The 70,766-nt window shown below is 35.6% G+C and overlaps 9 protein-coding genes, 1 long non-coding RNA gene and 1 pseudogene across 11 annotated transcripts; 4 read left to right on the top strand and 7 right to left on the bottom strand.

Annotated features, from left to right (window-relative positions):
- On the top strand, positions 569 to 1,483 carry LOC109706451. The gene is made up of 2 exons (XR_002215202.1): positions 569 to 900; positions 983 to 1,483. It is a non-coding gene; the product is annotated as an uncharacterized LOC109706451 (long non-coding RNA).
- On the bottom strand, positions 3,241 to 6,399 carry LOC109706449. Of its 2 annotated transcripts, none has more exons than XM_020227261.1 (2): positions 6,100 to 6,399; positions 3,241 to 3,550 (listed from the first exon to the last, which is right to left on the bottom strand). In XM_020227261.1, exons 1-2 carry the CDS (start codon positions 6,292 to 6,294, stop codon positions 3,311 to 3,313), a joined length of 435 nt encoding a protein of 144 aa, XP_020082850.1. In that variant the 5' UTR covers positions 6,295 to 6,399; the 3' UTR covers positions 3,241 to 3,310. The 2 variants fall into 2 exon arrangements, with proteins under 2 accessions (XP_020082850.1, XP_020082852.1); XM_020227263.1 differs by having other exon boundaries at positions 6,115 to 6,399.
- LOC109706450 lies at positions 10,675 to 11,378 on the bottom strand. Its single transcript, XM_020227264.1, has one exon. The coding sequence runs from the start codon at positions 11,174 to 11,176 to the stop codon at positions 10,880 to 10,882; it is 297 nt and encodes a 98-aa protein (XP_020082853.1). The 5' UTR covers positions 11,177 to 11,378; the 3' UTR covers positions 10,675 to 10,879.
- Positions 15,568 to 18,753, bottom strand: LOC109706448 (protein disulfide-isomerase SCO2). Its single transcript, XM_020227260.1, has 3 exons — positions 18,240 to 18,753; positions 18,018 to 18,144; positions 15,568 to 15,990 (listed from the first exon to the last, which is right to left on the bottom strand). The coding sequence occupies exons 1-3, from the start codon at positions 18,639 to 18,641 to the stop codon at positions 15,911 to 15,913; spliced, it is 609 nt and encodes a 202-aa protein (XP_020082849.1). The 5' UTR covers positions 18,642 to 18,753; the 3' UTR covers positions 15,568 to 15,910.
- Positions 19,901 to 23,180, bottom strand: LOC109706447 (putative leucine-rich repeat receptor-like serine/threonine-protein kinase At2g14440). Its single transcript, XM_020227259.1, has 9 exons — positions 22,742 to 23,180; positions 21,979 to 22,522; positions 21,356 to 21,819; positions 21,011 to 21,146; positions 20,846 to 20,920; positions 20,668 to 20,736; positions 20,465 to 20,536; positions 20,235 to 20,306; positions 19,901 to 20,143 (listed from the first exon to the last, which is right to left on the bottom strand). Exons 1-9 carry the CDS (start codon positions 22,812 to 22,814, stop codon positions 20,116 to 20,118), a joined length of 1,533 nt encoding a protein of 510 aa, XP_020082848.1. The 5' UTR covers positions 22,815 to 23,180; the 3' UTR covers positions 19,901 to 20,115.
- LOC109727774 lies at positions 26,240 to 28,128 on the top strand (annotated as a pseudogene).
- Positions 29,397 to 32,622, top strand: LOC109704596 (galactoside 2-alpha-L-fucosyltransferase-like). The gene is made up of 2 exons (XM_020225357.1): positions 29,397 to 29,885; positions 30,949 to 32,622. The coding sequence occupies exons 1-2, from the start codon at positions 29,624 to 29,626 to the stop codon at positions 32,403 to 32,405; spliced, it is 1,719 nt and encodes a 572-aa protein (XP_020080946.1). The 5' UTR covers positions 29,397 to 29,623; the 3' UTR covers positions 32,406 to 32,622.
- LOC109704604 (mitochondrial uncoupling protein 3) lies at positions 33,099 to 35,311 on the bottom strand. The gene is made up of 2 exons (XM_020225368.1): positions 34,847 to 35,311; positions 33,099 to 33,877 (listed from the first exon to the last, which is right to left on the bottom strand). The coding sequence occupies exons 1-2, from the start codon at positions 35,273 to 35,275 to the stop codon at positions 33,332 to 33,334; spliced, it is 975 nt and encodes a 324-aa protein (XP_020080957.1). The 5' UTR covers positions 35,276 to 35,311; the 3' UTR covers positions 33,099 to 33,331.
- On the bottom strand, positions 37,023 to 38,040 carry LOC109704615 (ethylene-responsive transcription factor ERF109-like). The gene has a single exon (XM_020225379.1). It carries the CDS (start codon positions 37,946 to 37,948, stop codon positions 37,187 to 37,189), a length of 762 nt encoding a protein of 253 aa, XP_020080968.1. The 5' UTR covers positions 37,949 to 38,040; the 3' UTR covers positions 37,023 to 37,186.
- On the top strand, positions 52,295 to 56,627 carry LOC109725208 (abscisic acid 8'-hydroxylase 3). The gene is made up of 9 exons (XM_020254312.1): positions 52,295 to 52,603; positions 52,976 to 53,294; positions 53,505 to 53,657; positions 53,769 to 54,026; positions 54,341 to 54,430; positions 54,591 to 54,669; positions 54,883 to 54,989; positions 55,372 to 55,490; positions 56,176 to 56,627. The coding sequence occupies exons 1-9, from the start codon at positions 52,404 to 52,406 to the stop codon at positions 56,294 to 56,296; spliced, it is 1,446 nt and encodes a 481-aa protein (XP_020109901.1). The 5' UTR covers positions 52,295 to 52,403; the 3' UTR covers positions 56,297 to 56,627.
- Positions 61,500 to 65,780, bottom strand: LOC109724899 (heat stress transcription factor B-1-like). Its single transcript, XM_020253880.1, has 2 exons — positions 65,083 to 65,780; positions 61,500 to 62,412 (listed from the first exon to the last, which is right to left on the bottom strand). Exons 1-2 carry the CDS (start codon positions 65,335 to 65,337, stop codon positions 61,738 to 61,740), a joined length of 930 nt encoding a protein of 309 aa, XP_020109469.1. The 5' UTR covers positions 65,338 to 65,780; the 3' UTR covers positions 61,500 to 61,737.

The raw sequence follows: 70,766 nt of genomic DNA, 5'->3' as shown, positions 1-70,766 counted from the left end.
TATCGTTGTATAAAAAAATACATAATTTAAATTTTAAGTGAAAAATTTTAAAAATATAGTGTATATGTATATATATATATATATAATTAATTTTATTAAGCAATTTATTCTACAAATTTACTTCCCTTCTATCTATTGATTTTTTAAAAATTATTTTGATAGATTTATCTCAAATCTTTCTCATATAAATCTTTATAAAATAAAGTGATGTATAAATTTATTTGGGCATATATCAATTTTAAGATTTAACTATTAAATTATTTTTATATAATTTTTATTTAATTAATAATTAGACTTATAAAACTATATAAAAATATTAAAAAAATAAAATTTATTGTTAAAATATTTTTAGATCCGCAGCATCGCGCGGGTATTTCACTAATAACTTAATAAGATGTTGTATTTTCAGCTATATATATATTTAATAATATTATATTTTTAATTATATTCAATCAAACGATGCCCCCAAAAAAAAAATAATAAAGAATTATAAAAAAAAACTCCAAAATAATATATAGTTTTAAAAATTTTAAAAAATGAACAGTCCAAAAAAAAAATAAATAAAAAATCCCCTCCCGCTCCCGCACCCGCATCCTCCGAAACCTTCCCTCACCCACGCCTCGTTCCTCTTTCTCTCTCCATGAAAGAAGCAACGTACAGAGAGATCGGTTGTGTCGTGCTTGGATTGGAGGATCCGATTCCGCAGCGGCGGGGCGGAGGTGAGCTCTCTCCGAGCGATCGGGGATGGTCGGATTCGCTTCCGCGCGATTTAGGGCTTCGATTTCGCGAATCGGAGTAGTTCGAGCGCTCGATCGGGAGATCGGGCGCTTCTGTATATGCTCCGATCGATAGAAGCGCTTCGGAGGGCTCGGTTTCCTCGTCATTGTGTGGATTCCTGTTGTGAGTACCTGAAAATCGGTTTATCTTTGAGAATTTGATCTGGAAATGGTCCAAACCGTAGTGTTTTTGTGGGATTTGATAGGAAAATTCACGAAGCTTGACGCTGTGGAGATGGTCTCCGCCGACGACCACCTCAAACGAGTCATCGATTCCGATATCGATTGTGCGGTGCAATCCGACATTCGCAATCAGGTAAACTCATCACGATCTTCTTACTCTATTAATTTGATCTTCTAGTGCTCTAGCTTTCTTTTTCTTGATCACAGTTAGGCAGTGGTCCCTTACCATCTTCAGAACAGATTAGGCAAATTAAGTTAAAAAAAAAAGAAAAGAAATTAGATTCCGCTCAGTCGGTATTGATAGTGTGCCTTTACTGATTTAATTAGATTGGATTTGGTTGGATCAGATCAGGTTTTGTAATTAGATCAGGTTTTGTAACTATGTTTTGTATATCTGTGAGTGGCTCATCCTATTTCAGTGTGCAGATAAGAAAACAGTTAACAGGTTTTAAATTTTGTCCTTTGGTAATGAAGTTGTTAAATGCTCCTCCATTAAATCCTATATTAGGTTCGGTTCAGCTCAATTAACTTGCAATTTGAGACTCTGGTTGAATATTTGTGTTTTACCTTCCGAGTCCGATATGTTTAGTATCTTTGGTTCACCCACTACTTTGTTCGCATTAGTAATGTGTGACCTCAATAAAATGTTGGTAGTTTGGACCCAACGAGTTATTATTGTTAACGGGTCAACTCGTTATATTTGGTATCAGAGCCGGTTCACCAACCGGAAGTGTGAGTGGGCTTCATATCGCCTAGTGATTTTGAGCTCTTGATTAGGCTAATAAGGACGTCAAGATCTAAATGGAAAAGTCTGTAACACCCTAATAATCCTATATCGAATGAAAACAAAATTGTAATTGGGTATATAAGATATCATAAACCTTAATAAACCCAATGAGTTATTATTGTTAGCGAGTTAAATTGTTACAAGTTATTTATTAGGATGTGCCTCTCTTCGTAAATACCATAACTTCCAACTTTCATCGTAACAGAGCTCTAATACCAAAAATTGTAGTTAGAAGAAATTTTCTAAAAAGAGATTAATGCTCACCAACAAACTTTACTACATCAATATAGTGGAAGAAGCAAATATTTTTAATTCAACTTCAGGAATTATAAGGTTACAAACATGACTTCAAATAGAAAAAGAAAGATTGAGGACCAAGACAACCCAACTTACTGCATGTTCTGCACTGTATTCACTACATGTGTTCTTAAAAAAATTATTACTATGAACTCCACAATTGAAACCCACTGCTTCTACTACTCCACTATTTACACAAAATAGTCTACTTCTATCTAAGTTAACCTATTACTAACACTACTTGCATGATCATAGGGCCACTACTATCATAAGCCAATTTGCAACATGTTCTAACACAATTTTTATGAGGTATTACTTTATAAAGAAAATAATTTTATTGGATACTATTATTTCTAAATAAAACATCTCTTACAGAGAAGACTTTCTCCTTTTTCACGTGTAAGGCCTAATGATGATATAAAAAATACAAAAATTGGTTCAATATCTCTATAAAAACTGTTTGTTTCTCCACTTCAGGATAAGTATTTATTGGTCGTCCTCTAAGTTTAGAATCTCCACAAAGGGCACTATATGAGCAGTAGATGTGTTAGCAAACTTACGTGATATCTTTAATTGTGTGCATAAACCAATAGAAAACTTTCAATCATGCATGCTTATACACCAACAACTCTTAATTATGCATGTTTATTATATTCTTTGTTTAAGAGGTTGTTTCACTACTCAAAATACTCTATGCTACCATTTAAAAAAATAAAAATTGCAAAAAAAAAAAGCTTAAAAGTACACGTCTGTTGGAAAAGTCTTTTATTTCCTTACATAACACACAAAAGGAGAAAAACCATAATACAAACTTCTACATACATAATTTAACTTTTTCTTTCAGTATATAAAGAAAAAGGAGAAAAACAAACAAACTTCTATGTACATACTTCTACATATATTAACTAGCCTTTTCTTTCAGTATACAAAAGAAAGGAGAAAAACCATTCAACAAACTAACTTTCTATATATACTTTTACAAATATATATATATATGAGCTAACTTTTTCTTTCTGTGTACAAAACAAAGGAGAAAGACCATACAACTAACATACTTATATAATACACACACACACCTATATATATGTATTATTCCTATATAGGAGCTTTTGTTTATTTATTCCTTATATATGTATATATAAGAAAATAGAAAATCCATACTACAAACTTACTTCGAAATTTTCTGTCCTACTTCAGAAAACAAGGTAGCTACTTGTAGCAACTCCTACTTGACTACTTTGACCTGATATCAATGCCCCAGTGCTTCCTAGCATGCTCCATCAGGGCCCGAATCTCCGACTCGGTGTCGATGTAGCCGCTTTTGTCCGTGTCGTTCTTCTTCATCACCCACCATGCCCTCAACCGTTTGCATCTGAGCCCAAGGGTTTTCAATGCTGCGTTCAGCTCCTCCTTGCTTATTCGGCCATCCTTGTTCTGGTCGATGTGCCGGAGCCATTCCCGGAACTGCTCCTCGGTCATTGACCGGCTTCCAATGTGGATCGCACGGCTGTTTAACATGGAATGGCACAGGTCAATAGTAGTTACTAAAAAGTTGATCGAACGAGTACTAGTCACAATCACTTTTTAATGCTCGAGTTTGTGGCAGGGAGCATATGGTAGTGGCAAGTTATTTATAGACGGTTTGGGGTGGCAAAAAAAGTGAGGCTTACTAGTACTAAGTGCTATTGGCCGGATGGAGGTGAGATTATTAGCTCGACCTAATCCACCATGTAGTTCTTGGACCACATATTAATTATCCTTCATTCAATTTTAACTTAACTTCTAATCTTACCATTTATTAAAAGAATGATACAATAGAGTATAGACTAGGAGAGCAGATCAACTGGATGGTCGACCACTCCTTTACTAGACCAAGTTTAATGATTGTTATATGAAGTTGGATACGGATGTTCAATAAAAAAATGGAACTTGTACTTAACGCTTGGGATAAGTAGATTTTATAATTTGGGGTACTACGTGGAACAAACCCTTTAAAACTATGTGATGGTATATTATGATTCTTATCCTAGTCAGTGTGATAAAAAAGTGATGATGGTTCCATCTGTTTGGTTTGATTGTAGTGTATGACGCAAAAGTGGTAGAAAAGGACGAGAGCGAAAGAATTTCATGTCTAGGTTTGTATCAGTTGGAAGATAGGATTGAGAATTTGCAAAAAAAGACCAGCTGAACTGGTTTGAAGTCGGATTGGTTGAAGCAAGAGCTGAACTTTAATTTGATACAGTGAAAAATTAACCGAACCAGATGAACATAGCTGAACAACTAGACGAACGATTGCATTGAAGAGTATTACTAGATACTCTGAATTTGGAACTCCTTTGGATGAGAAGGCCTACCATATTCCTAGAGTATTCTAACTTAGCATGTATAGTTGCTAAGTTAAATTAGCTTAACATTTTGATCCAACCTTTTTAAAATTTGAGCAGTGTTAGGTACTTCGAATTCTGAGTACTTGCAGATGAAGGGGCCCAAGAATTAGCTGATGTAATATTCATTGGAACTGACTCCATGAGAATATCTATGCATGAGTGTGATTGGTCCTTTTCTTTATATATTCTTGTTGAATTTTGTGTCCAAAATTTTATGCCATCCAAAAACTCCGAGATGAGAGTAAATGTTCAAGATTCGGTTCACATATCCATTCTAAGAAAAGGCAAAAGTACGCGAACTGAAATTATGCTGCTATCTTTGTTTTTTTTTTTTTTTTTTTTTTTGGAGAGAAAGGTAACCTGCTACCCGCTTCGTTATTTCATTTAGAAATAAACTTAGCTAGAAATGTGAATCAACTAGGATTCGAACTTGGGTCTCGGATATCAACCACCAAGCTCTTTTGCCACTTGCGCTAAGGACGGTCGGTATCTTTGTTAGATAACCATCGGTCAAATCCTACCAATCCAATTTGTTTCCCAGGCCACAAACAACTAAAACACTATTTAAATCTAACCGTAATATTAATTCCTTAAATTTCAAATGTGGGATTCTTCCTTTCAAGCAAAGTTTCAGATAATTCAATGTTGCTTTTATTTCCAGACAATAGTGGAGCCTAAAAATAGCAGGAAAAGTGGAAAGTATTATCCCCGTTCTTTTGATAGCCGAAAGTACTTTTATCTGTTAAAAAAGAGTAATACTTTGTGTACTTCTATTATTGACACCTATTTCTGACACCGGAAGACAAACAAATCAGAATGGGATAAGTAAGGATCGCAGAAAGAAAGACCTTAAGTAAAAGAATTCAGTTTTGGTAAGATGAAGTGCGCCGAAGGCTTAAGACTTCGACAAGGCCCTAAAAGGCAACTTAGATGCACTTGAAAGGCCCTAAAAGGCAACTTAGATGCACTTGAAATTTAAGTTTCATTTGAGAATATAGGCATAATTAGGGGATTGTGTAACGATCCAACCTGTTAGCAATAATAACTCGTTGGGCCTAAACCACAAGCCCACAATGCTTAAGCCCAGTTATTTTATCTAACCTAATCAAGTTTATATACCCCCACATCTAGCCATAACTATCCGATATGAGACTATTGGAGTGTCACAGACTCTCTCTGTTTAGGTTTTGACGTTCTCGTCAGCCCTAAACACACACAGCCCAAGATTATCAGGTGATGTGAAACTTGTCTCGTTAGCCTTTGTCATTTCGATTCTGATTTAGCCCGTCAATCACCAACTCTGGCTTAGTCTGTCATTCCGACCCTGCCTTAGCCAAGACTCATCTCACATTTCCGGCCGGTGAACTGGTTCTGATACCAAATGTAACGACCCGACCTGCTAGCAATAATAACTCGTTGAGCTCAAACCACCAGTCCAAAATGCTTAAATTCAGTTATTATATCTAGCCTGGTCAAGCTTATATACCCCTACATCTAGTCATAACTATCTGATGTGGAACCATTGGGGTGTCACAAATTGTTTCGAAAATAAAGTATAATTAACTCACAAAAATTACACTGTTTATAGCTACGCCATATTGGAGGTTAAGCTTATATAAGAGAGAAAAGCTACGGAAAGGAGGGATAACAAGCTATCATCCAATTCTACCGTTGCTTTTTCTACCCGCATTAGGAGTAAGCGTAATGTAGATGTAGGAGTAGCCGTAGAGTAATTCAAGTCATCATCCACAGTATCATCCATCGTCAGCCCATTGCGATCACCCCGATTGTCACAAAAACCACCTCGCTGCCCCACCGGCAGAAGCATTCTCAGGTTCATGCTTCTGCAGCGTGCAGCACCCATAGGCCATTTCACCGAGAACGGCTATACACAGCTCGATCTAAGTTTGATAAATGGCTGAGATTTGAGAGATCAAACGCTTGCATTCCGATCACTATGATGCTAGCATAACAGCAGCTGTCAGAAGACATTAAACATGATGCGGCAGTACTCATTGTAAAAACACACGGATTTCAATTGTGGATCTAAAGTTATGGAGGGTGAGCTCCAGTAGTTTAGGATTATTGGATAAGCTCCACAGCCTTTAGAGGTGAATATATTCCCAAGTAGTGGAACTTGTACTCCACACGTAATATTCTCTTCTGTCGTGCTACCACCTAGAGGGTGGCTCTTTATTCTTTAGTCTGCAAAGATCTTGCGACGAAAGTAGGCGGATAATTCCATGTGTAATATCCAATGCAGTATAATCTAGAAAGAAAAAAGTATGACATTGAAAGTAACTCGATAATGAGTGAGGATATTTGGATAACATTAACCCTTATCAACCCTTTACAAGGTAAATTGCACCGCTGGTCTCCTACTTTGCACGAGTTTTATTCTGGTTATTGAACTTTCAATTTTCGATAGTTAATGGTACCAAAACTCTTCAAAAAGTTTCAATTTGGTCCTTTTATATATTTACTACTGGAAGATAAATTACTATCTACATCCCATATATTTTGTACATTTATGTGCCATGCATCATCTATTGACTATTTATTGACTATGTTTCACACTGCATATTTCAATTCTACCACTCATTGGGTTTTAACTTTGTCTCTATATAAATATTATATTTTTTAAATTAAGGCATGAGATGATGAAGAATCAGCAAATTATAGTGTACAAACAAATAGATGAATCAGGTGCAAACAACAAATTTTAATTTAAACTAAGAGCTGAAAATAAAACATTGTTCAAAGAATAGGAACCAAATTAAAGTATTAGTAAAAGTTTAGGAACTCGAATATCAAAATCAAAAGTTTGAGGACCAAAATAAAACTTGACTCAAAGCTTAAAGTAATTAAAGATTAAAAAGAGAACATTGCTACCTGATTTCGGTGTTCAAGTTGATTCGACTGTTCGGTGTCCAAAAGGTTTAGAGGCTTGTAGTTGAATGATTCTCGGCATTGCTTTTTGCAACTACTTCTCTATTATTCTATAAACGGCCCCTGTGCGAGACCGCATTATTGAAGCTTCTTTTGATGACCGAGGGATCGTTGCGATTCTCAGTGACAGGGATAGAATTAATGAAACAAATGAGGGGAACACGAGTGAGATAAGATAAGCTCGAGCTCCATTCGTCCCATAATTGAGATTACTGCTTGCCTTGGAGATTTTCAAAGTGTTTGTGTATATGAATCTTCGTATATTTTTAAAGTTCAATAACAACACTAAAAATTACAACACCACAGTTCCTGAAAATATCTCCTTCGTATGAACAATTATTTCACGCCAATTATTATTTCTTATGAAATATGGTAGCCATTTGCTAACCAAGTATCTTACGGATAAAGGATATTGTTCTCCTTGGCTAGTTTAATATATATATATATATATATATATATATATATATATATATATATTTTGAAGGAATTGATAAACATATTTAACACTCCTGAAGTTAGAAAAAATAAAGTAATTAATGGTACTAGTCCTCTCAATAGTAATATTAAATCTCCAATTAGCATCTACTTTCATTTACTTAGTACGCATAAAATATCATTACCGTGTTAATGGACGATGATCCAACCGTAATGAGCTAAGTTTGGAGGTTTAAGTCTGATCAAAATTAGTGAGCGCTGACGCTAATGAGCCAATGTTCTTATTTTGTCAACAATAATTCCTACTTTATAAATATTGGTTTCAATGCCAATGAATAAAAAGTTGCAGAAGATAGAATACTATTAGAAGTATTCCTATTTTATGGTTTACTATCAACTTCTAAACCTTTAAATTCTTGTGCTTTAGTAAGTGGTAGGTGGAATAGAATTGATCCATGGACTAGAAAATTAATAGTAAATACTATTTTCTTACAATCAATAGTATACTAGTTCAAATACATATATATATATATATATATAGAGAGAGAGAGAGAGAGAGAGAGAGAGAAAGAGTCCGGCTATGGTGTTTGTAAAAGTACCAAGTATTTGGTACTTGTAAATTTTTTACCGTTAGATCTACACCTTTGATCATTTTCAACCATTAGATTATATTATTCAACCAACCACCCACTCAACCCTAAGGAGCCCACATCATTCTAACTACACATCCTTTAATCTAACGGCCAAAATTCTATAAGCACCAATAACTTAGTATTTTTAAAAGCATAGGAGCTTAATTTTATATATATATATATATATATAGTTGTGCTGGTATGCTTATGAAAGCACGGAGGCCTCCATGCTTCCAAGTCGTTTTCGATGTTCGGACTTTCGAATCGACGATCGGCTCCGTTAGACTTGATCTAGAGTATTTGAAGTACCTAGAAAATAAATTTTGCGATTTTTCGATATCATTTGCCTAGTAATCGAAGGGGCTCAAAATCAACAGCTGAAAATAAAAATCTTACAAAATATGATGATATGACATTAAAATTTTAGATCAAAGTTATTGATCTTGTTTTATATGGTATAAATAATTTTCTATCAAAATTTAATGTGATTTGGATATTTCTACACCGTTAAACTTGCAACCAGCTCACAAAAATTGTCAATTTTGTGAGCTTTTGATCGTAAGGTAAATGATGTCGAAAAATTATGAAATTTGATTTCTAGATGTTTCAAATGCTCTAGATAACGTTTAACGGTGTGGATTGTCGATTCGGAAGCTCGTTCATCGAAAACAACTTATGAGTACGAGGGCGATCGTACTCATAATAGTATAGTAGCCGGACTCTATATATATATATATATATAGAGTCCGGCTACTATCCTATTTATAGGATTGGGACCCTTGTCCTATCAAGTCGATTTGAATGATCGGAACTTCAAATTGATAATCGGCACCGTTGAAGTTGATCTACACAATTAAAAATGTTTAGAAATCAAATTTTGTATTATTTAAAAATCATTATCAAGTTCATCTTAAGAGTTGAAAAATGAACGGTCATAAATGAATAATCTTCTTAAAATAGAGGTTAGACTTTCTCAATTCATAATCAGAGTTATCAAACATTATCTAAATAGTATAAAGAATTTTTGTAATCAAAAATTCAAGCAATTTGGATGTTCTACACCGTTAAACAAGCAAACAAGGCTCATATAGACCGTCAACAATTGTCGATTTTACGACACTTTGATCACCATGTAAACCATTTATGCAAATTTATGAATTTATTTCTAGATATTTCAAATACTCTAATCAACTTCATGCGCTCTTCGCACATCGATTCGGAATCGTCGATCATCAAGAACAACTTGAAGTGACACAGTGCTTTATCCTATTAATAGGCATAGTAGCATTAGACTATATATATATATATAATATATATAATATATAATATATATTATAGATATATTAGTCCTGCTACTATATTTTTGAAAGTACCGGGACCTCCGTGCTTGTAAGTTGTTTTCGATGATAGGACATCCGATTTGACGATCGGCTCCGTTTGGTATAATCTACCATATTGGAACTATCTAGAGACCAAATTTTATAATTTTTTGACATCATTTACTAAGCGATCAAAATATCCCAAAAATGACTATTTTATCGGCCGATGCAGCATGTTTTTAAGTTCAAAAGTATAAAAGTATCCAAATTTCATGAAAATTTAATAAAAAATTTTACTTAACATCAATAGCAAGATCAATACTTCTGATTTGAAATTTGAGTCCTTTATTATTATTTTTTATGAGATTTTTATTTTCAGCCGTTCATTTTGAGGCTACTCGCTCACTAGGCAAAGAAGTCAAAAAATTATGAAATTTGGTTTCTAGATAGTTCCAATAACGTAGATCATGTCTAACGGAACCGATCACCGAATCGAACGTCCCATCATCGAAAATAACTTACAAGTACGGAGGTCCCGGTACTTTCGAAAGCATAGGAGCCTAGCGCTCTCTCTCTCTCTCTCTCTCTCTCTATATATATATATATATATATATATATATATATATATGTAAGTTTCAATTTTTATGTATTATAAGATATCTGAAATATATGGAAAGCTCAAAAATCATTGAATTCCAAAGCAAACGAGTATTACTGCAAGCTGTTCTTATGGATAGTTAATATATTGACATGCATGAGGCGAAGGGATTGGACTAGTTAATTCATGGATACAATACTTCAAAAGCGACACCTGCCTGTGTTTATCATCTTCTTTGTTTAAGAGGTTTGTTTCACCACTCAAAATGTTCTATGCTACCATTTAATTAAGAAAATAAAAAAGAGGTTGTCTTACAAGTACACATCTCCATTAGAAAAGTCCTTTTATATTACATGGATTGGAGGGCACACAAAAGAAGAAAAATCATCCTACAAACTAAACATTGTTTTTACTACTTAAAAAGGTGTAAAAACCATACTGCGAACTGATTTATACATATGGAGGAAAAGGACAAAAAAGCAAAGACAGAAAAACCAAAATACTGCAAACTAACTTCTACATCTTCCCTCCAACATCCGAAATCAAGACATCTACGTCCTGTAACTCCTTCGCTTTGCTGATCACGAAGCCCCAGTGCTTCATCGCATGCTCCATCAGGGCCCGAATCTCTGAGTCGGTGTCGATGTAGCCGCTACGGTCCTTGTCGACGTTCTTCATCGCCCGCCATGCCCTCCACCATTTGAAACCGAACCCAGCTTCTTTCAATCCCGCCGCCAACTCCTTCATGCTTATTCGGCTGTCCTTGTTCCGGTCGATGTGCCGGAGCCATTCCCGGAACTCCCCCTCGGTCATGATTTTGGCTGGTTAATGGCAAAGTGGATAACTATTAAGAGTTGATCCAAAGAGCACTGATCACGATCACTTAATGCTCGAGTTCGTGCTCGAAAGCACATGGCAGTGGGTATAAGCTATTTATAAAGGGGTTTAGGGTGGCCGGAAAGTGGGTCTCACCTAGGGATGCCAAGGGAGCCGATCCGGAGGCAGGACCCCTCTTCCACCTTTCGTACTGTTCTTGGAGTCGGGACGGATTCGAAACGGATTTATTTTAATCTTATTTTTGTCCCCACTTACCACTCTATTTGAGGGAATCACGGTGGAAACAGATTTTTGATAGATTAGAAAACTCCCGCTTTCTTTACTTGGTAAATTAGGGAGGATTCAGAGCAAGTTACATTTTTTTTAATTTTTTTTTATTCTCATTTATCGTTTCATTTGGGATCGATCGGGACGGAAGCTCCAGTAACTCGGATCTATTTGCATCCCTAGTCTCACTAGTGCTACAGCCTAGTTTGACAATATGATGACTAAAAATATTATTTATATACTGTATCAAATCCAAAAAAAAAAAAGTAAAATACTTGTATTTTTTTATATTATAAAATTACTATGGTAGTTGCCACAGAAATTGAGATGTTTGAAAAAATTTTATTAAAATCAACAGGAATGTTTCAGCTCTCCGAAACGAAAATAAATAAGATATTTTTAAAGTTTTGAATAGCATATTGAATATTATCCTTTTCAAGAAAAGCACGTAAGCACCTCCTTCAAAATTTATATCCTTTTGGTACTCAAAAGTGATTTTGTTGAATTTAATATTTTAAGCATATTTAAACAAATAAAGTTAGAATAATTAACAACTAATAGTTAATAGAGTGATTGATTTTTTTTAAAAAAAAACAACTTAACTAACTAGAAAAATTCAAATCATAAAATTGAAAGTTAGGTGAGTATCAACCAAAAAATAATGTTGAAGGGATATTTCAAAATGCCAATTTTTTTTGTTATAATACCTTAACTTTTTAATTTTTTTTAAACATGATTGAAGTAAATTATATTAAATTTATGAGCGACTACATTAAATTTAAAATTGTAATCACTATTTAACACAAGAAAATTAGAAAAATTAACAACTAATAGCTATTAAAGTCACTAAATTTAATAAAATATTTTGCTTAACTAATTAGAATAACTTAATTCAAAATAATACAAACTTAAATAATGTTAACTAAACAAGAGACCAGTTGATGAGGCTACTTCGAAATAGCCTGTAGTTGAGGGTTATTCATGCATTTTAAAAAGAGGTAAAATAGGCATTTAATGATTGTAACAGTTATTTGATGGAAAGTACTCACGGGAGAAAACGATTTTTTTTTAAATTTAGAGAGATATACATAATGATAATTATATTTTTATTCATCACATTATCTTTTATCTTTTATCTTTTTTTTTTTTTGAGATAGATAGCAAGCTATCCGCTTCGTCTATTTTATTTAGAAATAAACTTAGCTAGAAATGTGAATTAACTAGAATTTAAATTTGGGTCTCGAATACCAACCACCAAACCTTTTGCTACTTGCTCTAGAAATGGCCGGTTTCATCACATTATCAAACTAGGCCTAATTCTATCAATGTCACTGAGAATTGGAATGGTATCCTCTGCCAAGTAGCTGCAAGAAGCAATGCCAAGAATCATTCAACTGCAAGCTTCAAAACCTTTTGGACCATAAACAGTTGAGTCAAGATTTTTTTTTTTTTGAGAGAGAAATGTAGCATGCTATCTATTTCGTTTATTTTTTAAAAAATAAATTTTAGCTGCAAATATGAATCAACCAGAATTCAAACTTAGGACTTTAGGTATCAACCATCAAGTCCTTTGTCGCTTACGCTAGGAACGATTGGTACAGTTGAGTCAAGTTAAACATGGAAAACAGGTGGTATCTCTCTCTCTCTCTCTCTCTCTCTATTCTATGGACTTTGAGTCCGAGTTCTCTTTTGGTCCTTAAATTTTTTATTTCAACATTTGAGGCCTTGATAATACTTTAATTTAATCCCTATTCTTTAATATTAGATGTAGGTAATAATTATTCTCTAACAGTTAATATCCACAAAAAAGAAAAAACTAAATTGAAACACTTTGAAGAGTTTAGGAATCACTAATTGTTGAAATTGGAAGTATGAAGATTAAAATAAACTTGATGGAAAGTTTCACGATTAGTGGTGCAATTTACCCCAAGAAAACCCCTGGTGTAATTTACCACAAGAAACCCCTTCTTCGTTTAACTTAAATTTGAACCACAAGGACCGACCGTTCTTAGTGCAAGTGGCAAAGTCTTAGTGGTTGATATTCGAGGCTTCCAGTTCGAATCCTAGTTGATTCACATTTCCAGCTAAGTTTTTTCTAAAAGAAATAAACGAAGCGGGTAGCATGCTACCTATCTCTCAAAAAAAAAAAGAAAAAAAAAGAACCACAAGGTACTAGCTAACAGAGTAATTAGTCGGAAAAATAAGGGATCGTAATGGGTGCAATTTACCCCAAGAAAACCCCTGGTGTAATTTACCACAAGAAAACCCCTTCTTCGTTTAACTTAAATTTGAACCACAAGAACCGACCGTCCTTAGCGCGAGTGGCAAAGTCTTAGTGGTTGATATTCGAGGCCTCCAGTTCGAATCCTAGTTGATTCACATTTCCAGCTAAGTTTTTTCTAAATGAAATAAACGAAGCGGGTAGCATGCTACCTATCTCTCAAAAAAGAAAAAAGAAAAAAAAAGAACCACAAGGTACTAGCTAACAGAGTAATTAGTCGGAAAAATAAGGGATCGTAAGGGTCAATGTTATCCAATTATCCCTAATCGCTATCAAGTTAGTTTTCTATACCTTTCTTTGACTTTTTTTTTTTTCTTTCTATATAAAGTACATAAACTTAGTTAGAAATGTGAATCAACTAGGATTCGAATTTGGAATCTCGGGTATCAACCATCAAATCCTTTACCACTTACTCTAGAGACGGTCGGTCTTTCTACATAATACTGTATCGAATACTACATATGGAACATAATATTAAGTGTATGTCAAGTACAAGTTACACTCCATGGAATATATTCACCCCTAAAGATTGTGGGGATTGGGGAATCATCCTCTATAACTTTGGATCAACATTAATTAGATTTGTTTGCTTTCTAAAAGTACTGTTATAATATATTTAATGTCTTCTAAAGGCTGTTGCTATACTAGCATGCTGATTATTCCGAACAGTATAGACCAACATATCAGTACGTAGGAGTAGGAGGAGTTTTGCACCTTTCTAAAAGAGAGAAGTACTTCTTGACTATGAAGCTAACGGGAATAATACTTCCAGATCTTCTAGCATATTTAGGCTTCACTATTATCTGAAAATAAAAGTAATATTGGATATATGAAACTTTTCCTTAGAAAGAATTCCTCATTTGAATTATAGGGAATGTGTGCTTCGCTTTAGGCAACATTTTTTTTCAACATAATCAAGAATCTAATTTTTGTAGATCAAATTATTACTGATACTACATTAATGTATTTGATTTGGTACAATAATTTTGCAACCATACAAGAATAAATCGGTGATTAATAAATTTATGGCATTTAATATAGACTGATACACTCATAAGGCATACATATGATAAAAATATTACATTATAAAAATATAAATTATTTTATTCAACTATCATATAAGTGAAAAAGCAATTATTTCTCCGAGTTGTGGAAACATACATCAAAAGCTAGATGCAAAGAGTTTAAAAATGAGAAGCATGAGAGAGAGAGAGAGAGAGAGAGAGAGAGTACCTCAAAACCATCGGTGAAAACGGCCAGGTACGTTTGTTTTTTGGGGCTTTGAATTGGGATTTAGATATATATTTCGGATAATAAATTTTTGTAGGATAAGAAACAGGTTCAGATACAATTGGATATTTAGGCAAATTCGAATAGGAATCGAATTTATATTTGAATATTATTCGATAATAATAATATATTAATACACATACAAAAAACTATTAGGATTTAGCGTGAATAAAACACAATGCAAGTAAATATTAGGATTTTCCCCTCATTCAACACCTTAGATTGTATTTTTTCCGAATTTCCGAGCAAGGCACAGTGCAAAACATTGCACGATAAAAAGTCCCATACACGACACATGTGACACCCCAACTTCCCAGGGGGTCACCCATCCTAGGACTGCTCCCGTCCTAGGACGCTTAACTCTCTTAACCTCTTGGGCCTTGCCACCACCCAAAATACTTAAGCCGGGTTAAGAGTTTAGCCCTATTTTAAACTGAAAAGGGACCCTGGGGCGTGACAACACACATGCGGAAGATAGATAAAATACCAAGAGATTATAAGAAGGCGAGAGATTGTGCGGGATCATTAGTGACATCCAAGAACACATGTAAGAATTTCTTTATTAGCAAAAAAAAGTTGTCCTCAACTTCAATGATTTGCTTCCCTTTAAATATAACATAAAATGTATACAGCTCCTCAATCACAACAGGTATGCTACAGATTAAACGTGGAATTATGCTCCCACAACAGAGAGGCCGTAAGAAACTGTAGGCGAGTAGTTGCGGTATAAATTGTTATTACAAAATTGAGTACAAAAAGAGAACGATTCCCTGCAATGAGAAAATATTGCAACACTCGTGCTCTTGAAAATTGTAAGGATCACTAACCAAAACTTACCGATCAACAGCAAGAGAGAAGAATCGGAGCAGCAATTAAGGAGGTTTCCCGTTGCCTTTGTCTAGGTCTTCCATCACATCAATGTCCTTGCGGACTGTAAATTTCTGGACATAGCCTGAAGAACCAACAGCAAAAGCGATTCATTAGGAACTAACAAAGAGGAATCCAGAACCTGTTCATCCCTATGTTATCGAGAACGAAACAAAAAGAACAAGAAATAAAGATGTAAAAGATAGCAATAAAAAGGCGGATGAGATATGCTAACATGCCAGGAAAGAAACAAAACATAGATGAAAGCTAAAAGGTTAATTAACTATATCAGGGAGACAAAACACTTAAAACAGAAGCTAAAAAAAGATATGACTTAGTCAATCCCCTCAAAAAATTTTATTATTTCTTCCTCAAAAATATACAACATGATCAACAAGAAAAAGCACCGCTAACAAGATGATCAAAGAATTAGGATGAGCTTTCTCTTATCTCTAACTAAAACCAATATTTTGAGGCACTCTTTCGGGTTGACAGGACGCAAAGTTGTTTTTGCACCAGATGCTTATATTTAAATTGAATCAATGTGAGCTATTGCAACTGCACCAGAAAGACTACCTGATAGACTATTTGAGCCTCAGTGGCTCTAAAGTATCCTGTTGTACTAACTAATATGCCATTAGAGCAAAATCAGTTTCCACAGAAGCAACAAACAATGAAAGAGGTGAAATAGTTCCAGATTCTGGCAAAATAAAACGTTAACTTGAAAGACAATGCCTACCATGGAGATCGACATACAAAAGTTCACAATGTATTATAAACACATGAGGAATTGAGCATAAAAGTGGAGCCCATCCCGATCCATATTGGAATTCACAAAAATTTTGGTAACTCATCAATGCACAATTTGTTTTCTGGTACATGTCTATATTATAACAGCTCAGTAAAATGTTGTGGCTGTACAAATGAGTATTGAGTATGACTGATTAATTTCAAACAAACAATTAAACAGTTACATTTCATTCAGAATTAAAAAAAAAAAAAAACATATATCTCTCCCTATGATTAAAGAAGATGGCGTTTTATTGTACTATAAGAAAAGAAAGCAACCAACAGGCCCAGAACAAACTATCACCAAAAACTGATCAAAAACTAAAACTTGAATTCTACAATCAGCTAATAGCACAATTTAGTGATCTGCTCATTTCAGTTGTCTTCAACAGAAAAAATTAATATACTGAGAACAGGTTGGTTAAACATATGATTGAAGATCAGAAATTAATGATTAAGCAAATTTATTTAAGAATAATGATAGAATAAAGAATTTAAAAATTCTGAAATGCAAGCACAGCAGAAAGCCAATGCCACAAAATCAATAACTGACATGCACATGGCCAAATCCACTTCAAAAATTTGCTCCATCCAAACAACTTCACAAATGTTTGTACATTAGATCCATCAGCTTGTTGGCCAAAGGATTTGAGAAGCCATAGCTAACCACAGAACTTGACCACAAGCCTCGAATTGCAACTTGGCACAAGCTTCACTCAGCATAAACCAAATTTGGCATGATGCAGAATGGCAAGAAATTTCTGGTAGAAAATGCTGATTATTTATAGTTGTTTTCACTGAACGCCCAAATTCCAAAATGTACCCACAAAATAGCCAAGGCAGTGCATAGTGCAGAAGCCACAAACATATGTGCGTAACTTCCATATTAAAAATCTCTCATTGCTCATTAGTTGATCAAATTTCTAATTTTCTATTAAAAAGAGACTATTTTTTCAGCAGGTAGGATCACGAACGAAACAATTGTAACAACTTTCAAACTAAAGCCACTTTAAAAGTTTGAAACCCCTGGAGCAATTTACCCTTTCCCCTGATGAATGTAGGTTGGTAAACTGTTTATTTTGAAGATACTTATAATTTTCTTTTTCCTTCATAAACCACTGCTCTGCATCTGTCCTACTACGGACTTTGAAACAACGAATTAGTCTTTGCCACATCTCCAGCAACCAATACACTTATAAAGAAGTGATTGTGCTAAACAATGTAGCATAAACAAATCATAGTTTTGGATGCCATAAGATAACTACCAATTTCTACAAAACCCAACAAAATAAAGTAACTTGTAGGAGGAGAAATGAAGCATACCAATTCCAAGACAAGGAACACATTTGCAGATGGTCTCCTTCCCCTTCTTGTTATAATAGCTCACAAATCCCGTCCCCTGGCAACTCCTACACTTCCCCGTCCACTCATACACCACCTCTTTACAATCCTTTCACATTGAAGGCAAATCAAACCACGATCAAAACACATGAACACGGACAAGAACCCTAACCTAGCCGGTAGATGGATTCGGTGACTACTAACCTCAACTTCGGGATCGCAATTGAGGCGGCGATCGATCTCCTCGGGCGGAGCCGGGGAGGAGTTGGGGTAGGTCATGGGGAGCGGTAGCGCGTCGGAGTCGTCTGCGAGGTAGCTCTCGCGATCGCGAGACCACCACCACCACTTCTTCTTCTGCTTCCGCCCCCCGCCCCCGTCCTTGGCCTCCTCCTTGGCGTTCACGCGGACGCCGGGGTCGCGCGCCGCGATCCTCGCGTCGGGCTCCGGCGACCGCCGGGGCCGGAACCAGTCGGAGGGGTCGGCGGCGGCGTCCGAGGCCTCCGCCGCCGCGCGGCACCGGTGGAGGGGTAGCTGCGGCGGCGAGGAGAGGGGGAGCGCGGGCTTGGGAGCGAGGAAGAGGAGGGAGCTAGGGTTTGGGAGGGACATTCTAGGGTTAGGGTTTGGGCGAGGGGTCTCATCCCTCTCGCCTCCGCTTTCGAAGGGAGCGAGACGGAGAAGGACGAACGCGCGAGAGCCAATGAAGATAAAAAGTGAGACGCCTCGAAAAATGCGGTGAAGTTACCTCCCAAATGGTCTAAGCTTTAGACCGGCAATGGGCTTTGGGCCAGGCCTAAGCCCATAGCCTTTTCAATGAGGCCACGTGGAAGCCACCAATTGGCCTGGTGGGCCTTTTGGGACATATCAGTGGGCCCGATCAAATGCCTCCAATGAGGCCACCTGGAAGCCACCAATTGGCCTGGTAGGCCTTTTGGGACATATCAGTGGGCCCGATCAAACTCTAGCCCATTTATAAGGGCTAAGCCCAACATAGCACGAGAAGTTAGTTATAGTTATACTAAAAAATGGACGAACATATCTCTATGGGTGCGTTTGGTTCGCATTATGAAAGATTACTAGGAATAAAAGATATCCGAGAATCTTATTCCTATTCATCCTATTACTAAGAATGTGGAATTCCTGTATTTGGTTCGCACGGTAATATTAGTTAGCCATGTTATTTAATATTACAAAAAATATACAATTAATTAATTTATTTATTTATTTAATTTTATATAATATTACCAAAAGTTTCAACATCTTTTTAGAAAAAAGGGAGAGAGAGTATAAGTTAGAGAGAGAGAGCATAATTAAAAAAATAGAAAGAAAAATATAGTCGAAATTAGAGGGAGTGAGAGAGTTGAAATTTTAGAAAGAGAGAGAGAGAGAGAGCTTAGTTTAGAGAGAGAAAAAAAAGTTAAATTTTAGAGAGAAAAATAAGTTTAGAGAGAGATATAAGGTTAGAGTGTAAAGAAAAATAATATCAATTAGCCGGCGGGTAGGAAGAAAGAAAGAGATTAGACATATTATGATTACCCCAATCCATTAATATGAGGATACCCACCCTCCCTCAAGGGAATGAGATTAGTACTTTGGGGTGAATCTTATTCCCAAGTGAATTCAATATTACCAACTAGATTACTTAGTGCGTTTAGCCAAACACCGTCATATTTTTTTATTCCCATTAGATTACTAGGAATCTTTAAAAGATAGCGCGAACCAAACGCATCCTATATACTTTCACCCCAATATGGATTAATACAAAAACGTTAATGTGGATAAACATAGGAAATCGCATAGCTAGTATCATAATAACAATCTCTGCACATTTTTCTTTCAAATCATGTAATCAATGTACCACAACAAAAAAATAAAACTACACCAAGTCCATGTACATTCAACAAATCAAATCAATATCAGTTAAGAGGCAAAACAGTTAAGAGGCAAAACAACATATACAGTGTAACAACAGCAGGATGAATTTCACTCTAATTATTAGCAACAAACTCCAGATTAATCGTTTCTGCAAATGCAATCTCCTTTTGGTTGAACACTTCGTTCGCCTTTGCATAACACTTTGCTCTCAGTGAATTTGATTTCCAGGGTAAATCCTGTAGACCCACAAGAATCAAATGTCATTAAATGGGAATAATCACTTCGTGAAGAGTTTAAAAATAAACTGAACAATGGACTAAGACTCACCGAATATTAATGTCCCTTCTGGATTTCAGAGTGTCCGGAAGCTGGCCTTGTAGATTGTTATTCTGAAGAAATCTGCGAACCAGCAACAATAAAGATTACTCATCAAACTCGCGCCCAAAATGATCTCGTCAATAGTATGCAAATTGTGTGGCAAAATCAAAACCCATAAAAGTTTTTTAGAAAAAACTATAATAGAATCAAATTGAACTTATAGAATCGGATTGACTTACAGTTCTTGAAGTCTCTTGAGCTCCCCTAAAGATGGAGGGATCGATCCCGTGAGCTGGTTGTTCTCTAAGTGCCTTCAGTTGCGAAGAAAGATCAATGTAAGAAAAGAGCAAAGAAAATAAAACATAGCAGAAAACACAGGTAACAATCAAGATCTTTCTTTTTTTGGTTGCGAGAATTCGAGATCTTTAGAGTTTAGACTTACAAGGATTTGAGCAGTTTAAGCGAGATCATATCGGGAATAGTGCCGGTGAGATTGTTCCCTCCAAGCCAGCTTCAAACATAAAATTTCTATGAGCTAATTTTAACATTCAAATGACCATATCTTAACACATCTCTTACATTTGTTAGTGTGAAAAAAGGAAAACAAGAAGAAAACTTACATGCTGCTAATTGCAGTTAGCTTGGCTATATTGTAAGGCAACGATCCTCCTCCGAGACCGTAGTTTGTCAGATTCCTGCAACAAATTGATCATTAATATTCCCACCTTAGGAGCAAGAAAAAAAAAAAAAAATCCAAACTCACGTAGAAAAGAAGGAGAACTCACAAGGACACAACTCGCGCGAATTTCCCTTCGGAGCAGGTCACACCAGTCCATGAATTTTGTCTGGGCAGGCAAGGATCTCCACTCCAATCTGGTGGTGGAGTGTTGAAGCTTCTTGCTAGTGCCTCCATCGCAATCACTGCAAAAAGAAAGTGAAACAAAATATATTTTAGAAAATGAAAAAACACGCCGGTCTTATCCGAACTATAGCACATTTTGAAATGAAACATTCAACAACTTCATGGTATGTTTTGTCACTTTTTGATGAAATATGAACTTTTAATGTTCAAGGTGTTATCAGATCACGATGAAATAATTAGAATGAATGAGGATCTAATTAGCAATTACCATCTCTAGGATGTGTCCTTCCACCAAGTGTAACAATCATGAATAGCTCCCCTGCATTGATCACTGGCCCAACAGGGGAATTCACATCAGGTGTCAATGTGATCTGGGTCAAGCCGGAAAGCGACCAATTCGGGCCGTAGACCATGCTCCCCGCGGTCGAAATGTTGAGTCCCCGATAGAACGGGGAGCCGTTCACCGATACATCGAAGGCTCTCCAGCTCAGTGAACTCGGGCTCCGGTTATCTTGAAAGTATAGGGCTAAGTAGTAGCTTGCGTCGGGTAGCATCATCGGCGGCCACTGAATCGTGAGGTTCTTCCCGCGGCTTGTTGTTATTCCTCTGTGGAAAACCACTTCCGGCGGGAGGTTCCAAAAGTCCGACGTGGTCACGTTCGACTGGCTCTCGACGACCGGTTCATCGTCGACGAATGGCTCCCAGTTTCGGTTGTATTGATCGGCTGGATAACTAGTTAAACAGCTCATATTTAGAGTGGTTTAATGAACTACTAATTGTCACATGTTCAAACTTCCGCCGACAATTTTAAGCTCATTTCAGTTTTCTGCAACAGCAAAAGTTTCCATGCAACAACAAAAGTTTCCACACATAACTTAAAATCTCCATTACCTGATAACGGAGCCATTATATCCAAAGCTATGCCTAGCAATGGTGCTCAACGCGTACGCCGTAAAATCTGTAGAATTATACATGGAGTTCTCCAGCTGCTGCAGCTCGAGCGCCGATATGAACGGGCTCGATGTGGTGCGCTCGTTCCGTGCCAAGCACACGCTGATCGACCTCCCGGTCGCGGCCACGACGACCTCGTAGTAGGCTGCGAGGCCGCCCGCGTAGCTCTCCGACGTGTTCACCGCGCTCCACGTCGTCCCCTCTACGATCTGATCGAACACGGGCGGCTCTGTCCCCCCGTCGAAGCCGCCGTAGTAGTACGTGGTCCGGACCATGTACCTGCCGCCCTTCACCACCGGGATCACGTAGCAATACTTCCGCGCCGAGGCATCGGGGAAGTAACGTAGAGTCGAGAGCACGGGGGAGACGGTCACGGTGGTGAGGTTGTAAACGTTGCCGACTTTGGTGAATCCATCGTCGGGCTGCCACCATTCAAGGCCGTTGATGGTCTGCGAATTCGTCGAACCGCAGTTTATTCGATAGGCTGCATTTATATACCAGCGTTCGAATTAGACGACAGCGAAAACTTACAAACTGAATAGCCAACATATTCAGAAATACTAAATCTAAAAACATAGTTGCATTCCTTAGTTCTATAATTGTTCATGGACGTAAAAATCTCGTCTGGAGCTTAAACATATAACTGATCAATCTTAAAATGCGCTACAAAAATGGTTTATGAAGGGGCTCATAATTTATTTACCTTTATTAGGCAATGCATGTAGAAATGGAGGGAAAGCAAGGATGCAAAAAGAGAGGAATGTGATGGGCACCATGAGCTCTCCAACAATGGCGAAATATTAAGAACAAGATGGATTATTATTCATGAAGTAGGGAGAGAAAAAAACTCTTGAGGAGGGAGACGAAGGAAAAGACAACAAAATAACCAAATTCCAAAACGAAAATTTGCCGGCCAAGGAGGAGTTTGTTAAGTGATAGTTTGAGGAGGTTTTTTTTTTTTTGGTTATTTTATTTATTTATGGTGGAATTTTAATTTATATATAAGAGTTGGTTGCTTTTTTTTTAAATTTTTTTCGTTTTTGGATTCGACTGGGTCAAGAGATGTGATACGTTTCTTTGTTGGTTTCCGTGAACACGGCGACCATTTATTCCTTTCTTCTTCCTTTCGAAACCCTTTTTAAATTAATGCTCTCTTTTGACGAGGAGATTCGATTTTTCTTTTGTTTTCTTTTTTTTTTCTTTTTTTTGTTTGTGCGGGGGCATTTACTAGTTTGTTGGACGTGCTCGGATGAACGCTCCAGCTAAGCACGATTTGAGTTAGGCCTTGGGCAGTGGGCCTTGGGCCTGCATCTGGGCCGGGCCTTAGCCCAGAAGAAGCAAGTAGAGTAGATAACCGACAAAAAGTATCTAGCATGAAACTATTTTGTTGAGAACAATCTAGTTTGTTCAGAGAGTTCGAATTTCTATATTAATTTTTTAATTAAAAAAAATGGGAGTTCGCGTCCTTTGACTTCCCAGGTAAAATATAAGTTGGGTTAAAGAGCATTAACAAGAGGTTCTCATCATTCTCATAAGGTGTTTGTTACACTGACAACAAAATTCTTTCGGGTGCTAATTACATGGCAATCTCTTTTTTTTTTTTTTTTTCCTTTAGGAAAATATAGCACGCCACACACTTTATTTATTAGAATGATAAACTAGACTATAGGAGTCAGGCAACGTGAGCCTGGAAAAAAAAAAAAAAAAAAAAAAAAAAAAAATTCAGACAATCTGATTTGCTGGGTAAAGAAGTTTTTAAAGTTTCGTCAACTGCTTAAACTTATCGACTGCTAGCACAGGGTTTAGTTGGATCTTTTTAAGAATAGTATCATTTTTGGTCGTCCAAATGACCCACCAGTAAGCTGCTAGTTTGGTTAGACTATTACGAGCAGTATGCTCTTCATTCCTACTCATTCACCTATTCCAAACGAAAAAAACGTACACAATAATCTCTGTTATAAGTAAAATCAATAGTTTGAAACTTTCATGTGATTATTCTATGATTTTGTAATGGGAATTGATATATCCAGAATATTTTTTGCTATTGCCAAAGCAAATAAATTATATTTAATTATGATTTAAACCTTTTGCTTTGATAGGAATAAAATTGTTCTGCATGTCAATTCTTCTTTGTAATATAAAATACATTACTAGCTTACACGAAAAAAATATAGAATGTGACTGTTATAATGTCGACATCGTGTCTCCTCTCCAGTCAGTCAAAATGTGTCCGTGAGATTTATCCATCCCATCATAAATTTTTAAAAAACATATATTTTTTATATTTTTATTCCTAAATAAAAAATATTATTTTCTAAATGGTGTGGTGTGATTATCATATATAAGACTTTCTCATAGTTATAAGACTTTCTCATAGTTACACGCATATGATAACAAAAAAAAAGAGCAAATTAATTACCAGATAATTAATTTTAGCTTTCTAATTTATAAGCAAGCATAGACGCATAGTACAGATACATTGAGTGCACTTGATCCGAGCATCATGCAACCACATGTGCGGGCCCAACTCTCGAAACAAATTAATTAAACAATTTCCCAAATTAAGATTTGTTGACCTTCAAGCCGAAGAAAATGTATGCCACAAGTTTGGAATCAATCTTTGTTTCTTCTAACCCACTGTAACTGAGGTCCCAAGTTCGAATTCTAATTGATTCATATTTTCAGTTAAATTTATTTTTAAAAGAAATAAACGAAACGGGTAGCATACTACCTTTCTCTCAGAAAAAAAAAAATACGAAAAAAATTAAGTTACATGCACTGAGAAAGTTCTATAAAAAAAATATTATATTTATGTTTATACGTAATATTACATTCTGCGTCACGCAATGAGTTGACCATAACATATTTTATACGATTTTATCAAAAAATATAAAACTATATTTTGATATGCTTTCGTCTCAATTTTATTTTATCTACTAATATTAAATGTGACTCAATACCAAATGAGCTCTTAGTATAAGTATTTGGTGCACAGATTAAGAGGTGTAGGGGCCTACAAATAAACGAAATTATAACTAAGATACAATTACGAAAGGCCCAAAATTATGCACATTGACTTAAAACTTTTATAATAATCTCGGCTCGATCACATTATTAAGGTTACACGTAATAAATCCATACACTTGCATACTGTGTGAGAGTTGAAGTTAACTCAACAAATCACAACTGGGATCACGAAAAGGAATTGATTCCCAGAGTAAGATGGAATTTGTATTCAAATAAAATTAAAAGCTAATTACCTTAATTTTCAAAAGAAAAGATAAATCTACTCATCTAAAGGCATATATTCTTTCATTAATCTTATTAACCTTTTAAACTGAAACCTATAAAAGATTTTGTGAACCCCTAAGAAAGGTGAATGGTAAAAGTTATGCCTACGTCCAAATATACATATAACATTTTTCTTATTATAAAACTGTACGGGAGCTCTTAAATTATTGGTCATTTTGAAATATGACTTTTAAATTTTATTTTTATTCATTGATATGTATCTTAATTGAGTGAAATAACTGAGATCAAAATTTAAATCTAAGTAAAACAAAAATTTTAACAGTATTTATAAAAACATATGAGAAATCTCATTTTAAAATGGCATGTAGTTGCAGGGCTCTTCCAACAATTTTTACCAACTCTTTAAAAATTATATACGAGTTTCTAACTAATTAGGCAAAGTAAGAATTAAAATATTACAATTTTAATCTTTAGTGGGGCCAAATTATAACATTTTTTCCTTGCAAAACGGCCACAAAATCAACCATGGGCCACAATTTTTAGTTATTAGTTGCTTTGTAACAATCTTTTTAACATAACGAAATATTTTGTAATCTAAATCTAAATTTTGGCTTCGCGTTCCTAGCATTAATGTGCACATAGTTCATATGCACGGCGTCCCAGCATGCTTCTATCGAGATATGCGTAAAAGGCTTAAAAAAAACCCTTAATTTTCGCACACGTAAAGAACCTTTGAATCAATTTAATTAATGTATATATATATATATATATATATACCTTCATTCAATTTATTCTACATTTCTTTTTGTAGTTAGCACATGGACATTAAAGTGAGTATGGATCTGATCTACGAATAGGAATAATAAGAATCAATAGAAAATTCAATTTAGATTCGGAGCGGGAGCTGGCGATCGAGCACAAATCAGGTGTAGATCGACCGAGGGATCAGATGGCTGGGGTATCGGTGTTCAAGACGCTTATGGTGCTGGTCATCGCGTGCTCGGTGGCTCTCCCTCTACTTGTGTATTTCTCCGAGCATCGTCAAACGCCACTTCTCATCTGGATCCAAGGTGTTAGAGTAACGCTAGGTAACCGATTCATTGCAACATACAGTAAATCATCTCTCCTTTTAGCTCGAGTAAAACTGATTGGGAAACTACAAATGGCATTTTCATGAAAATCTCTTCAGCTTTTACGTAGTGCAACGTAATTAGCGGCGTAAGCGGAAGATTCAACTAAACTTTCTTATCTTGATCAAAGAGAAAAAGTAATCTTTTACATGTATCTTGTTTTATGATCGAGTTCTTGTGATGCGTTAAGCATGTTATTAAGATCAATATGCAGATTCACAAGATGATTTGTCTACAACCCATGTCACTCACAAAGACACGCTTCTTCACGGCTTACTCTCACCCAACTTCGATGAACACTCCTGTTTAAGCCGGTACCAATCCGCGCAATACCGCAAAGCGTCGCCTCGTGGCGAGGCTACGCAGATACGAAGCCCTTCACAAAAAATGCGGCCCAAACACCCCACTCTACAAAATATCCATAGAACAGTTGAAATCGAACCACAGCACGGAGAATTTGGAATGCAACTACATTGTGTGGACTCCTTTCAATGGCCTGGGGAATAGGATGCTCACTCTTGCTTCTAGTTTCCTTTATGCTCTCCTCACTAACAGGGTTTTATTGATCCATGAAACTACTGATCTAGTTGATTTGTTCTGCGAGCCGTTTCCGGAGACCTCTTGGGTGTTGCCTTCGGATTTTCCGGTTAAGGAGCTGACGAAGCTTCATCTTGGTTCGGCGCAAAGTTACGGTAACATGCTAAAGAACAAGGTGATCGGCGTGGATCTTAAAGCATCTGCGGAGTCTTTGCCTTCTTACGTGTATCTTCATCTAGAGCACGATTACCGACACTTAGATAGGCTCTTCTTTTGCGAAGACGATCAGTTCGTTCTTCGCAAGGTCAATTGGCTCGTGTTGCAATCGGATATCTACTTCGTTCCGAGTCTCTTCTTAGTCCCGCAATTTGAGGATGAGCTGCGACGGCTGTTTCCGAATAGAGAGACAGTTTTCCACCACTTAGGGCGATATCTTTTTCACCCGACCAACGCCGTTTGGGGAATGATTGTTCGATACTATGAATCTTACCTAGCCAAAGCCGAGGAGCGAATCGGCCTTCAAGTTAGAACTTTTTCAAGAACACCCATTTCTTTCGGCAATTTCTCCCAGCAGATCATTTCGTGCTCCCGACAAGAGAACATACTACCGCGCATCGATTTCGAGAAGCTGCAACCATCGTCATCAAAAGGAGGGAGATTGAAGGCGGTTCTGATAACTTCCTTGTACTCCAACTACTACGAAAAAATGAAAAACATGTACTACGAGCACCCGACGACCACCGGAGAGGTCATTAGCATCTACCAACCGAGCCACGAAGAGCAACAACACACGGAGAAGCAATCTCACAACCAAAAAGCCCTTGCGGAGATCTACTTGTTGGGTCTGTGCGACATGCTAGTTACAAGCGGGTGGTCGACTTTCGGATACGTAGCTCAGGGCCTCGCCGGTCTGAAGCCGTGGATACTTTTGAGTCCCCGCAACGGTAAGGCCCCCGACCCTCCTTGCGTTCGAGCCATGTCGATGGAGCCGTGTTTCCATACCCCTCCGGACTTCGATTGCAAAGCGAAGAAGTACGTCGACATGGGAACGGCGGTCCGGCATATCAGACATTGCGAAGATGTCGGTCGCGGCGTGAAACTGGTGGATTAGCAAAATGTTACTAACCATGAACCAAATGGACCCTGTAAAATCCACACAAAATGTACAATGTTTGGGTAATACATTGCAAAACTTCAGAAAATTTTCGTATTCTAATTAAATTGTGCAAAAATTGCATAAGATATGCAACTATCTAGTAAAAAAAAATATGAAAAGTTGTTTAATATAATTAAGTAGGTGCATTTTTAGCGCCAGGACATTACATGTGTTGGGTTATCTTATACGTTAATACGTAACTCTCTGAATCTTTTTTTATTAATCGATTTTTCTAAATAAGATAGTATCAAAGTCAGTTGTAAGCTCCCTACATTTTAAAAGAGGTTTTGAATTTTATTTTTACATCCACATTTTACTAGACAAGTTAGGGTGTCGAACGTTAACTCCAAACTAGTAATTAAACGAAAAATTCGAGCCAGATGATTAATTGTGTTCACTGAGCACATTTGAATTTTTAAAAATTTGAACTTTAAAATTTCAGATGACTAAATCTCAAGTGATTCTATTTTATTTTATTTCTTTTCCTCCAAATTTATAACTTGAATTTCTTATTTTTTTTAAAAAAACATAGGAACTTTCAATTGGAAAAGGACAGATTTAGTTCATTTAATAAACATTCTAGAACCTCCAATTGGGCCAAAAAAGTCCAAATCTTAAATAGTGTTCTGAGCAAAGGCCACGAGCAAGTGGGTGTGACCAGATTCGGACCTGATCGGGCCCAATCCGAAGCTTCAAACTTAAACGTGGTCAACTGCACGCGGTCCCATCTTTTCAAGAAATAATAGCCTGCACCCGGTGTACGTACGCACCTCATACACCACACCGAATTTTTAACGACCAAGGCCTTAAAATTCAAAATCTAATGCATTAAAAATTACGAAGAGATATATATGTTAAATTTTATGATTATCGACATGTAAACCGTGAGAGATATATTAGCAAGATTTGATCGGGATAAAATATTCCGGCCAAATTTTATCCCATTTGGCAGAATAGCGGGGATAACTTTCGTTTTCCCCGCTTATCCTCCAAGCAAACGGGGCCTTATAGAACGGGTTCAATGAATTAGATTTTGGATTATGAGGATGGTGCAGGCAATAATTTCTCCATATCCGTCGTTCAAATAAATTATGTTACCAACGACGACAGATAAATAATACCTGCAATAATTTTTTAATTTAAAAATTCCCAGTAAAATCCTTGTCAACGGAATCTCAGAACGGTGAGTGATTAATTAAATTATAAAGAAATAATTAATTAGATTCCCTATTCCTCTGAGTGCTCTCCTCGTTCGGGGTTGTCGATGCCCACCTTTTTCTTTTGTTTTTTTTTTTAAAAAAAAATCAAATAAAAAAATTATTATCTCCGTTACTAAACCCTTCTCTCCGTTTCCACCTCCCTCGTCCTTGAACCCTCTCTCTCTCTCTCTCTCTCTCTCTCTGAGTCTCTTCCTTTTCCTCGCTTGCTTCATCAATGGCGAGATCGGGGGTGGTGACGAGCTGAGACGAGGCGGGATCGGGTCGGGTCCGCGCGGAGGGGGTGTGGGGCGATGGACATGAAGAGGTTCCGGAGGCCGCAGCAGCCGACGTTCCCGGTGCGGCGAGGCGAGCCAGCTCCCGGCGCGGCGAACGAGCGGAAGCTCGGCGCGGGGATCCCGAGGCTAGGGTTGCTCCTCGTCGCTTGCTTGATGCTTTTGCCCCTCCTCGTCGTCGTCGTCGTCTCCGGAGCGCGGCGGAGGACCTACCCGGAGCCGATCATTGGCTCGGGTGGAGCCGGAGAGGGGAGTGAGCTCGACGGAAGGGTGAGAAATGGTAAGGGTTTCTATGATCTCTGTCTTTTAATTTGATCATAGGGTTGTTCATGGTACTTGTTGTGTATTGATTTGATTCTGAGAAGAAGAAGAAGAAGAAGAAGAAGAAGAAGAAGAAGTTGGTTTTGTGGTTTGTTTAGGGTTTAGATTACTCGACAGGTTGTAAAAGTCTCATCTTTTTATGTTTTCTTTCGAAATGGGTATTAGATCCTACATTTGGAGCAGGGAAAGAGCAAACTGTTGTTAATTTTTTTTTGTACTTCCGATCATGGTTCAGGTTAAAACGTGAAAATGTGTAATCATTCAAATGCATTAGATATTATTTTCCATTAATAACTAAATGCATATGTATGATCTGTTGAAGATACTGTTAATCTAACGTTGTGTTTGGGAATCAGTTTTTATCGCCTTTTGGGTAGGTGGATATTATAGTCCCCACGTGTTGGATTTTGAAAAAAAAAAAAAAAGAAAGGAAAAGAAAGAAAGATTGTGGATAGCGGTGGCATTACATTTTAATCAGCTGGTAATGACAGATGATGAAATTTTTGTGTGGTTTTTATATCTAATTCAAGTAGAGAAGTATCCATTTGTGGCAATGCTCAGAATGTTATCCTACGGATCTAAGAAACAGATGTTGTTATCCTACACTTTCGGAACCAGATGAATTCTTGTGGCGCTAGCAGAGATCTAGTGGCTTTTATCTGTTTTGTCATAACTTCAAATTTTTAAGTTTCATAGTAGTACAGTTCAAGTGCTTCTTTAGCTTTGAAAATTCTGCAAAGCACGGTTTGCAGGTTGAGGTGACTCTGTTTTTTCCAACTGAGTAAGTGGGTTTTTTCTAGATTATTGTCTATATTTTGCGAAGCGGTAAGTCCAAAGATTTTGAACGCTTTATGCTTTTCGATGGTGAATACATCAATTCAATGTATAGCCTTGTTGATTATTTACTCATTTTCTGACCTCTAGGTGCTTCGTGCCTTCTCTGTTTCCTTTCTGCTGTTATTCACCTCAGCTTATTCACACTCAGCTTGTTCATATCCTCTGAAAATCTGTTTTCCTTTTAGGTTCGGAAGATGGTTTCTCAACAACCTCTAAAATCCAGAGAGACCGACTTCTCGGCGGTCTCTTGTCTGCTGGTTTTGATGAAGAATCCTGCCTAAGCAGGTATCAATCTGTATTATATCGAAAAGATACAGGGCGTCTACCTTCCGCTTATCTCGTGGAAAAGCTGAGAGAGCATGAGGCTCTACAGAGAAAATGCGGGCCAAATACAGTGTACTATAAGAAAGCTCTAAAACAGTTGAAGTCTGGCCAAGGCATCGAGACCGCTGATTGCAACTACCTTGTTTGGATATCATATAATGGATTAGGGAACAGAATCCTTACCGGCGCTTCGGCATTTCTTTATGCCCTCCTCACAAACCGGGTCTTGCTTATCGACAGAGGTGCCGACATGGCCAACCTTTTCTGCGAACCGTTTCCTGGGACCTCGTGGTTATTACCTTTGGATTTCCCTGTGGACCAGTTCCGAGGCTTCAATATTAGCACCCCTACAAGTTATGGAAACATGGTGAAAAATAAGTTGCTTAACAACAATGCTGGTCATTCTACTGTGGAGTCACTGCCTGCTTATATTTACCTCCATCTAGATCATGATTATGGTGACTATGACAAGCTCTTTTTCTGTGAGGATGATCAGAAAGTCCTCGAGAAGATTCCGTGGCTGATACTACATTCAGATAACTACTTCGTGCCGGCCCTCTTTCTGATCCCAAGCTATGAAGATGAATTACATAGACTTTTCCCTGAGAAGGATACTGTTTTCCATCATTTGGGCCGTTATCTTTATCACCCAACCAATCGGATTTGGGGCTTAATTACCAGGTACTATCAATCTTATCTCGCCAAGGCTGATGAAAGACTGGGCATCCAGATTAGAGTTTTTGATAGTGGAACCGACCAGCATGTTTTCGATCAGATCCTTACCTGTTCTTTCAACAAAAAGCTACTTCCTTTTATCAGCCCGCAAGAAAATATTGCTCCAATCACAAATGTAAGGTCTAAAGCTGTCCTTATGACTTCTTTGAGCTCTGGATACTACGAAAAGCTGAGAAACATGTATTGGGAGCACCCAACTGCAAATGGTGAGATCATTAGCGTCTATCAGCCGAGCTCTGAGGCGTATCAGCAAACAGAGAAGCAAACGCACAATATGAAAGCATGGGCAGAGATGTATCTACTGAGCTTGACCGATGAGTTGGTCACGAGCGCGTGGTCTACATTCGGGTACGTAGCTCAAGGTCTAGGTGGCCTAAAGCCATGGATTATGTTCAAACCTGCAAACAAGACCATGCCCGACCCACCATGCCAGCAGGTTATTTCAATGGAGCCTTGTTTCCATGCCCCGCCTTTTTACGATTGCAAGGCTAAGAGAGGGGCAGATACTGGCGCGCTGGTTCCGCATGTGAAGCATTGTGAAGATGTCAGCTGGGGGCTTAAGCTTGTTGACCAGAAAGAGTGATAGATGCAGTAAATCAGTTCCTTGAGTTCATAAAGAATTAAGATATCTCTTCCTTGTATACTTAGTAGTATATTATACGCCTTTGTATAATGTTGAAATCCAAATGGCTGGATGAAAGGCATGTTTGGTTATGTTATAAGGTACGAAGACGGAATGCTATGGATGATGTAGTACCAACTTCGCTCAGATAAGATGCTGATTTTATCAATTCCCCGAATATGATTCGTTTATTTTGAATTAAAAAAATGAGATAAAGGTCCTGCTTCGTTCATTTTATTAGAAATAATTTTAATTAAAAATATGAAGTAATTAAATTTTGAACTTAAGACTACTATGAATACTAAACATTAAGTTCTAAATCAACTATGGTAGATACAGGCAATATCAAATGATATTTTATTGATTTCCAAAAAAAAAAAAAAAAAAAAAAAAAACCCAACTTTGAATACTATTGTCTTGGTGATGCGAGTTCAAGATTCAGCATGTAAGATTTGGCATCTAGAAGCGAACTAAATCAACACTCCACTTGTTTCAACAAATGGGAAAGCCGAAAAGCGCAAGTTACTGTATACATTAATACATTGATGCAAATTTGGGATTTAAATCAATTTAAATTCAATAGCCTCTGAGATTTTTCACACGTAGAAGCACCTACTTTTGATCCAGCAAAGTGAAAAAAAAAAACAAATACTGTAGAGCTAAAAAGAAACAGTTGGAAGAAAGAAGAGCCGGCAAGTTGCAATGAAAGAGTAACAAAAGCTACAGGCAAGCAGATCTCAGGAAACCTAATCGGTACTTAGGGCACACATAAGAAGAAACAACTCAAGCAAAGGGAAATCACCATCTACTTATCTATTTTTCCATCCCTGTATGAATAATAAATCCGAAGGAGAAAATCTGTTTATAAGAACAACTGGTAAAACTCACTAGAATGACGAAAGACCAGAGGCTTTTCGGAGCTTTTCGTAAGAAACCCAAAATACAAACTGCCAAGGGCCGAGCCGTGCCCACGTAGGTAAAAAGCCCTTCCATAAAGCTATTAAGCCTTCATATTTCACGGTCTTAATCAAACAATCAAAAGAATTCCTGTATAATAAACCCTCCGCCTCTTTCCCAGAAGCCTGATTCATCATTCTCGTTTTCACAACATCAGCCGGACAGCTCAGAGTAGTGGCGCAAAGGCCGGATGCAATTGACGCCAAGGTGTGTGCGTATGTATTGTCGTCGCAAATATGTTTACGTATAATAAAATGCTTTGCGTGGTCGTAGCATGTCAATTCTCCCATATTGACAAGAAACGCTCTTTGGGCGTTCGGGACAACTCCCCTCCATAGGCCGAGAAAGCCTTCGTCTTGTATAATCTTTCTTAAGGCATCAGCAATTCCCGAGTACCGAGGCTGAAGTCCTTGGATTGAGAGACGGCCATCCGCTTGCATCCTCACCTTTATAAGATCGGCGGGGCTCGCCACGATCTGCACTGCAAAGTCGTCAAGGGCAAGAAGACGAAAGGGCCAAAATTTTGGTTTCGTGTTTTATTGTATTTACGATAAAGCAAAAAAGTACTGATATCAAACAATATTTAAATCTAATGACATCTATCAAATAACGACTAGAAAAGCTGCCTCTAATACTTGTAAATGGCATTTTAACCTGCAGGTAGTGTAGGCCCCAGGAAAATAAAGTTTCAAGAGCATAGCCATCAAAAGGAACTTGACTAGAGAGATTCAACTTCTACAACATATACCCATCCAATTTGTTTCTACCTGTCTTAAGTTGGACTACATAAAATGAATCCCTTTGACTATTGATCTTCCCTGGAAACTAATAAGTAATCAGCTGCATTAAGAAAATTGGTAGAACTTTAGTACTGTGATGTTGACAGAGCAAATTAGACATGATTTTGTACTCATTTAAGATACTGAGCAAAAGAAGGAACGTGATGAAGTCGGTCGAATTCCATAAACACAATACATCTACGGAATCTCAAAACTGTATTATCTTCGAGTAAAGATGCACAGAAAAAGATTTTCCTTGCAACTAAACAAGCCCTTTTAAGTTTTAAGAATCCGGTGAGCCTCCTGAATCTGTCAAAGTTCAGGAAAGCTCATTATATAGTCTATGTTCCTACAGAATTATATGGCTTCAGTGTGACAATCTCTGGGAGGAGATATATAAGCCACTGTTCTTCAAGCAGTTTTCATACTAATAATAACAAGAATATGAAAACATAGGATATTTGCAGCTTTTAAATGTCCATGTCCAACGCCAAATCATGGACTTGGAAAAGTATAGGATATTGAGAAAGGCCGAAGTAGAACGCCAAAATTTTTACCTGCAATCTCAAACACGCATGCAACAATACGCCTATCCAACATAGAAGAAGAATACACCCCAGATGCTAATTTGTGTCGCCTAAAAATGGGATTTTGGGAAGTGGGTACCTGCGCGAAGACGCCGGAGACGCCTCCGGCGAGGGCTTTCGCAAGGAGCGAATCGTCGGCGGCGGTGGCGTTTCGGAGGTGCTCGTACCCGACGATGCGGATGGGGGTGTAGAAGAGGTGGCGGAGCAGGGCGGGGGAGAGGCCACTGTAGAACCCCAAGAGGCCCCCGCTCCTATAGATCTCGGAGGTGACGCGGACGAGGTTTCCGGCGGCGGCGGCGGCGGCGGCGGCGGGAGGGGATCCGCGGCGGAGCTGGAGCCGCGTCTTGGTGACGTCGATGGGGAAGGTGGCGGCCTCCGCCGCCGCGGCGGAGAGCGAGGTGAGGCCGACCTTCTCTAGGGTTTGGCTCCCCGGCGGCGTAGGCTTCGGCGGCGGCGGCGGCGGCGGCGGCGGGGCTCCTCCGCCGCCGCGGCGGGGGCGATCGCCCATGGTTAGGAGAGAATGGGGGTTGGAAGAGTCGAGGAGATGATTTTAGGGGGACAGAGACGATCTGGTGCGGTAAATGCACCGCGTGGCGATGGGTTCGAGTGTGGGTTTGGGTCAGGTACGAGTCCGAGTCAATGGCTCTTGATCGGGTTTGCTTCGCGCCTAAGATTTTGCTCTCTATCTGAGCTCGTCGCTCCAGCATTTGGGGCCTTTTGCTTTTTTTTTTTTTTTGGCCTTTATAATGAACAAGTCCTTAAACCTTACCTTAGAACTTCTTTATCTTAATTATGTATTATTTTTCACTAATAAGTTACATTTATGGAATCATATTTCAAATTTTTGTGTCCAGAATCAAAATACTAATAAGCTACACTGGTCGGCAATAATAGACCGGATAAAATTGAAAACTTCAGATGTTGATATTTTAGTATTACTTCACATTCAGCATAGCGAGATCATCCACATACATAAATAAATTATATACAATAAATGTTTCAAATTTTTGTGTCCGGAATCAAAATTCTAACCAGCTACAACTAGTCAGCAATAATAGACTAGATAAAATTGAAGACTTTAGATGTTGATACTTCAGGATTACTTCATGACATAACAAGATAAGCCCAAAAGAGATTACGTTTATAGTACCCTTAATTGATTCTTAATATTTTTAAATATGATAATTAAAATTTTGATTGATTTAAATATATATCATTTAAGTCCAACAGCTCATCAGATTTGATAAGTACCAATACATACAACCCAAAATGCCTTATAAGTTTTACTTGAATATCAACATTCAGAAAAAAATAAAACTTTAGAAATAATAACATTTAACTCAAAAGATATTTTTTTTTATCTCTCGCATAAAGGTATAAAAGGAAGAGTTATTTTGGCGTCATTTCAACATGAAGCCACTATATGGTCCAGTAAGATCAAATAAGTAATATAAAAATAATTTCTCTCGTAAGAGGTTATTTGTGGGGCACTCCAAATACTTCACTTTGAGTGATAATATAAACACCCCCTTTTTTATTAAGAGCAAAACAAATTCAAACTATATAAATTACTCTATACTAAAAGTACAAAAAAAAAGAATACTAGTCACTAATTTTTTTATCATCTATAAAAGAAAAATGCAAACTAATTCTTTCTCGTCAAAAATGTAAGGTAAAAACATGCAAAACTTGAATTATAAATTATTCAGAATTTTAAAAGCTATCAAATCTTTCAAAATCTTAATTTTATCATCTAATATTTCTATTTATTTGATCGGAGTTGGTTAACAAATACTTCGACTTTAAAATTTTTACTAATTGCTTAATTTAATAAATCCACAGCTATAAAAATTTTATAAAATATACCAACTAAGCTTGTAAAATTTAAAGTTAAAGCACTATTGACCGACCCAAATCAAGTAAATTAAAAAATTAATTAATTAATTAAAATTTTAAAAAATTTTGATAGTCGATTTAAAATAGTTCGGTACGTTTTTATTAAAATTTAAAGTGATGTTCGGCCGAACATGAAGGGGCACGTTGGGAGGTTGTTGGGCCCATCTTCTAGAAGGGCGCGGAATCCCCTGGCGACTTCTTCGACCGTTCTAAACCGTTTTCGACGGTTACTCCACTCGAAGCCAGTGTGGGCCCGCACGCGGCTTATTGCCACCAATAACGCAATTGACACGTGTCACGTGTTTATACCTTAATTACTAATGTGATTAGCGCGTCCCCGTCGAAGTTCACCTGTGTGATACTGTTGGGTATACTCGCTCACTTTTTTTACTTTGTGCACGTAATAATCAAACTAATACAAATATATCTGCAATTGATTAATTCCTCCTAATCTAAGTCCGGAATTATATAAAAACAATATTTCCGGATTTAATTACATGCATATTTGAAGCTTCATTAATCACTAAAATGGCGGGAACCACATCTCTCCATCGTCGAGCTGCATCAGATCCTGTAGCCCGTCCCATATATCCACCGTTTCCGCCCCCTCGCCTCGGCTTGTAGCGTTGTTGTTGTTGTCGTCGTCTTCATTGTTGTTACTACTCTCTTGTTTCTGCATTGTTGGATAATTCGACGGCGTCGGCGGGGAACCGAGGTCGTGATCGGTGCCCTGGTGCGGCTGTTCCGGGAAGGGGAAGTTGAGCTTGGCGCGGGGGCCGCGGAACTCGATGGCGGCGCGATCGTAGGCCAGCGCCGCCTCCTCGGCCGTGTCGAACGTGCCCAGCCACTTGCGCACCGCGCGGCGCGGGTCGCGGATCTCCGCGGCCCATTTCCCCCACGGCCGCTGCCGCACCCCTCTGTACTTGTTCTTCTTCTTCTTCCGCCCCCGCTGCGCCTCGTCGACACGCGGCGCTGCCGCCGCCGCTGCGGCAGTTGCGGCGGTCTCCTCCTTGCCGGTGCTGAATGAGAAGAAGCCGCAGCCGAGGCAGCCGTCGATGCGGCAGAGGCGGCAGGCGTTGGGGCGAGCCAGCAGGGGGAGGTCGGGCGGGGCGGTGGCGTAGCCGGAGATGACGTGGACGAGGGCGGAGACGATGATGGCGTGCTCTTCGTCGCGAGAGAGGCGGGAGTGGAACTGCGAAATATTATTATTAGCAGTAGTACTAGTATTACTGCTGCTGCTGTTGCTGCTGCTGAAGTGGCCGTAACGTTCTCGCTTCGGAACCATTGTTGTTGTCGGTGGTACGCTAATTAATTAGGTGTCAAGTGTAGGAGGAAGGGGTGGAATTATAAGGGAGGGGGGTTGATGACGTGCAGGAGTGAGTGCCAGCTAAGCAAATAAAAGGCGCACCAAGGAGACGCGGATCGCAAACGCTTTGGATTTATTCAACACGTGGGGAATTTTGTTTTTATTTGTTTATTGAAAAGTATTATTAAATGGCGGTTTTACTGGGGGCATGAAAATAGCGTGGGAAATATGGAGGAAATGGGGCGAGTACGGACTCCGGAGGGTGCTGAGCTGGCGATTTTGCTTGGCGTCAACGCGCGACTTGGGGCTACGTGGGTCGAGCCCACCGCAACGTCAGCAGATAGGGAAGTAAACGGGGTAGATAAGGGCCGGGAGGGTTCTCGAACTTCTGTGTTAATTTTTATTGAAACAGAACAAATTCAAAACAAATTATTTATTATTTTATTTTTGACTTTTATTTATCGCTTATTCAGGACGGATTGAGACGGGAGTAAATTTTTAGCAAATTTTTAATGAATCATAATTGATTGAAGGAAGAAAATGATCTCTCGTCTTTCGCTCTATTTATTTGACAGATCAAAACGAATTCAAAATAAATTATTTATTTTATATTTTTTATTCTTATTTATTTTTTCAGCCGGTTCGAATAGAGACAAAAACTCCATCAATCCGTATCTATTTATATGGATCTATTTTATATCATTGTAAGCAGGTGTGAAGTACTATGGTTGTGCTCACCAGAGTGTGGGACCCATGCTCGCATAAGGGAGATCCGTGGAGCCCTCCACTGCCGACTGTCTAAACAATTGGGTATGTCATCCGTACGATGGTTCATATACGTAATTAATACGATGGTTCATATACGTAATTAATACAGTCAATAAAAAAAAACCAATCTGTTTTATTAAATTACAAATTTATTAGTTACAAAATATTACAAAATAAGAATACCTCCTAATTTATAGTATTACTTGTGAATTTACAATTATTTCACTACTTTGTCAATGTTTTTTACAACTATTCAAATTAAGATGAGTGATAATTATTTTAATATTTTTAGCGGAAAATGTGAAAAATTACTGAAAAGTTACAAATGGTGAACCACACAACCCTTATTGTTATCAATTTTCTTAAGGCCCCATTTGAATTCACGAATATTGGTATATGTTTTTTTAATTTATTCAAGAAATTTGCATGTTTGATTAATAAAGAATATAATTGAAAATTTAGAATTGAATATCATATTCAGCCTTCAAGCTAATTTTTTTAATTAGATAAATTATCTAGTAAGTAAAATATATTATCTGATCAAGCTATGGATAATTAAAAATTTGAAGGAGCAAAAATCAAACTTCTTACCGATAATCATATTAAAAAAAATTTATAGGGAATGAATGGACCGAAGGATACGGTGCGCGGATCTATGCACTGGGTGCAAGCAACAGTTGTTCGTTATGTAAGAGATGAGGATAGCGAAGGTACCAAGTGGGTACGTGGAGCTCCCACGATGGATGCTTTGTGGTGTATGTGTAATGTGTGTAGACCGAGTCGTAAGTGTTAGGAGTTTTCACAATTTGTGTTGACCAAGCTAGAGTAGACAGCGCTTTGGTAGTTGACTTTGACTTTTCTAAGAATAAAAAATAAAAAAATATTGAAGAAATTGAAAATACATCCGAAAAAATTGAAGTGAAGTGTCAATACAATATACGTATACGTATATTCATGATTGTACTTAGCATAGTTGGTTAAAGACGTGATGACTGATATTCGAAATTTTAAATTTAAGATCTAATTGCTTCATATCTTGTATTAAAAAAATGACGATAGCCGCCCATGGGAGAAATATCCTGCCAGATATTCCTGATTCCAGGAACCATTTTTCACATACGTGTGTTCATGAATGAGCTGGGCCTGGCCCAGTTCACATTAGATCCTTAAGTTCCAGCCCAGCCCGGAAAGGCCCGACAAACATTTTATTTCTATTTTAAATTTTGATAAGAGCCTAGCATTAGCAAGGTAACTAAATATCATATTATACAAATTACAATGTGTTACGATGCAAATCATAGGACGATAAAGTGTTGAATTTTCTCACTTTAACTGTTCAGACCCTCTAGCTGTTATATTTTATAAACCACGAGTTTGATTGAGTTCTTACTATATTTCATCGCACGATTAAGGCCAGGCACAAGACCGTCTAAGCCCGTGGATAAAACGTAAAGATTAAATTTATGGAATACAAAAAAAGAACCAAGTCCAGAGATCCTGATCTAGTCGCAAATATCGACAATTTTCTCCGCCAGTTACTATTTCATAGAGTACATACTTCTGATAGCGAATTCCTGACAAGTTCAGTGAGTACTACTTGCGATAGCAAATAAGCTTTTCCAAGACATCCTATAAAATTGGAACAACGACTTAGCAAGTAATAATTTTAAGATTTTATAAGGCCTCTTCGCTTAAAGTTGAACTCAAACCCAACCCAAAAAATATTTTGGGCTAGATACCCCACGGCCACATAACATTTAATCAGAAACTCGGCCCGGCCCGACTTAGGGGGCATTTGGTTCGGCGTAAAATAAATCAAACAATTATTTTCGGTATAAAAAAAATATTTTTTTCACTTGTTTAGTTGGACCTAAAATTATTCTTTCCGTAGAAGTATTTTCGCGAAAAAAACAAAAATCATTTTTCACTGTTTTTTGGCAAAAAAAACAAAAATTCAAATTACATAAAACTTTTTCATTTATTTTTTCACTAAACCAAACAGATGCAAATTTTTTTCTTTTTTTTTTTTTAAAGAAAGATGAGTAGCACGCTACCTGCTTCGTTTATTTCATTAGAAATAAACTTAGCTATAAATGTGAATCAACTAGGATTTGAATTGGGACCTCGGGTACCAACCATCAAACCTTTTTCCACTTGCTCTAGAGACGGTCGGTGTAAATTTTTTTTTCTTTCAAAAAAATAAATATTGATAGAAAACTGTATTGTTTTCCTACAAACCAAATATTACAAAACTTTTTAAAAAATTCCACTAGAATTTTTTTTTTCTATAAAAAAATTATTTTTCATGATTTTACGTTGAATCAAATGGACCCTTATGATCGGCCTCCGTTTTCTTTCCCCCCTTAACTTCTTATTTGGTATTGTTGTTGGAAGCAAGAAAAAGTTAATTTCGAATTTTTATTTTTTATTACCGAATAAATACTTTGGATAAGAGAATTGAAAGTAACAAACTCTTCACTCCACCTTTTGATATACAAAATTTCTATTTAAAACAAAATAAAAACCAAACGTGACACCAAATGATACCAAACTCTTCGCTCCACCTTTTGATGTACAAAATTTCTGATAAATGATTGCTCAAGATACCAAGCCTGACAAGTTGACTAAAGTCTCCAATCCATCCATGGACCATAAAATAAAGATCCCAATCATTTCATAAAATATCTGGTCGAGCCCACTTGCACCACTTGGGCTTTATCTAGCTAAGCAGCTTATGAGAACTAGACCACATAAAAAGTCTAGAACCCTAGTACTAGTCTCAATCCAAATAATTCACTCATTTTCACTCAACTATCAGGCAATTTTAGAGTAGGTTACAAATACACAAAAAAAGAAAAAAAGAAAAAGACTGTCACAGCATGTATTTCTCGTCCACCGGTGCAATTCACGACTGATTTAGTAACTAGTGGGACCTGAATGTTAAAGCCCAGGTGTAAAAATTTAGGACTAGAACTTTGAATTCTATGAAAGAATATAAGAATACGTAGGAGATCAGGCTCTCGATTCTGTAAATTAACTTTTAAGAATAAAAGCAAAAGTGAAAAAAATTCTCTGATAAAGGGGATGGGATGGTCAATTGCAAAAGAGAGAAAAAAGTCCTAGTCCAAAGATGCCGAATCCCACGTAGTGAGTGGGGATTTTTTTTCTTTTTTGAGAGAGATAGATAGTACGTTACCTGCTTCGTTTATTTCATTTATAAATAAATCTAGCTGAAAATGTAGATCAACTAAGATTCAAACTTGAAACCTCGGGTGGTTTTGGATTTCAAGTTGGTGAATACGAAAGAGAGGGTGTATGGGTGCTATGTTGGATTTTTGTACTACATTTTGTTATTATCAAAACTAGATAGTTTTTTTCAAAAAAATATGTTAACTACATTTCTTAGTGTATTCTTATATTTTTTTTTCTTTAAAAAAAAAATGATTCCTCCATCGATAAAGAAAACTGATGACGCTAATTAGAGATGCATCTAAGGCGCCCTCGCGAATTGCAAGCATGAGGGGACCGAAATACGAATCCCACACCAATGCGGACAAAGAAAATGATATAATTTGGAAAGTCGCGCTCTGCCTGCTGTGGTTATTGGTCCAGGAAACCCAGATGCTACAAATTCCATGCGTGATCTACTTGAACCAAATTGTGAGTGCTACAGAAAGATTGTAGCCCGATTTCATTCACACATGTCACACTAGTGAGCTCACTCATTGAATCTTATCGCATCTCTACATTCATGGACTCATAACTCATTGAATGATTAGGAATGAACCACCAACATGACTAACATTGGTAGAAGCACTTTGTGGAGAAATGGTCCCCTTAGCACTATTAGGTCAAATCCCCTATTCAACCACTTGCACCAATCTCATTCTCAGTCCTCTACTATTGTGATCCCCACACTCTACTTTGGGGACCTATCTATGTGATTTGTACTTGTGTTTGTAGGATCCATGGGTGCTCCCCCTACTTTAGATTCTAAAACAACTTTATCTCTCTATCCATCCATCTTTTAACCAATAGGAGAGCTAGTCCATTTCATGTTTCTTATCCTTTTCTTTAAGGGGGGGCTATAATAATGCAAGCAAAGGTGCGTTATATTCCCTCTTTCCGCGATCTCAATTCGCGCCATCCAATAGCTGAACTTGTTAAGAGTTTAAATGGATTGGCCGTGGCACCGCATGAGAATTGGTCTTTGTTGTCTGAATCATAGCCATTCGAGTTGTCATTGTTAAGTTAAAAAGCGCTTTCGCTATTGATTTTGTATCCTATGCAGTATGTACAAGATGTAACACCGATATGCTTTTGAATATTGTCGTCGAAAGAAATGATCTTTTTCTTTGCAAACATATTAAAGGAACAATATTTCGATGGGTGCAGATATCTACTTGAAGATGCTCTTGAAGACCACCAAAAGATTTATCCAAATAGGAGGGGATGGCCATATCCACCGACTTACCCGCTATGCAACAGAGAGCCTGAAACAGCTATATACTTTTTTACGTGCTGTGATTTTTTCAAGCTCACTTGGGTCGAATGTGAAAAACTTTTCAAATACACCCACTAGTCTTTACTATAGTTAGATGGCATCCTTCTTTCCAAATGAAGGAAAAAACACTAGTCAAGCTGCGACATAAAATTGACTCGATATTTACTGCTGTATGTTGGAACTTATGGAAAAAGCGTAACAATATAATTTTTAATGGGTTGTGTAGATCATGCAAAAAACTAGCTCAAGCATTACATAATGAGATACTAATGTGGTTCAAATTTTTGTAACTGGAGGTTCAATTAGAGGCTCAATTATTGCTGCGACCTATTCAGCCCCAGCAAATATGATTTATATGAATTCTTCATGTTTACTTCTATTGCATCCAACGAAATCGTATAGGCAATATCTTATATATTCCTTTCAAAAGAGATTTATCCAAATAGATGATTCTAATGAGAGTTCGCGCGCAACTCCTTAAGATACGCTACAAAATGAAGAAATTAATATATAGCGCGTTCCTTGATTCACCTAATTAACCTGAATGAATATCCCTGTGAGTCCTTTTCAATGCCTATTCAATTTACTCGAAGGATTAGCAGTCAAAATTATATATCTGATTATAATATCATCTTCAAGAAAGAAGAATATATGCATGTGATTTGAAATTGATGCTAAGTTACTGTTTATGTAAGTAACAAGTATTTTACTGCTGTGTAGTGTAATTCCTCAAAGCCTCCGAAAAAGCATTCATATCCACATCTACGTACAAATTAATGTGGATAAATAAACATAGTCATATGTCTATCTCCCGCCCTTGGTATTGTCGCATCACCGATTTGTTTACATCTAACATTAGGCCAATTATAACCGCAGTATTCAAATTTGCGGTCCGCGAATTAACGAGGTAGATATGTACCCATCACTGTTAACATCTCGACTAAAACATCCCTCTTCCCTTCTCCCTCTCCTTATCTACTCAAGAATCTCCGAGAGAGACAAAAAAAATAAAAAGTTGCAATCACACATAAGTTCGCTTAAAAATAACATTTAATCAAAATAATGACAAATTAATCCAATTTAGAACTTCAAAAAGAGAAAAAAAAAAAAAATGAATTCTAACAACTACTATTTAGAAGTGAAACTTCAGCTCACTACAACAGAATTAGATTATAGAAACACATTTTTGGGACGCTTTTATATAAGTGTTTCATTTATGCTAATTTTTTTTAAAAAAAATCTATTAAGGTCTAAATGTAAAATCCAATCCAACCAAAAATAAAAAAGTTTCTTTACTCAATCGATCTCATCCAGTCCACTCAGCCCAATTACAAATAAAAAGAAAAAAAAAATAATCACCATCTGCCCCACTTCTCTTTCGCCGCCACAGCCGACGAGATTGGATTCCAGCGGCTGGAGTTCGGTCGCGAGAATCTCGCAGGGATTGTAGAGGGTTACGATCGCCACATATTCCTCCGCCACAGATCGCTGGAGGAGTGGGTACCAAACATCAAGACGATCCCACATATAGTGACTCTTTTAAAAAGTGTTTGTAATTTATCCAGCAATATTTTTTTTTTATTTGTACCGATATTTAAAAATATCGTTATATACCATTTTTATTATAGTAACTGAGACCAGAAAAAAGATTCTATACTTCGGAATTCGGTTATTTCAACTATGTGCAACTTTCCTGTGGCCCTAAATTCATGCAAACCATTGCTGACATAATTAGTGACGCAATGTATTTAATGAAGAGATAGTTATGATACTTGAGGAAGAAACTAATAAGTGATTGAGACAAGAGTAGGAAATCCGCAACACTGTTGCAGTTCAGCACCGACATTGCGGGCTTCGGAGAAGCAACAGTGAGTAAGTCGGTGATCGACGTATCCTGAGCTCAGAGCAGCTAGTTAAATCGCGCATAGTATGAAACCGAAAGCGGATCGAGAAATCGAGTTTGGTAGGAAACATCTCTATCGATGTCCACGACATGTCCGATGGATTGATTGTAGGCTCTGTCGTGTAGTCGAGTTCGTTCAGTTGCATGCCCCGAATACTGGGGCATAATAATGTAATGTGTAGTTGCATGATTTTGTTTTGTGTGGTTGAAACCCCATGCAGAATTTAAGAAGCCTAGCTGTGTGATCAGAAACGAATATTTGGTTTTAAATTGTCACCGAAACTTTGGGACTTAGCTACGAAGAAACTGGTGAACTCGAGACTTTGTAGGCCATTAAATCTATATATTTCTCGAATGACAGTACTTTGAAGATCACACAAAACAATATCTAGTAAACTCGATTTTTTTAAGCCCTTATTGCGGTGGTCATGGATGACGTTTGATGTCATTTTGTATGATCTGATCTAATTAAGGCATACGATCGAATTTAAAGAGATTTCTAGAGCCAATATATATATTGGGGACATCATTCCGAGTCTATAGTAATTAAATACAACCGTCATTATTCTTGACATCCAAATTATAACACTTTAATAGTTCTACATCACATAAAAAAAATTATAATTAAAAATATAAAGATTAAAAATTCTGCTAATAATAACTGTGATTAAAATTTTGGATGGTGGTTAATTTAGCAATGTCCCAGTGGTACAACAAAAACATATGAAACATATAAAACATGCTAAATTTCTTACGAGTAATGCTTCTATACTTTTTTTTTGTCGTTACCGTTCATTCATGCGTGTTCAATGGTTAAGATTTAGTTTCTTTAAAATTATGACCTGCAATAGCAGGTCACTTTGGGAGAGTCGGTCACCAAGTACCTCAAAAAATGATATTTTTGTCTTTTAATACATGGGCAATTTAGTCATTTTATTTTTACTATATTTTCAAAATTTTTGTTTTCTCTTTGTTTTCTTTTTCTCTCTCTATCTTTCCTTTCATAATTTGGCATTTATATAAGAAAAATTTCAAATTATTTGACAATATGATTTTTCTCTTTAAAAATAAAAAATAAACAAATAAAAGAGAAAGTGATGAAAACCTATGAATAATAATTGATGCTAACGAATCAAACGTGCCTAGCACAAGTGGCAAAAGGACTTGATCGTTGGTACCTGATTTTTCAAGTTCGAATTCTAATCCGTTCACATTTTCAACTAAATTTATTTTTAAATGTAATAAACGAAATGAGTAGTATGCTATTTATCTCTAAAAAACAATTGATGCTAACAGATAGACTAAATTGTAATTTAGCCTTCCACTATGGACGAATTAATCTAGTAGTTGAACTTCAGTAGTTCAACGCATGTAATAATAAATCAAAAAGTTCAATCTTTTCATCAAAAAAAAAAGAAAGAAAAGAAAAGAAAAAGGAGTTATACCAAATTAACAATTAAAATACTAAAAATAACTTCTTTAAAAGAAAACAATATGATCTGGTTTTTCTTTAAATTAACCTTGCAAGTGAATTGAACTAGTCAAAGAGCATATTCATTGAATAATTAATCAAACATGCATATGAACTAAATTTTAGATTAACAATCCTACAATCATATTGATCGTTCTTAGCACGTGTGGTAAAAAATTTGAATTTGGATATGAATTTTTGAAATCCGTCAAGTTCGGAAATAAGTTTTGCGATTGTTAGTCGGATTCGAATTCAAATTCCTAACCATTTTTTTTTCTCACCAGTAATCCTAATCTTTTTAATTTTTATGTTTAAAATTATGTTTAAAATATTTATTAGCTCTAATAGTTAAATTATCATTCTGTTTAAAATGTTTATTATCTTTACCGGTTCCAGATTGTTCTTAATCTTATTCGGTTCAATATGTTGAAATCAGATTCTTGATAGAATAGGTTAAAGTCTTATCAGTTAAATCAATCGATTCAATCTACTTTTTAAATCATTGATACTAATTTAATTAAAATGAATAATAAAAGTTAATAAGCTAATTATAAACCGAAAGATAAAATAACAAAATTTTAAAAAATGAACTAAAAACTGAAAAATTTTAAAGGTAAGAGTCAAAATCAATTTAATAAATCAAATTAATTAGATTGATCAAATTGATAAAATATATAAATATTCTAGATTTGTTAAATATAAATTTTGTTTACTCTAGTAAAACTCTATGGTATAAATTTATTATAAACTTAAAATTTAAATTATACAGTCTAAATTTATTTATTGATAAGTTTAAATTGCACTATATTATTTAGATCTATTGAAGGTTTCTCTATACGTTTTAGGTTCTAAACTTTAAATTTATTTAGTTTTTGGCTTATATTTTAAATTACAATACATGATCTTATTAGTTTAAAAAATTGATTTTTACTACTAAAATTTGAATTAATTTTGTCTATATAATTCTATTATAAAAGTAAATTTGAATTATACCCTTACCCTATAATTTCTAATCAATTATCTACATTAAATTTTTTAAATAGTGATAAAGAATTACTATCTAAATTAGAAAAATTANTTCATCCTATTTAGAAATAGAACTATTTCTAAAATTCCTATAATTTAAATTAATGCATAATTTTAGAAACACTAAAACATTTAAGGTAGATGCCTAAATTAATGCCTAATTAATGCATAAATTTAGTTAATCAATTAATTTTCTAAATTAGTGCAAATTAATGAGTAAATTTAGGACCTCAATTAAAAGTTTCTTTAAATGTTGTATTGTTTAATTACCAAACTAACCTTGAATAAAATAATCATTTCTCATTTCTTACTGGTTGAGAGTTTAATTACACAGCTAAAAATTCATAATATTTCTCACACTAATAAAAATTAATAAAATGCAAATTGATAGTTCATATATTTTAAGAAAAAAAATCTCTCTTATACATAATTTATTTATATAGGCCAACAAGAGTTAGTACACATTTGTCAAAAAGTGCAAAATGTATCATCTTATTTTATATATGCATAAAAAATAAAATAAACAATATATATTATAATGGGATGTGTTGTAAATGCACGTTTATAGCACGTCCGTATTGGATACGAGTCTGACACGAGCACAGATGTATCCGCCACAGGCATGCGAGGTTTATAATTGTGCCCTTGATACGTGGTTGCGAATGTCTAAAGTTTTATTCTTCTTCTTTTCAAGTGGAAATTAAACTTGGATGATCTGTCAAGTTATATAACCAAAAACGTAGTTGATTGTTGAATTTCAACTATTCTCCTCTATAGACGTGTCATGGAAACAAGGAGAACAAGCGAAAATTACATAAATGTATATATATATATATATATATATATATATATATATATATATATATATATATATATATATATATATATATATATATATATATATATATATATATATATGCATGGTTAGCTTTTTTAAAAAGTTTGTTTTTTTTGGAAAAAGGTAGCTAGGATGTGATCCGCCTCGTTTATATTTTTTAGAAATAAATTTTGCTAAGATGTAAATCAGCTAGAATTCAAATTTGGGATCTCGGGTACTAACAATCAAGTTTTTTGCTATTTGGGTTAGGGAACGGCCGATTAGCTTTCTTTTTTTGACAATATATTGACAAACAAAATGTCAGTTATATTTGACTGTGTCCGCGCCAAGAATTTTGCGCCACGTGGTTACGAACTCGGCTGTTTCGATATCTTATCAGCCGAATTATTTGATCTGTTGAAGGACGCAAACTTCGAGGGTCATCATTTGTAGCCGTTCCGCATCCTTACACACTTCTTGAGAAAAAATTTCGATCGGGTCAGAAGTTGAAGAATTTGACTCGCAGTAGACTGCTTTAAGAATATCACCGAAAAGGATAAATTGCACATTTGGTTTTCAACTAAATGGGCCAGGTAGGTGATATTTTAGTTCTCGAATTTCAATTTATTGTAATCTTTTGTTCAAACTTTTAGAATTGTTATAATCGAATCGCGTAATCTAACTTAATTGATAAATATTGACGCGTTGATGATGTAAAAATAATATAATTTCTCAATTACAATACTGTTACGTTATTTTTACGTTACTGATACATTAGTTTTTAACTAATTAAATTATGTTATAAGACTTGACTGCAATAATTCTAAAATTCGACCAAAAAATTATGTTGAATTAAAATTTAGAAACTAAAGTGTCTCCAAGCTAACTCATAGTTTGAGGACCAGAAATACAATTTACCGCATCAAATCCATCATATAAGTTTGCTAAAATAGTATTGCTCTATCAGGGGGAATCCTCCTGCTTGTTAAAAAGAGAGGGAAAATGATCACCGCCTTGCTCCTTTTTCGGAGAATTTCCTTATAATAAATTGTAACACATCAATCATACATTCGATAGAAATTCTTTTTTCAATTGACAATATAAAAGATCACAAACCATAGTAATAATTGATCTTATATATTTTTAGCTAGTAATTTAGGCCAAACAAATTATTAGCTTTAGTAGATCGAATTATTACATTTGATATTAGAACCAACTATAAATGTAAGAGTTAAGTGTTATGTAAGACGAAATGCTATACCACAAATTTGATTGGAGTCACCTCTAGAATCTCAATTATCTGATAATTCTAATCTATGTGCATACGATCGAATTTGGACCTGAGGACGTAAAAATCTAATGAAGAAAGTCTATAACACTCCAACAGTCCGATGAAAACGGAATGGCAATTGAAAATATAAAAGACCATGTATCAAAGTATTTATAATTGGGCTTAAACATTTTCGGCTAATTAGTTAAATCTAATGAATTATTAGTACTAATATGTTAACTTGTTACATTTGAAAAAAAAAATGCAAAAAAAAGGACATTTCAGAGGTCACTCATTCTAATACTACTCTCCCAAAGTACGCTTAACTACAGATCTAGTTCCAAGGGGGAGGACGATATCAGCAGGAATTAGACCAAGTTTGCCTAGGATTTAGAAAATGTGATATTTCTAGGAATTAGAATAATTATATATAAAAAATATAATAATACTAAACCTTTTAATTAGGCTATAACATTCTGGACAGCAAATAGGCCCAAGAGAATAAGAGAAGTTGAATGAGTATAGGGATAAAGTAGTTCTAGAATAAAAGACCCTTTGGGAAGCGAGATATTACAGTTGGTATCAGAGCTAATCACCAATTGAAAATATCAAATGAATCTTGATTAAGTTAATATCATACAACTGATACAGACGACTCTCTCGTTGACAATATAGTAAATAGAGTGCGATTCTCTAGTTGACAATTATTGTAAGTGCAGCGCGGTTTCTCATAAAGTCGACTAAAACTAATGAGACAATATTTATATTGTCTAATATTTATGAGTATGCTTTAGATTGATGATACCGTTAATTTTTAAACAATGATGCGTAATAAACAATGATGCGTAACAAACAATGATGAGTAATGTGACATTCTTAAATCTTAAAATAGTTTTACATTTAAAACATAGTAATACTAAATTTTTTAATTCCAGTTATAGTATTTTGTGCAAGTTGGAGTAGCGCTAGGATGATAATTCTCGAAAAACGTGACATCGCGATTAAATAAATATTTTTTTCTTTCAAATAAATCGGCTGGGTCAAAACTTTGCTTTCAATATCTTTTCAAGATAAAGTTGCTGCACAGTAAGAAAAATGTACAAAATCTAAAAAAAAAAAAAACGTAGATTTTCTCCCCTTTCATCACGGCCATGTCGGAGCCCCCGCGACCGTCAGGATTTCGACACGTGGCGCTTCCAGCTGTCTCTGAATGGACTGCCGCATGATCACTGGGGCCCACCAATCACGAACTTTCCTGAGGCACGTGTCTTTCCCGTACGCAGTGGGCATCCGCGTGTTACATTCTGCACCGTCGATTCACGAACGGACGGCCAAAAGTTCGCCTCCGTACTTCAAACCTCGGAGCCCTATCCGACACCCTTGGATCCTCCGTATCCCGCACGAATCTACGACCAGCGGATCGTACGGACGATCCCATAGAAATTGTTATGCGGACGTGCCAAATTGGCCGAACTAGTATGATGCGGTACATGAAGTTTGAGTTGATCATGAGGGTGGTTGGTCCGAGAACCAAAATATGTATCATGGCATTAAACCAGTGCTGAATTAAATTGAAAATTATTGGCTGAACCAGGTTTAGGTGATTCGTGAAGGAAAAAAAAAGAGTAAAATTAAGTTAAATTTCATGATTTTAAAGCACCAAATAAGTGGTCTGAATACAACAAGCATGACCAAGTTTTGAGGCCCTCTAATTCTATCAATTCATTAAAATTAACATTTTTTTCAGTGAAAATTAGTAGTACATCACTCTCTCCTCCTTTTATTTGGATAAAAAAAATAACAAAAATTTATAAAAATATATTGTCCCATCAAACTTTAGTGAGATCACTCGTCATCAGCTTTACAATTTTAAATAATATTACATGTGTAATTTATTCGGTTTAATCTACTATTTATTTAGCCCCAGTTCCCAAAACTTTTGAAACTACTGTTTTAACCTCTAAAAAGCTAATATCCTATACATCTTAATTTGTGGAAACGCCTAGTTCGGTTAATTTAAGAATATTTAAGTAATTTTTTTATATCTATTTACTTCTTCTACTCACCTTTAACTATTCATCCCTGAGCATCAGTAAAGGCCAGGTCATTAATTGAAAATGACAAACTAGTGGTGTAGTAATTTGTTTAGAAATTATATTTTAATAAAGGTGTAATTGGCTAGGTTTGACCATTTCTTTTTTCAATTTTCCTTAAAGTTTTTGACAAGCCCAGTCAAAGCATGAAGTGGCAAAGGCATGTAACACAATTCCCGCATGCTGTGAGAGTTCAAGTTCAAGTTCATGTCCTATACACATACATTTACATTTATGGTAAAGATTGCCCAGGGAACACATGTGTGTTGTAGGTGGCTTCATTTGGTAATCCCTCAATTAAATTAGGGCCTCTAGAAAAGAACAGCTGTAAAGCTTTGAGCGCATCCAATTCCCATGTGTCGTAGAGAGTGAGTCCCCATCCATATATGTATATAGGATCATTTTCCTTCGCCAATCCTTTCCCTATATATACCCCCATTAATACATTCCCAAACCCCACCCATTCCCCCAACACTGATCTCTAACTACTCCTAATTCCCAAGTTTCTTTTCTTTTCTTTTCTGATCTCCATCTCTCCCATCTATCTCACAAGCCATTGCAACTTAAATTTTAGATAGAGAGATGGAGATGGGTTGTAGTAGCATAGTGTACACCTTATCTCTACTATTCCTTCTTTCCTATCTCTTCCTCAGGAAGCACAAGAGGAAGCCCAAGGAGATGTTAAAGCTCCCTCCTGGTTCCATGGGTTGGCCATATGTGGGAGAGACACTGCATCTCTACTCACAGGACCCAAATCTCTTCTTTGCTGCGAAACAGAAAAGGTGGCGCTTCGCCCTTCTCTTTTTCTTTTTTTTTTTTGAGAGATAGCTAGCACGCTACCCGCTTCGTTTATTTTATTTAGAAATAAACTTAGCTGGAAATGTGAATAAATTAGGATTCGAACTTGTGTTTCGGATACCAACCACCAAATCCTTTGCCCCTTTGCTCTAGAGATGGTCGGTCGCTTCGTCCTTCTCTTACTTCGATTTTAATTGAACATATATATAGATATAGTACGTAGAAAGAGTCTCTGCGCAGAAAAGGGACGGTCAAATCAACCTTAATTCATCACCGTTTTGCGATTCATGCATTGCATGTGAGGGGACGTGAACGTATAAATTGTGTTTAATTTCTTTTTAATTATGTTGTACTAGGTTTGGCGAGATATTTAAGACCCATTTGCTCGGTTGCCCATGCATCATGCTGACGAGCCCGGAGGCGGCGCGGTTCGTGCTGGTGAGCCAGGCTCGCCTCTTCAAGCCGACGTACCCGCGCAGCAAGGAGCGGATGATCGGCCCGACGGCCTTGTTCTTTCACCAGGGCGACTACCATCTCCGGCTAAGGCGGCTTGTGCAGGGCTCGTTGAGCCCCGACGCGCTCCGCGGCCAGGTCTCCGACGTCGAAGCCATCGTGATCTCCATGCTCGACTCATGGGACGGCCGTGTGGCGAGCACTTTCCATGCCATGAAGAAGGTACATACATTGTTACCTCATCTCTAATCGAAGAAAGATTCAAGAATTTCAATGAATTGCATAGAAAATCATCCCGCCTTATAATGTGACTTAAAAGAAAAAAAAAAAAAAATGCTTCTCGCGAATGTAGTATTTTTTATTTTTTTTTCAGTTATGAATTCTCGGCTTTTCATTTAAAATTTGTTTGTGATTATGTGATATATCTTGTAGTTATCTTTCGATGTGGGCATCCTCACGATTTTTGGCGGCCGGTTGGACGAGCATTACAAACTAGAGTTAAAGAAGAACTACTTCATTGTTGACAAGGGATACAACTCATTCCCTAATAACATTCCTGGAACTCTTTACAGAAAAGCAATTCAGGTATGAAAACAAAGAGGCAATTAATGCATTATCTTCCTTTTACATACTTCCTAAGATGAGCTAAGACTCATTTGTTACTAAACTTGTTACTCTTATTGTTTCTTGAAATAGGCAAGGAGGCGGCTACACGATCTTCTGTGCGAGATCATGCTCGAGAGGAGGAGGACAACGACGAAAGCGGTGGAGGAGAGTGATCTCTTGGGATGTCTCATGGAATCTAAGGATGAGAAAGGCGAACACCTCACCGACGATCAAATCTCCGACAATATCATCGGTGTGCTCTTTGCGGCGCAAGACACCACCGCTAGTGTTCTCACCTGGATCGTGAAATACCTCGGCGATTACCCGAAACTTCTCGAAGCAGTCAAGGTATGTGTGCATGTTGAGACCTCGAGTAATTCGCTACAAGAAATATATGTAGCCCTTTTTCCATTGTAGAAGAGCAAAGCAAAAAATGTGGAGGAAGTGTCACAAACAATTTCTGCGACAACTGTAACTGCCGCCGCAGGTCTTAATCAGTGCAAAAGTTCGTTAATTGGTGCAAAATTTCAGCGGCAAAAAAAAAAAAGAAAAAAAAACCAACAAATAAAGATTTACTGCTTGTGCCCATATTTATAATTAATAAAAAAAATTAAGTTACTGTAGAGTCTTGTAATAATAATAATATAAATTATTTCATGCAGGATGAGCAAATGAGTATATACGAAGCTAATGAGTGTGGAAAGAGACCCTTGACATGGGCCCAAACAAGAAAAATGGCAGTAACTCATAAGGTGCGTATGTACATTTAATTATCTCCCTCAAACCAATGCGCGTGTATGCAATAATAATAATAATAATATGTGGAACAAGTCGTAGTGCTTATCATTGGATGTGGAAAGTGATAGTACCTTTTCTTTAATTTTCCCTTCTTTTTTGTTTTCTCTGATCCAGGTCATATTAGAGAGCTTAAGGATGGCGAGTATCATTTCTTTCACGTTTAGAGAGGCGGTGGCGGATGTGGAGTACAAAGGTAATAAAGCATGTGTTGAAGAAAAAAAAGTAATATTCACGCGCGATTAGAGAGTGCGATAATGAAAGAATTTTTATAACATATTAGATATTACTAAATAACTTATTCTGATATCTAAATAGACCTTTAAGTTTAGTGTTATGTTTCCTTTTCATTTCGTTAATGTATTCTTTTGAATCTTGATTTATGTAACGAGATTATTTTCGTGTCTAGGGTTCCTTATCCCAAAGGGGTGGAAAGTGATGCCTCTCTTCAGGAACATACATCACAACCCAGAATTCTTCCAAGATCCGCAGAAATTCGACCCTTCTAGATTCAGTGTACGTAGATAATACTCTATTGCAATCATGGGATTGTACACCAATTAATGTGGCAATTCTAGCCTTACTAGTCTTCATATTATTTCTTATTGATATTAATATGATAGCTATGAAAACTCACAATTTAATTTAATACTTTAAATTTTGTAGTTAAGTATGTTAAGTTCCATTTGATCACTATTTTATGAGTCAAAGCATTCTCAGAATTAGTTCGATCGTTTGTTTAAGAACTTCTTAAGATATGCTTGTTCGTCATACCCATAAATATCACTAATTCTTGTAAATCGCAAAGTTAGTTCATTTGCCTTTTCTTGCACTTCTATTTTCTGTATTTTCTTTAATTTGGTCATTAATGAATATTTGTTTTGTCTTTTGAACACAGGTTGCACCCAAACCCAACACATTCATGCCGTTCGGGAATGGCGTTCACGCTTGCCCCGGCAACGAGCTCGCCAAGCTTGAAATATTCATCTTCATCCACCACTTGGTCACCAACTACAGGTGAGAAAAAAGGAAAAAAAAAGGGGGAAAAAAAAAAAAGAGAGAGAGATCAACTAAGTAGATACCCATATATTCTTTTTTGTCTTGTGGACCAATTCAATCAAACATTGCAGCAATTTGGACTCTTCTTAATTTACGAGAGATTCGATCCGTAGCATATGCAGAAGACTAGGCTAGGCTACATACAACTAGTAAAAGTTGGTCACATAGTTTGACAAGGTTTTAATTTCATCATCATATGTTTTAAACTAAAATTTATTTCATGTAATAATTAAGTTTTTTTTAGTTTACTATTCGTATCCAGATTAAAGGAAAATGTCATGTCATAGACATAGCGAAAAATATTCTTAATGAGAAGTGATCAGAGTTTCAGTCTAAACTCTTTTCTTCGTTGAGACATAAATAATAACTCTGATCTAACTTCAAATAAGCGCACGTAGTTAATATCTGTATATATTATGTTTGAAGGGATAACCGAGTAATATACAACGAAATTGAAATAAGTCAATCCCTGAAATTAATTACAATCAGCATCAAATTATAGGTATTTGATTGTTATAAGTTTAGAAGTAAAAAACGTAATTATTAAAATAAATATAAAGATGGAAAATTTACTAACAATTTCACCTCATTTTATCAGATTTTTTTTTAGAAATATATATATATATATATTTTTTTTGTGCAGATGGGAGATTGTTGGATCCAATAGTGAGATTGAGTACGGTCCTTTTCCTGTCCCCAAGCATGGCCTCCCTGTTAAGTTGTGGAGAGCATCAATCACCACCCTGTCGAAGACATGTACTTAAAAAAACTTTGCTGGAGCACATTTTGTGTACAATTAATATCATTAATTAGAGTGATAATTCCTCAACAACAAGGCAAAGAGGAATTATTATCATTAGTGTTTTTTCTTTTCTTTTCCTTTCTTTTCTTTTTGGCTATATTTGAATACGTACTATCTTCAGTAGATTAGTTTTTAATCAACCAGGTGGTCTATCTTATGCTTAATTAAGATCCACTTATTTGATTAGGTCAGCTTGTCCCCCATTATTGTTGCCTTTTTCCAACATATAATTTATGTTGGGTATCATTGTAATAAATTATTAATGTGCGGGTAAATTTTTAAATTTTATTGAATCGTGCATGTAGAGTTTGTCAACTACTCTAATAATAAAAGTTAAATTTTTTTACAACCTTGTGTGTAGAAATTTTCTATTTATAAAATAATCTCGAGGCACATTCGTGGTAGGAAACCATCCACATCTCCTGCCGCGGATGTGCAGAGCACCAATGAAGGTAATAGGGGAAGATACATAGGCCCCTTACATTAATGCTTCAATGCATTCTAAATAATTTTGTAATTTGTGGAGAATTTGAAAAGGCAAAGTGTAGTGTCATGTCGCTGTCGATTCCCTTGGCTCCACGTCAGATTCGACAACTGTCACCTGAATAGGTGTCATGCTAAAGCGCCTTACTCGTGTTCTTCCATTGGAGTGGCCCAGGAAGAGCCAAGTGTCGCTGCTATATTTGTCAAGTGATCTACTTAAAATGTCCACGTTGGAATCCGACTGAAAAAAAAGAAATTTGTTCGGTAATTACCCAAAAAAAAAAAAAAAAAAACTGCCCCTAACTAATTATATATTAGTAAATCCGTATGGTATATTAAAATGTGTGCATAAGTTAATTATAAACCTCTATATAATATGAGCTAACATATTAACGTACATAATAAGAACTTAAGTATTTTCTTTTAAAAAAATATAGATAAAGAAACAAAACAGTCTATATCAAAAAACACTATTATAAGTCGAAATAGATCGTGATCGATCCTATTATATGAAAAGATCCTGTTTATTACCGTGTTATTAACATAGTGCTATTAGATTTAAAAGTTACGTATCAATCAAAGAACAAACACATTAACTCAATGTCATTACTTCATACAGAGCAAGTCTTGACGATAGAGGAAGACAACAGGTGATGACAGCGCAGAGTAAAACGTGCCATCCACAATTAGTCCTTCAAGTACTACTATAAAAATTAGAAAAATGTTAAGTATAGAGCCTAAAATAGGTTGGAATATTCCCACGACAAACCTGCATCCTATAGTTGATCAGGAAAACCTTTTTGAATTTTCATATCATAAAAAAGATTAGAAAAAAAGGGTGATATATAAGACTAATGCATAAATTAAACTTAACCTGTGGATAGTCAAATTATAAAATTACAATCCCTTTTGGACTATAAATCTCGCATTGCTCTTAAAATTAAGGTACTTGAAAAGTACGGTATCAAAATTTTGTTAATAATTTTTCTTTGCTATATATAGATTGGGAAGTTCTAATATAAAACATCTATTAATTAAAGGGGGTTGTAGCTGCACATAAAAATAAAAAATAAAATCAAACAAATACTAGATTAAAATGTAGCTTAAAACATTGTAAAAGCACAAATTACCGCCTTTCGAGAATATGTTTTGTATTCTAGTTGATCTATGGATATGATTAATAGATCCAAACACAATTCTCTTCACTGGAGGGTTCATATTATATCTAAAATGTTGTTCTTTAATCACTTATGTTTACGGATAACAATAATTGTTTTCATACTTTTGTATAGTAACCTAAAATAAAAATTGTCATTTCGCAGCTAGACCTCAGCCATTAATTTTCTGCTTTTTGCAGGTAATATACGCATTAATTTCTTGTGCGCACTTGCCTTCAAGGGAAGGACACATGATCTTCAATATAAGCGGCTAATGACCCAACACAATGTAATGATTTAAACAAAGAAAACAAAGTGCCCCAGTTGTGAGGTTAGTTGCAGCCAAATTGGCCTAATTTTAAGAATGCTCTAGAGAGAAGCTGATGCAGAAGATGATGGTCATGTCATTACCCAACTTAAACTTTGGTGGGGGCGAATAGTGGTAGGCGGTAACATGATGTTGGATATGGAGAACACAATAATACCACATGAGAAACTTAAATATATTCAAAATGTAAAAATATCCATGGCAATTGTACGGAACTAGTGCGATCTTAAGGCTAGGGATTTTGCTGTGGAAACAGTGGGGCCTCGGAAACAGCTACGTTGCAAGCAACTTATGTGGATGTGTGTATCCATTATTTGTTGGTACTCATGCTTCTGCTTTTTAGGTGGTTCTCTCCACTGTGTGCTTGATTTGAACATCGATCAATTATTTGCACTGCTGTGCCTTTGAAGTGATTCATGTTAGTGGCTCCAACATCTTTTGACGTTAGCTTTGTCCTTTTTTTTTTTTTTTTTTTTTTTTTTCTTCTTGAACCAGCTCATCATATATAAGTCCAACATTTCGAAGAAGCTAGATCATTTTTTTTCTTTTAGAAAAAAAAAAGCAAATTATTCGCTTCATTTATTAAGCAAAATAAACTAAGCATATAAAATGGAAGCGGCCAAAATCTCCCAAGAAAAAGATATAGAAAGAATATAAGGAAAAAAAAGAGAAAGTTAGGAAGAAAAAAAAAAAAGTAAAAAGAAAATTAAGGTAAAATAAAATGAAGGAAAAAGAATCAGCAATCAGTGGAGCTCATTCTAAGGAGTTTAGGTAAAAGCGTACATAATAATTGTGAGCTATGAATCGACCATTTTGATATATAATCTTTCAAAATTTTGATTTTACTATCAAACATTTTAATTTGTCTGATTTGAGTCAGTCGACAATACTTTGACTTTGATATTTGAGTGCATTGCTTATCTTTACAAATTCAATTAGTAATATTTTATGTAATTTTTGAATTATGGGCCATTTTAAGTCGGCTATCCAAAAATTTTGATTTTACTATTCCACCTTTTAATTTGTTTTATTTGACTCAGTTAACAATATTTTGACTTCACATTTTAAGTTAGTTACTTAAATAAATTTATAGTTATAAAAGTTATATAAAATATACTAATTAAACCTATAAAGATAAGTAATGCATTCAAGTTTCGAAGTTTAAGTATCGCTTATTGGCTCAAATCAAATAAGTTAAAAGATTGGATAGTAAAATCAAAACTTTTAGATAGCCAACTCAAAGTGGTCCATAATTCTGATAAGTTTTGTACGTTTTTATCTTAATTTTTGTATTAAACTCGAAACTAGGGACACGAAGGCTAAATCTAAGCATGCCTGAGGCCTTGAGTCTGAGCTTCAGATTGGCATAGCTATATGTACGATCTATGCTACATTTTAGTTAATTTATATTTTCAGAATTGGCGATCAACGATTAGTAGGATATAGGAGAGAAAAGTACGTATCGTATTCATCTTCTAAATTTCTAGTCATTTGTTTTTGAACACTAAATTCCATTTTTATTAATGGATTTGCCGTGAGCATCGGGGCACGTCTTTATGTGACCGATCATGTTTATAAAAACTTTAATTAATTACTATCAAATGTAGAAGCAAACTCTGTTGAAACAGATGCAACTCTTGAGATCAGGAAATGGAAAAATGAAGAGGACATGCTAGTCCACAAGTTCTAAATTGAAGACAATAATAAATAATAATGTCATATTACATGTGGAAGGATATTTGTACATGTTTATCAACAAATAACATTGTGATTGAAATAAGCTAAATCGAAGGGTCAAATTATCTAAAAAACGACTAATGCAGTTATAAGATTCTTTTGGTTCTTCGGATTACTTGTACAACTCATGCACAAATATTCTTTGCGCAAATATGCATGGCCGTAGGAGATGTGCTTCTCCTATGGTGTGTTTGTTCGGGTAAAAGTGAGGGGGAAGTGGAGAGGGAGGAAGTTGTTTACGCCGTAAACTATTATTTTCGTTGTTTGTTTTGCCATAATTTTATTACGGCCGAAAGTTGAGTTCACCCAAAATAGGGTAATTGACTTCGCCCTCCCATGGAGTGAAGTCAATTCCGGTGAAGTGCAAAGAGGCAAAGGAGCTTGTTAAATTTGGTTTAGTAATGTGATCAAATTTGATTAGGTAAGTTTTAATATATTTATTGTCTAATTTGTATATTTAGAAAATGATGAAAAATGAATTTGTTAAATGTTAATAATTTTTTAACTTTAGAATTTTATTTGTTGCATTATTATAATTTATATGCAAACAAATAATATAATTTTTTAAAATTTTATTTAATAATTATACATATATATAATTATATACATATATAATTATATTAATTTTTATTTATTATAATTTATTATTCACTAAGTTACAAAATAAACAATAATATCACTTCGGAGGTAAGTATATCGGGGGTGATGAGCTACACTTTTTACGTCATCTACTTTCTACCAAACAAACAACAGAACTCACAGAACTGCACTTCCACAGTTAAAAACAAACAGCGGAAGTGAATTAATTTTCACCTAAACTCCACTTCAACCCAAAGTCCACTTCCACTCCAAGTCTATCTGCGTTAAAACAAACATGCCCCTAACAGAAGCAATAACCTGCGTTGAAACAAACATGCCCCTAACAGAAGCAATATCTTGAAACAGGTTGGGCCTAGTCTTCATTACTTCCACATTAACTTTTCTCATATTCTGAAGAAGAGCTGTGGCCCAAATGCTAACTAAGGGGCTGCGGTTGAATCGTACATTTTCGATTGAATCTGTTCAGGTTAATATTTTAGTACATACGATCAATCGTGAATCGTAGAGATTGATCCTTGTATTCTTAAAATGTAAGTGAGGTTCTCTAACATTCCAAATCCAGAGTAGATCACTAAATTACAAACAAGTCCCGAATGAATTTCGTGAACGAATTTCATAATAGATTTATTATTTGTTATTCTAATATGATTAAAAAATATTTTTTCTCAATTTAATTTTAAAAGATAAAAGCGAGATAAATCTCATCCAATTAAATAATACGATAATCATTGAATCGAGTTCGATCATAAACGCATCCGCATCCGATTAGGTCTGACCGAATGCCAACAAGGACCCATAACTATATATGCGGTTGCGAAGAGTTCAATAGTAGAATGGTTAATCGTGCAACACATCCAAAATCTAGAATATAAATATGGTGTAAATGCACTACGTGTCATTTACTTCATTCAATTTTCCCAAATCCGCGTCTAAATTGGGGGAAAATACAAGTAGTGTTACTTCGGTTCAAATTTTCTCCGTTACATTTGTCTCCTCTCACGTAAACAAACCATGTTAACCATTTCGCACATATTCTACCGTTTATCATTTTGTAGACAATCTTTTTGCTCATGTGCAGTTCATCACTTGCAAACCTTCTCACGGCCGCGCTCCGCCGCGACCGACACCGCAACCGACGGCCCACCAAAGCGCATGACATTTCAGGGGCCGCTTGCCAATTCCGCAACCGTCTCCCTCATCGTATCGCCCCCTCTTCCTCCCGTCGCCCTTCTTTCTATCCTCCCCTTCGAAATCCTTCAAATGCGCTCCGAAAAGCTTTACGCAGCCCCCGCTATTCCTAACACTCTCTTCGCCGACGTTGTTTACCCTCTCTACCTCTTCTAGTGTCTTCGTTGCGTCTTCCTGCATCAGAAGCGTTAAGTCGAGTTTGTTCACGTCCAAGAACTTGGAGAGGAAGCCGAGGAGCTCCTCGCAGTGCCCCTTCGCCCGCGCAAGCTCCGCCGTAAGAATCTCATTGTCCTTCTTAAGCGTTTCGTACTCGTTCGCTAGTTCAAGTAGGTTTTGCGTTGGCGGTGACCGTGCAGCAGCAGAGGAGGCGGAGGACGAGCTGAGACCGTCAGCGGAGTTGGTTATCAAGGAAGGAGGAGGAGGAGGGATGCCGCCGCTGCCCCCGCCATTTGATTTTCTGGCACGAGGGGGTTGAGCAGTCGATGCTGACTTGCGACGGCGGATCTCGGTGAGGAGTATTCGCTCCCCGCGCCGGAAGTTCTCGTTCGCGAACTCCCACCGGTCCGGCACCACCTTCCGGAAGCCCTGTCGGAGAGATTGCAAGAGCTTGTGTTAAACTAGTGACTGTGAAACGTGACAAAAATTTGAGCTTTTTAAGTAACAACAAATAGAAACTCATAAATTAGGGACTGGAAATCTAGGAAAGCAGTTACGAAAAGAAAAAAATAGAAAATTGCCAAACTATGAACAAGTCCAGCACACGTTTTAGAATAAGTAAGATTTCATAATTAAGATCATGTACAGTAATTGTAATGAAGGAAGCGGATAACGTATTATTTTTATCTTAAAAGAAAAAAATATCATGTACAGTAGTTGTAGCATTTGGTCACTAAGTTTACTTGGATATACATTTATTGGGTCAAAGGCCCATTTCTTTGTTTTTGGAGGCCTATTTGATGTTTTTTTTCCTATGTTATAAATCCCTGCACTCTTAATATTTGCAAAAAGCCCAAAAATTGTGCCTCTGCTACCCCATATGTCAAAGCTCAACTATCCACAAAAGGAGCCAAACAGGCAAATTAACCACATAATAATAGGAAGTATTAAAGGCTATTTTTGATGTGATATCTCACCCAAAAAATAACAATTTTTAGGAGAAAAAACACTGATTAGATAATGTAATCAATTAAGAAGATGAATTACCTAGCTTGGTGCTAAATCTTTTTCTACTGGAGATTTGACATGCTGTACCTACACATCAGCTTCAAGATTTTTGTGGCTTTGGTATTGTTTCTACATTCAGAAACAACATGTTGTAATAAATTTTATACGACGATAAAATCTGAAGCATTTATTGCAGGGATTAAAGTATAATTTTTTAATCTTGCTAAAAACATATAAAAAATATATGTTTATATGTTTTTACTCATACTTTTTTAACTAAAAAAAAATTAAACTATTGCGTGTACCATTATATAAGTATATTTCACACAACACTCCTAAAATCCATCATGCAGGTTTTAAAATCAAAATCTAAGTACTTATATATGCTCTACAAAATTTAAATCAACATATTATATATCAAATTAAACTTAAAAAAATTAAAACATTTTTTCTTTTAAATCAGACAATTCTCGTTTCTACAACTGTATGCCTTAGTACTAAATTTTCAAATTTTATAATTTTTTATGCATAGATACTCTATTGAATCAAATTTTGATATTAAAACATTAAATATTAAAAAGTACATGTCATACTTTATATTCCGTTTGGGGATAAAAAGGGGTTAACCCCCTAACCCCCTTTTATCTCCGAACCAAACGCACACTAAGGACATATTCAATTTGAATGTTAGGATAAATATTCAATGATAATTTAATTACTCGGTATAAAGATTTTCTTATATCATTAAAATTTGAGAGTTTGATTTTTATTTATTTGAACAGTTTCGACATTCACGATTTGATAGAATAGTATATATTATCTAAAAAATAATTTATTTTATTCTGAAAATATGATTAGAATTAGTATCCATTCTAGATATTTTTATCTACCAAACACAAAGGAGTCCTTTGTTTCACCAAAAAGGGTGATGAATAAAGTGGTTTAAGCCATAAATACTTATTTTCTGTTACCATATATAATACATACCATATATATATATATATATATATATATATGGTATGTAATATATATGATAACATTTTCGTTACTTGGTTTACTATTAGTTCAACCTCAGACGAAACTCAAACCTCCAAAATATTAAAATTGACTTCCGCCCATCCGAACTAAATTCAACTACGAAAAAAAAGAGGCAAAAGAAAATTAATAAAATGGTAATGATAAGGAACCTTAAGCTTTTATATTATTTACTTTTCGTCAAACAAACGGTGCATAAAACTAGAAAAAACTTTAATTTCACAATTATATAAACAAGCAGTAAAAAAAAAAAAAAATTATCTGAACTATACCTCACCCAAAATTTATTCACAGTAAACTTCACTTTCGGTAAAACAAACAGTCCTTGCATACTTCCTGAGTTACTTAAAACTATATCTCAAATAAAATATTTATCCATCCCAATTGGTGCTAGGCGAGTGCATGCACCGGGTGCACGCAATAATTCCTCCTTAAGTTACGTCCTGAAAACAAGCAGTGGAAAGATAGACTTTGTTGACCAACCCTCTCTCCCTATCAACCCAATCACACAAGCTTTAAGTGGTGGGCCCACCGTAAACAGTTGACGTGGCAGGTGATTTTCTAATCACCACACACGCATAGTCCAATCCTAATGATCGACAACAAGAATAATTCAAACAATGTACACGGAAAAAAAAAAAAAGGAAAAGAAAAGAAAAGAAAAGAAAAGAAAAGCACATATAACCCACTTGCCGTGAGAATGTTATGACGTCCCCAAAACGTTATTATGACACACTTTTTATTAAACTTTAATTAATTCATTCATTAATTTATTGGTTTCTTCTTATCCTACTTCATTAGGGTCTTCTTTCACAAAATTGCTTGTAATTTTGTGTGATAATGGAAACTTGTTTGAGTGATGCGAGAAACATGACAACGTACTGGGAATAAAGAATTGTAGCAACAGCAAGAAAATTATGCATGTAAAAAAAAAAAAAAAAAACTACTTCTGAACTATTTTTTATGAATAATCTTTTGAATAATATGCGACCGGCCTAAAAAAAAAAGAATAAAAGATAGAAGCGGGGGAAGAGAAGAGAGAGAAGGAGTACGCACGTAGGTGTTGAGCTGGCGAACGAAGGAGGAGAAGTTGTTGTGCTTGAAGTGGACGGGGAGGATGTCGCGGGCGAACTCCACCGGCTTCCACACGACGAACGACCGCCCCTTCTCCCCCCACGATATCACGTCGTCCGTCTCCCCGTCCTCCACCATCTGATACGTCTTTATCAAGAACGGCGCCGTTCCCCCATTCGTCCTCCCTTTACTACCACCGCCGTGGTCGCTGCCGTCACCACCATCCTTATTCGCCATTCCAGAATTGATTTTTTTCGAAAAAGATAAAGGAAATAGAATGAAAAGATGATTAAATAAATTATTATAGTATTTTTTTCAGCGCGAGAAGAGCAGGAGAGCCGTCAAGAACTCCCAACCCCAGCAGTAGAATCCGCTGATCACCGTCCACCGGTAGCACCCGCCGCGACTCCTCCCGCCGCCGGCTCTCTCCTCATCCATTTTCGCGCGATCGATCAATCGTCTCCTCCGCTACAGCGAGCCGACCCGAACCATCTAATTAAACAATGGATCCAAATAAAGAGCAAAATTGCATAGAGAGAGAGAGAAAGAGTTTTTCTTTTTTTCAGATATATAAGACTACGCGATTGCTCAAAGCAGTGGAAGGGGTGATTGTTAAATCACACTTCTTTTTTTTTTCTTTTTTTTGGCCCTTTTTAGGTTGATGTACCCTTTCTTTGGGAATTGGGTCAAGTTGTCTTTTCCAAATAAGAAGCTTCCGAAGGAATCGAACGAGTAGTCTACAGACACGTGTTAGAAATCGGTCGGTTTATAATTTATTACCCTCACACACGCTTCTAGAAACTTGGAGTTGGAAGAAGTATCTAAATAAAAAATAATAATAATAAATAAATAAATAAATAAAAATAAAGAAATTTTCTTAGTCTTTGTCCTTGTTTTATAGGTCTCTGAGCCGCACCTAACGCACGAAGAACCGACCCATTCTCCTCTGCCGCCGCAAGTTTCATTGCGCACCTCGGTACATTTAAGTAAATGCTCACCAACTACTAACCGTTCATATTTTGTACCATTGCCGTTCGTATCTAGCACAATTAATTAAAATTTGATGATTAATATCTCATATTTTAAGTTTGAAATTTAACTACTTTATATTTTTAGTTAGAATGATGATAAAGTTTTCTATCCAATGATATTGTAAGATGTTTGTCTGTCAATTGGGAATATAGGTTGGTTCCGCCGTTTCACCAACAATTTTTACAACATTTCAACTTAGATCGTGTGACAACGTTTTGCAAAAACACTATAAACTGTGAAATGAATTTCTCCTTTAGGAAAATTTGGTATTAAGATTTGTTCAATGTTATTGAACAAAGTGAGCTAGAATAAAAGGAGTTGGAATAAATCATATTTTCAACTTTCTACGATCCGTGCAAGTTGGAAGTATTATTTTTCTTTTCTCACTACAACAGAATTAGGTTATAGGAACACATGTTTGGGACACTTTGAGTAAGTGTCCTATTTATGCTAAAACTTAAAAACACATCTACTAATGCCTAAATATGAAGCCCAATCCAACCAAAAATAAAAGATTACTCTACTCAACCCACCACACCCCGTCCATTTGGCAAAATTACAAATAGAAAAGAAAAAAAAAAAGAAAAATCAATTACCGTCTTTTCTTCTCTCTTCACTCAATTCACTAAAATTCTAGACGAAAAGCCTTTACTGTCGTTCTCCTCCGCCACCGCAGCCAACGAGATAGAGTTTCGGCGGTTGCTAAATGCTTAAATAAGTGTTGGTAAATTAGCAGCATTCTTTTAGGTTATAGCGACACTCTTTAACTGTCACTATATACCTAGCGACCCCACATATAGCAACACTTTTTAAAAGTGTCAGTAATTTTAGCTAGCAGCATTTTTTTGACATATACCTACGTTTAAAAGTGTCGCTATAGACCGTTTTTATTGTAGTGTCTTATCCGAGAACGTTTCTCTAGATTAGTGACATATTTGAAATATTAATCAATTGTTTTAGACAGTGGTGGAGCAAATTAAGGTTGGGAAATGTGGGAGTTAATTTGGCTTATTAGTGGGAACGCAACGCATCCATTTTCTTGTTTGGGTCCGCGATACACACCCAACTCCTTGGGTGCAAATTCAATAAAAGAAGAGAAAGAGTTGGGGGAGAGAGTGTTGTGGATGGAGTCAAAGCAGTGATGTTGTGGCGCGTTTTAGTTTCCTAATTATTAGGTGGGAGTCTTCGGTGCAAATTCAATTCATCACCATCGATGGATGCGTTTCAATAGGTACATGTTTTCAGTACGTTATCCAATAATTATTTATTTTCTTTCATATGATTAAAAGTTAACTACTTGATGTTTGCTCAACTATAGTTAGTACACATGATAGCATATTTTACCTACAAAATAATTTTATCGTATTTTAAAAAAATGATTTAAATGTCGAATGTATAATCCATTTTAGATGTTTGATCATACTCCGCATCTATCAAATACTGTGTTCTTCTTAAGATAGGCATCCGTACAAATCAATGATGCTAACAAAATAGTGAATTATAATAAAACTTCATTTTATTTTTTAGATAGTTTTATGTTCAGTTCACATTTCAAGCCATTAGTATGTATATTTATTTGTTTACTCTTTCATTAACTATTTACATATAAATTTCTAAGAGAAATGATTCAGTACTTTATTTTATAAAAAATAAAAACAATCTTAACTATTGTTCAATAAAAGATAACATGTCATTTTAACATATAATAGGTAAAAAGTTACTTCATGTCGAGGTATTTTTATAATTAAATATCGCAAAATTTAAAGAAAGTTGTGATTAATACCCCAAATTTAGACATTAATTTTGCATTAATTTATGTATTAATTTAAGGAATTGATTGATATCCCAAATTTTAGGCATTAATTTTGCATTAATTTTAGGAATTTTAGAAATAATATTATTTCTAAATATGTTGAATTTAAATATTAAATATTAAATATTTAAATTTAAAATTTTAAAATTTAAACTAGAGGAATTTTGTTTTACTATTTAAAAAAGATTAACGTTAGTAAATGTTTATGTTTGACATATTTAATATGTTTAAGAAATTTTTAAAATTTTCTAGTTTTGACATTAATTTTGTATCACTAATTTAAAAAAATTTGAATGTACGTAAATATTTAAATTCAATATAGTTAATATGTTTAAAAAATTTTAGGATTTTTCTAATTTAGGCATTAATTTTGTATCACGAATTAAAAAAAATTGAATGTGGATAAATATTTAAATTCAACATGTTTAATATGTTTAAAAAAAGTTTAGAATTTTTCTAATTTAGACATTGATTTTGTATCACTATTAAAAAAATTTGAACGTGGGTAAATGATTAGGTATATGTGGTATAATTCAAATTTATTTGTAGAATAGAATTGGACATGATAAATTAATTCAGATTTTAATAGTAAAAATTGATCTTTTAAAATAATGAGATTATACATTATAATTTAAAATATAAGCTGAGAATAAATTTGAAGTTTAAAAACTAAAAATAATTTGAAAGTTTTCTTATATTAAACAACAAAATATCTGTGGATAGAAAATAAGGTAGAGAGAGAAAGGAAGCAAAGAGAGAAGAGAGATTTTGATAATATAATGGATGTAAAATTATTTAATTACCAATGTATTAAAAGATCAAAATATTTCTCTTTAAAAAAATATTAAATCTGAGGTATAAATTAAGAATAAATGAACGATATCGAAAAATAAAGTATAAGTTACTATTCAACTTCTAATATTAGGTATGTTTTTATTTTGAATCCAACACTATCACTGTTGGTATGGGATGACTCATGCCACTCACTTTACAATAGTTTTTTACAGCGAGCTACTTCATAAACATAGGCTCATAGACCAAGCAGATGCGTTACAAACACTGGGCACTAAATTATAATGTTTGGTAGATAAAAAATAAAAGTAGATGAGAGACCTTTTTCTTTTGATTTGGAAATTCGGCCAAAATTTGTCACTTTTATACCGAAAAAGTAGATGAGTAATTCGGGTGGAGCTTTGACAGATATGTATAGAATATTACTACATGTGTCTAAACTGCTGTCATATATTAGGATAAATTACATGTTTTGTTCTCAAATTATAAGATGAGCGTCACTTTGATTCTTAAACTTTAATGCATTATAATTTTTAACTCGAACTTTTAAAATTGATACAATCACGTCTTGTAACCTAATTTAGTTGATAAAATATTGATGCATTAGTAACATAGAAATGACATAGTAGTGCTAATACGCAAATGATTAAAATGCTATATCGTTTTTGCATAGTGATTAATTAATATTTAGTTAACTAAATTAGACTGTGAGACTCGATTGCAATAATTCTAATAGAAGTTATAATAAACTAAAATTTGCATATCTCATAATTTGAGGACCAATCAAGCAATTTATTCTAAAAATTATTATGTATTAGCATACTGAATGCTAGCTAGTAGAATTCTATCTACTTGGATCGTGTAAATGTTTGATGTGGCTTCAAATATTTAGTTTTTTTAAATGGATGCATCAAATTTAAAAAAATTCTGATTTGAACACCTAACGTTTTGTTTCTTAATAATTTTTTAAGAAAATATAATGGATATTTCATCCAATGACGAATTTTAAGCACATTTTGCTAGAAAATTTATAAATAGCACTAAATATTGACTGAAAATACTATAATAAAAATGGAAAACACTTAATTACCTACAAAAAAGAAATCTTCTATGCTGTAGTGCGCACTTGTAACTTGTCATCCTGTAATACAAATTATAGCACTTTATCCTTGTACAATTTTTATTGTAGCATATTAATAATTTGCCTTCAAAAAGGATAAAAATGTACTGTAACAAAATGTTTGTGTGAAATATGTACATAATAATTGTTAGACAATATGGTTAAAAAGGAATTTAATGTTAAAATAAAATGTTAGGAATCATCTGATAATAATACGTTGTTAGCATTTTCTCTATACAATGATTAGCAATCCCATGAACATAGAACGGCCCACTAAGGCCACAATAGACCAAAAATATTTAATTATAAGGGCCGAACAAACAATAGCCTATAATGATCTCTTGGGTTCAAAGTTATGGATCGTAAAATAATGGCACAAAAAAAATACTGGGCCAAAATTTTGCTTGTCCTCTCCGCAATCGACTATATTATAAATAGGGGTGGAAACGAGCCGAGCTCGAGCAAGCTTACCTCGGCTCAAATTCGGCTTGAAATTAATTTCGAGCTTAAATTTAAGCTCAAGCTTGGATTGAAATTAATTCGAGCCGAGCTCGAGCGAGCCTAATTTCGAGTCGAGCGAGCTCGAGCCCTAAATGAGCCGCTTGAAACTCTCAATATTATACAATCAATAGTTTAATTTGTATAAAACATTATCTATAATTTGATACAAAAATATATCTAATAGTTCAAAGTACAAAATAATTATATGAAATATAGTATTATAATATGAAAAAAAATAATTTATGAGTTGAATATCTAATTTTTTCAGCCTCACATGTCTTTTCTTCCGCCTTCAATCTCTATATTATTCATTTTCATTTATACCGTCAAAAATAAATAAATTATATAGATAAATATTGGATTAAACTATCCAATCATATATAACTAAAATTAAAATTTTATATGAAT

The sequence above is a fragment of the Ananas comosus genome, linkage group 2 (genome assembly GCF_001540865.1).
Source record: "Ananas comosus cultivar F153 linkage group 2, ASM154086v1, whole genome shotgun sequence".
Classification (NCBI taxonomy): Eukaryota; Viridiplantae; Streptophyta; class Magnoliopsida; order Poales; family Bromeliaceae; genus Ananas; species Ananas comosus.
Note: the sequence above shows the minus strand (reverse complement) of the source record. Positions and strands in the feature narration are given on the sequence as shown.

Coding starts and splice junctions, on each gene's coding strand:
- LOC109706449 (XM_020227261.1), bottom strand. CDS start 6,294: ATGGGTGCTGCACGCTGCAGAAGCATGAACCTGAGAATGCTTCTGCCG. Junction 3,551..6,099: donor TGCGGGTAGAAAAAGCAACG/GTAGAATTGGAT, acceptor CATGTTAAACAG/CCGTGCGATCCACATTGGAA.
- LOC109706450 (XM_020227264.1), bottom strand. CDS start 11,176: ATGACCGAGGGGGAGTTCCGGGAATGGCTCCGGCACATCGACCGGAAC.
- LOC109706448 (XM_020227260.1), bottom strand. CDS start 18,641: ATGTCCCTCCCAAACCCTAGCTCCCTCCTCTTCCTCGCTCCCAAGCCC. Junction 18,145..18,239: donor ATTGCGATCCCGAAGTTGAG/GTTAGTAGTCAC, acceptor TCAATGTGAAAG/GATTGTAAAGAGGTGGTGTA. Junction 15,991..18,017: donor TGTTCCTTGTCTTGGAATTG/GTATGCTTCATT, acceptor TTGGTTCTTCAG/GCTATGTCCAGAAATTTACA.
- LOC109706447 (XM_020227259.1), bottom strand. CDS start 22,814: ATGGTGCCCATCACATTCCTCTCTTTTTGCATCCTTGCTTTCCCTCCA. Junction 20,921..21,010: donor TTCGCGCGAGTTGTGTCCTT/GTGAGTTCTCCT, acceptor AATTTGTTGCAG/GAATCTGACAAACTACGGTC. Junction 20,307..20,464: donor CTCAAGAGACTTCAAGAACT/GTAAGTCAATCC, acceptor GCTGGTTCGCAG/ATTTCTTCAGAATAACAATC.
- LOC109704596 (XM_020225357.1), top strand. CDS start 29,624: ATGGACATGAAGAGGTTCCGGAGGCCGCAGCAGCCGACGTTCCCGGTG. Junction 29,886..30,948: donor CGACGGAAGGGTGAGAAATG/GTAAGGGTTTCT, acceptor TTTTCCTTTTAG/GTTCGGAAGATGGTTTCTCA.
- LOC109704604 (XM_020225368.1), bottom strand. CDS start 35,275: ATGGGCGATCGCCCCCGCCGCGGCGGCGGAGGAGCCCCGCCGCCGCCG. Junction 33,878..34,846: donor TCTCCGGCGTCTTCGCGCAG/GTACCCACTTCC, acceptor TTTGCAGTGCAG/ATCGTGGCGAGCCCCGCCGA.
- LOC109704615 (XM_020225379.1), bottom strand. CDS start 37,948: ATGGTTCCGAAGCGAGAACGTTACGGCCACTTCAGCAGCAGCAACAGC.
- LOC109725208 (XM_020254312.1), top strand. CDS start 52,404: ATGGAGATGGGTTGTAGTAGCATAGTGTACACCTTATCTCTACTATTC. Junction 53,295..53,504: donor CTTTCCATGCCATGAAGAAG/GTACATACATTG, acceptor TATATCTTGTAG/TTATCTTTCGATGTGGGCAT. Junction 54,670..54,882: donor GGCGGATGTGGAGTACAAAG/GTAATAAAGCAT, acceptor TTTCGTGTCTAG/GGTTCCTTATCCCAAAGGGG.
- LOC109724899 (XM_020253880.1), bottom strand. CDS start 65,337: ATGGCGAATAAGGATGGTGGTGACGGCAGCGACCACGGCGGTGGTAGT. Junction 62,413..65,082: donor TTCGCCAGCTCAACACCTAC/GTGCGTACTCCT, acceptor TCTCTCCGACAG/GGCTTCCGGAAGGTGGTGCC.